This window comes from Xenopus laevis, chromosome 6L, assembly GCF_017654675.1.
Source record: "Xenopus laevis strain J_2021 chromosome 6L, Xenopus_laevis_v10.1, whole genome shotgun sequence".
NCBI lineage: Eukaryota > Metazoa > Chordata > Amphibia > Anura > Pipidae > Xenopus > Xenopus laevis.
The window spans coordinates 132,991,280-133,052,227 of NC_054381.1; the positions used below are offsets into that span (position 1 = coordinate 132,991,280).

A 60,948-nucleotide genomic window follows, 5' to 3' on the forward strand; every position below is an offset into this window, starting at 1 on the left:
CCTCTAGAGTGGGCCACATTCAAATGGAGTTGGAGAGCAACATTAGCATGCTAAAAGTTCTAAGGGATGCCAAATATAAGATGTGATAGGCTATTTGGTAGCCCCTATGCGGATTGGCAGAAGGCTCTGTTTGGCAACTGGTTTTTATGCAACCAAAACTTGCCTGAAATTCAAATAAAATGACCTGCTTCAAGGCCACTGGGAGCAACATCCAATGGGTCGGACAGCAACATGTTGCTCACGAGCCACTAGTTGGGGATCACTTCTCTAGAGATTCATTTACATAAAAAGTGATCAAATTCTAAGGTCCATACACTGGGTAATCTGTAATCCAGACTAACTATATTAAATCACTTGTTTAACTGAACAGGAAGATGAAGTGCAAATAAATATATTTTATAAAATGTCCCCATTAGCAGAGAATTTTATTTTGACATCTGGTATGCAGTGCACCCGCTGCTGCTCTCTAGGGATATCCTTGATTATGTGCACTTCCTGATAGACTTAATCAGGCAGAAAAGGAGCAGACGCACCCTCTTGAACTTGCAAAGGTACATGGATGGCTCTTCTGTGTACACGTGGCAATGGTGGAGGGTCAGCAGTAAACAGCTTGGCTGCAGCGTCGGCAAAGGAAATCTTGAACACTAAAGTCAGGCCCAGATTTGTGGAAGGGCCACCAAGGCCCGGGCCTAGGGCGGCAGGATTTTAGGGGGCGGCATGGTGCCCAGCCCCACCCACATTGGTTCAAAAACACTGGGGATGTGAAGGAGATACAATAATTTTTTTACATTTCCCGTACTCCAATCCCCAATGTCCAGTCCTGAAATTTGCACAAATATAGGGGAGGGGAAAGGGGTGATGAATGCCAGTAGGCCTAGGGGTGCATGGTATGTAAATACTGGCCTTGACTACAGTACTTTAATAATTGGTGAACTGCATTCAGGTACTATGGTACAGTAGTGATATCACACAGGTTTTTTCTTCTTTTAAAAGGTAAATGTGGCGATGACTGCAACCTTTGTATCAATCACATGCCTTTTAAACAGAATACTCCTATCTAAAGCATTTTTCCCCTTCAACTTCTTCAACTGGATGATAATTGATGGTTATAACTAGTGTTGCTTTATAAGTGTGTAGGGGTCTGGTAAATTTGCCACCCTTAATGAATATTGGCAGACAAATCCCCAGTGTTAATGGTTACTAATGGGGGACCTATTTCATTATTCTGCCTTAAGCAATGCCCCTGGAGTTCTTAAGTGACCAGTAGACGGCCCTATGCTATAGTATAAAGGTCTGGGTAACCATGTGCTCGAGGTCCATTGCTTTAGCCCTTACCAAGCAGGCAGGAAGGGAATGGGTAGTAGAACCTAAGTACATTAGGCCTAGTAAAGGATAAGCTATACTCTGTAATAGGTCACTCTAGAGTTACAGACAGGTTATTTAGTTGAGCAGCCTATTAAGATCCCGGGTACGAATTGCCCAGAAGTAGGTACATAGGGGCCGATTCACTAAGCTCGAGTGAAGGATTCGAATGAAAAATACTTCGAATTTCGAAGTATTTTTTGGGTACTTCGACCATCGAATGGGCTACTTCGACCTTCGACTACGACCTTCGACTTCGATTCGAACGTTTCGAAAGAAAAATCGTTCGACTATTCGACCATTCGATAGTCGAAGTACTTTCCCTTTAAAAAAAACTTCGACCCCCTACTTCGGCAGATAAAACCTACCGAAGTCAATGTTAGCCTATGGGGAAGGTCCCCATAGGCTTGCTAAACTTTTTTTGATCGAAGGATTTTCCTTCGATCGTTGGATTAAAATCCTTCGAATCGTTCAATCGAACGAAAAATCCTTCGATCGATCGAACGAACGTTTAGCGCTAAATCCTTCAACTTCGATATTCGAAGTCGAAGGATTTCAATTCGAGGGTCGAATTTCGAAGTATGTTTTACTTCAAAATTCGACCCTTAGTAAATCTGCCCCTAAGTGTACAGACTTCGGGATGTAGAGATTCCCCTGGGTTCCACTTAGGGAAAAGGCTGAAAGCTGGATGTACCTTCAATTGCTGCTGTACATGTTCCCTTGCCTGCAGGGATTTAGCTGAGCATTATGCGTATAGTATATGCTATCCTCTGTTACTCTATGATCTGTTAAGTTCTTTGAACTCATATGTGGATCGATCTGTTGAATAAACTATGTTTTCTGGTTAAGCATAAAGAACCACTGGCGCCCAATTATTGTGCATAGCACTTTGTTACAGTTCTACTACACCCTGCCTCCACACCATTGCGAGGGCTTCACCCCTGAGAGAAAGTTCTCATCCAGAGCACAAATATATGTTAGGTTAAGCTTTTAGTAGAGACCACTCAATTTACTATAGCGCTACAAGTTATGGAACTGGGAACAATAAACACTTCAAATGGTCTGTATTGCAACATTGCATGGACAAAAAAAGTATGTTTGCTATTTAAGTAGATTTAATATGTTCCCTTCAACCATGTCTTCTTTCTGTATTTACTTTATGGAGACTTAGGGGCCCATTTATTAATCCTCAACATTTTCTGGTTGAGTTTTTCAATGGAAATTACACCCCAAAGCTGCTAAAAATCCGAATCAAATAAATACTCCATCTCAAACCTTTCGAGGTTGTGGAGACGTCAACGGCAAATGTCCCTGAAGTTCTTGACATTGGGATCTGGGCTGGATAATCCAATAAAGTCTGGGTTTTCGTCTGATAATCCGATAAAGTTTCGTTTTTGCAGCAACAATTCTATAAAGTCGAGTTTTCAAAGCATCAATCTCATGATTCAAGCTGACCCTCAATTTTGTTTCAACTTTTTTTCGCTCCGACTTTTACGAGATGAATTATTGATAAATGATTTCAATTCGTGGATGTGAGTTAGGTTGACTTTGTTTTAATAAAAAACAGAGATAAACTTGAGTTTTTGAAAATAGAACCAGTTTCCTGTCATCTGCTTGTTGCCAACACATCCCTCAGATGTTTTCTTGTTACTGTTTGTCTGATAAATGTAAGTGGCTTCTTCTGATTGTGACTGGGAGAATTGGATGCTGATTGGTTTCACAATATTTCCGGAGGTTCAGCTGTTAAGTGAGTTAAATGATAGCATTTCTTGTTAATGATTAAGCCTTCACTAATCTGCCCACCACATTTTTGGATTATCCTTCATATGTGTGTGGGAGAAAACTGTGGTAACACCTATAAATATATGGCAATGATGATAATTGGAACCAGTTCAGAAAATGATTCAGACCATGGATCCTTTGATTTGAATAGTCTGAACGCTGGGTTTACGAGTGCAGTAACTTCCATTAAAGATTACAATAATTTTTTTTTCTCATCTAAAACTGATTTTTTTTTATTTCTAAAAAGATTGCCAGGGATGTGTTCATACTGACCTGTATCCACATGATGCCCTTCTTGCCTGCTAGAACCATGGACGTGTTGGCCATTGATCTTACACTAAAATCATTGATTTTGTCCCTGTATTAAACCACGGGTGTAAACCTAAAATCTTGTTCAACATGACTTCAATACAGCTTGTGTTGAACATACTTTTTGCCTATTGTTTTAACTGTTTCTTGAGCTAAACAGGACAAACAGGGAAACTGAACCTACTCCATGGTCGGTCCTTGCAAGGTAGATTACGAGTTCACTGCGCAAATGACTCCTGCTAACAAAACAGTCAAAACAAAGGGTAACGGTAAAATTTTGTATACTGGTAAACAAATTATCTACTTTACAAGAACCAAATATGGAGTAGCTTTAATTTACCTTTGCTCTTTAGGTAAAAGCCTTCATTGCAGAACTAATGAGTATACTTAGACTGCAAAGGAATACTTAGCACCTTTATTATGATGCCACAGACATTAAGGGGCCGATTCACTAACTTCAAGTGAAGGATTCGAAGGTAAAAAACTTCGAATTTCAAAGTTTTTTTTGGGCTACTTCGACCATCGAATGGGCTACTTCGACCTTCGACTACGACTACGACTATGACTTCAAATCGAAGGATTCGAACTAAAAATCGTTCGACTATTCGACCATTCGATAGTTGAAGTACTGTCTCTTTAAAAAAAACTTCGACCCCCTAGTTCGCCATCTAAAAGCTACCGAACTCAATGTTAGCCTATGGGGAAGGTCCCCATAGGCTTGGCTAACTTTTTTTGATCGAAGGATTTTATCGTTCGATCGAAGGAATTATAATTCGATCATTCGATCGTACTATCTGCGCTAAATCCTGCGACTTCGATATTCAAAGTCGAAGGATTTTAATTCCTAGTCGAATATCGAGGGTTAATTAACCCTCGATATTCGACCCTCAGTGAATCGGCACCTAAAAGTTTTGTGCTATCTAACTTCTAACATTAGAGGGGTTATTTATCAACTTCAAAATTTATCTCTTTGACCTTTTAAAGGGGTAAAGAACTCTATATTTATTAAACCCCAAGGGTGTAAAAACTTTGAATAAAAAAGTACTCCAACTCAGACCTTCATGTAGAAGTCATTGGGAGAAGTCCCGAAGATATCCTGATCTGCATTGGGTTTCGTGCAATAATCTGGCTTTTTTTTTTTTTGGCTTCAAAAACAAAAAAGTTGCAGTTTTCGGCAACAAATCTGGAAAAGTCGTAGTACTCTGATTTTTTTCCCATACAAGAAATTTTAGGGAAAATGTATTGATAAATAAGGGGAAAAAAATCTGTGTGGATTTAGTCGGAGTAGCTTTCAGAAAATGATGAGTTATTTTCGAATTTTCATAAATAACCCCCTAGAGTTGTATATACTTTACAATACTTCTATTTACACTTCCTCGTCTTTTACTCTCTCATTGGGGTAAATTTATCAAAGAGTGAAGTTCCGCCACTAGAGTGAAATTCCGCAGCTCTCAATTCATTTCTATGGGATTTTGAAAGGCGTATTTATCAATTGGTGAAAGTGAAAGTTCACCCTTTGATAAATATGCCTATAAAAATCCCATAGAAATGAATGGAGAGTGGCGGAATTTCACTCTAGTGGCGGAACTTCACTATTAACTTCGCTCTTTGATAAATATACCCCATTGTTACTTCAGCCATTGTTCTTTCAAAGCAACAGTAAAGTTTTTAAATATAGTACACAAAAGACGGAAATGTCAAGCATGTACTATGAGATGGATAATGGAGACAAAAAATATAATGTTGGACTTTTCAAACCCACATTTCTCCAATTACATATGAATAAAGTTGATGAGTATGTAACCTGGAAAAGACGTTCATCATATGATAACAATGTTCCTCTCAATTCAGGATGAAAATATCAAATTAGTATGTTCAGCACAAGCCTTATTTATCAAAATCATTCTGAACAAGGGTGTGTATGATCCCTTTAACCAGGTTAAAAGTGAATGAGCATTTTGAAATATTGAATAATTCAGTAAATAGATGCAGTTCCACAGCAGTTATAAATTAAATATACTACTGATATTTATCTAGTGCAGTACTACACATTAAAAACAACTTTAAAGCCATTGGAAATTTTGTGATGAAAACCATGTTCTGACTATATTATGGATCGTTATTGCATCTAAAAGGAAAACACCAACCCTTCCCCTGTGGAAATGACTCAAAGAATAGATAGAAATAGGAACTTTGAATACAGAATTGCCCTTCTTCACAACATGGTCTTCAGTACCTTAAGGTCTAGATCCATGGGAACATCTTCCACTCCCACAAGGACAGCTTGCTCCTGCTTCAAAGTTTTTCTATTTTAAGTTAGTGACTCCAATTTCCAGCATATCCCACAGTTAGGGTGGTGGCAGATGGTTGCAGATGGTGGCAGATGGGGAGATTAGTCGCCCAGATAAAATCTCCCTTACTTCGGGTGACTAATCTCCATAAATACCTTCCCTCATGCAAAAATATGAATTGCCGGCGGGATGGCATACATTTTCCAAAGTCGCCCGAAGTTGCCTCACAAGGAAACTTCAGGTGACTTTGGAAATCCGAAGTGATTCATATGGCATCCCGCCTGCGATTCGTATTCTTTCCGGCAGAAAGGCATTTCGGGAGATTAGTCATCTGAAGTAGAGAAGATTTGACGCTGGGCCCCTGTCTGCCACAACCCTTAAGCTGGCCATACACTGGCCAATAGTGTAGGATGTGTAGGCTCCATTCGACGTGCTTTCCTGATCGATATCTGGCTGAAAGATGTTGATCAGGCAGGATTAAAAATCCCGTCGGATCGCGGCCACATCTATTTGTTGATGAGGTCCCGCGATCTGACAGCCTGTGTTGGCTACATTCGCATCCAACAATTGGATAAGCCCAATATCACCCACCTCAATGTGGGCATATTGGGGAGATATGTGTTTGTTTGGCGAAGTCGCCAAACAAGTGGGTCTTTACGTGTATGGCCACCTTTACTGTGTATAAGTTAATTGGTTGTTATTTATTTATTCCTTCAGTTTATCTTTCTTGCTCTCTTACCTTCACTTTGAACTTATCTGCATTATATTGTGATTATCTTCCCATATGCTTAGACAATGTTTTTACTACGCAACGGACCTGATACTGTCTAAATGATCAAAGGACCACATTTCCGAAAGGTATTCCTAGATTACATTGAACTTTGCACTGTTCTTTTCATTAGGTGCCATTAGTGGATAGTTCATTAGTATATTGTATGGCTGTGAAAGATATGTATTCTTTTGTCTGTTTATTTTAAAATATAAAAAATATAAGTTACCAAAAAACATTTTTTGTAATGAATGTATATTGGAAAGTTGCTAAGATTTCGATTTCCTTTTATTGGGCAAATGTTCGTTTTTGGTTTGAAACTCCATTTAAATGATCACCTTTCTATAAATTGTCTTTAGGAAATAGGTTTGTTATATTATAAAATGGCATCTCTCCTTGGCTGAAAAGGTGGTTCAGAATGAACTGGACTTGCATTCTGGCAATATCTGGGGAACCGGGACATACACACACAGAAAAGCTCATTTACAAAATTGGGGCAAGGAGCATTGGGTAAAAAACACATACAAAGGCACAAAGCACAATTTTTTTGCACAATTTACCATGCACTATTGCACCCCTTGGCGCTCCAGCACTTGTACTACATAGACAGTGGTAAATCAGTCCTATAAACGTCAGCACACCATCCGGACATAGATGATGCAGCTCCACTCTCTCTTGCTCTGCTGATCCTGCTGATGTCCATTTATTGCAAGCTGGATTTGAGTGCAGAAAATTGAGAAAATTTCCAATTAATGGCTAATCTGTAGTTTTCCACAGTCAATGGAGAGGAAATGATTCTGCAGGACTGCTACAGCATCACCTTTTTATTGATTTAGTATCCTGCAGGTGTCATGCCAATGATGCATGAAGTACCTTGCTGGAAAGTTGCATTGCAAAATTGCCAACAGCTTTGCAATAGAGTTTGCCATCATGGGCTCCGGGCTCTGTTCAACCAACATCCTGGATGGCAGCATGGCTCAGCTACATATAGGGTTGCCACCCGGCCAGTATTTTACCACCTTAGTCAGTGAAACACCTGCCAAGGCTGGGGCTGGTATAACAAATTTACCGGCAATGTTGTTGTCAGTAAATTTGTAATACCCTTAGCAAAAGCCCTTGACCGCCCCCAATCTGCTCAAAACTTAACTTTTCTCTGCCAGGATGGCTCCTTTCTGGCAATCACGTGATGTGGCTCCACCCCCTTGCACGGCACAACCCGCCCCTTTTACATCACCACTGTCCCCTTTTGTTCCTGCCCTACCAGCCGGTATGAATTTTATCAAAAGGTGGCAACCCTAGCTACAGGAGGGTGCCTGTGTCTCGTCCATTCTCTATTGCCCTCCTATCCTGCACATTGAGTAGATAATACCAACAGCAGTTGCCTGGTGCCAACTGAAGAGTAAAAAATGCATTGTACTAGTTATTATTTCTATTGACTTCAGTGGCGTATTGCCAGGTAAGATCAGGCAATTTTAAGATTTTTAGACATTTTTAACATTTTAAGATAGAGGAAAATGTACCAAATGTTCACTTTGTGTAATAATAAATTGGAAAAAATGTTTAAACAAAAAATATATAAACAAAATGGAAAATGAAGCCAAATGTAACTCAACAAAACAGTTTTGATTTTTTGTAAATGTAAAAAAAAATGTCAAAATACAAATTTGATCTATTTGCCCCTAATATTCATTTACGGTCTAATGAATGTTTGTATTCTTGATAATCAGTTAATAAAAAATAGCTGAAAAATGAAGGTGCATCAAGTATCACTACCATAAGGCATACACTTTAAGGAACAGTTCAGTGTAAAAATAAAAACTGGGTAAATAGATAAGGTAAAGAGGCTGTGCAAAATATAAAATGTTTCTTATATATTTAGTTAGCCAAAAATGTAATGTATAAAGGCTGGAGTGACTGGATGTCTAACATAATAGCCTGAACACTACTTTCTGCTTTGCTGCTATCAGGGTTTCCACTGATTGGTTACCAGACAGTAACCAATCAGTGACTTGAGGGGGGCACATGGGTAATAACTGTTGCTTTTGAATCTGAGCTGAATGCTGAGGATCAATTGCAAACTCACTGAACAGTTATGTCCCATGTGGCCCCCCTTAAAGTCAATGACTAATTTAGAGTTAGAGCGCTGACAATGTTATTAGACATCCAGTCACTCCAGCCTTTATACATTACATTTTTGGCTAACTAACTATATTAGAAACATCTTTTATTTTTGCACAGCCTATCTATTTACCCAGTTTTTATTTTACACTGAACTGTTCCTCTAAGAAATTGCAAATTTGCATTTCTTCTGTTGGGCCGTATGAGACTTTAAGGCAATCACTTGGTCAGCTAAATTTCCAGATTTTATGTTTTCTATGTTCCATTATATATACATTTAATCAGTTAAAGGAAACTAAAGAGTGACCATTCATTCTTAGCTATTATGCCATCCATTGTCTTCATAGTTACTCATTTTTATATGTGAATGGCGGAAATCCTTGGTAGTCTACATAAAACTTAAATTTTGATGTTTGCATTATTTGGTTGTCAGTAAAGAAAGTGCCTCACACGCAGACCAGGATTTCTCAAGAGAAACTGTAGGGAAATGCCAAGTAACGTTACGGATACTAAAGGCATCAGTCATCTAAATTAGGTGATGGCAATTCAGTCTCATGGTTTACAGAAGACTGAAGTTTGTTTACAATTACATTGTCTTTATAAAAAGGGCACAACCCAGAAGCCAGTTCTCTGGCATCTCTCCTTGGCTTAATGTGGTGGTTGAGTACTGACTGGAACAAGATAAAGACATTGCAGCATCTGCAGAAACCCAAACAAACACACACAAGGGTTTATTAGTACATTTACATGCCGAACCTTTTTGAATGAGGCCCATAGACTTGATCGGTCTGTATTTATTTCACCAGGATCTGTAGAGGTTTAGAAAAGAAATCTGGCTGCACCTCTTACCCATATCCAGCTGATGTGAAGGAATTATTTCCTTCTTGGGGGCTGATAGGGATGTCGCGGACTGTTCGCCCGCGAACTAATTCGCGCGAACATCGACCGTTCGCGTCCGCTGAATGTTCGCGAACGTCGCGCGACGTTCGCCAATTTGGGTTCGCCTTAGCTGGCGCTTATTTTTGCCCTCTCACCCCAGAGCAGCAGATACATGGCAGCCAATCAGGAAGCTCTCCCTCCTGGACCACCCCCACACCCCCTGGACCACTCCCCTTCCATATATAAACTGAAGCCCTGCAGCGTTTTTTCATTCTGCCTGTGTGTGCTTGGAAGAGCTAGTGTAGGGAGAGAGCTGTTTAGTGATTTGAGGGACAGTTGATAGTAACTTTGCTGGCTAGTAATCTACTTGATACTGCTCTGTATTGTAGGGACAGAACTCTGCAGGGATTTGAGGGACATTTTAGGTTAGGTAGCTTTGCTGGCTAGTAATCTACCTTCTACTGCAGTGCTCTGTATGTAGCTGCTGTGGGCAGCTGTCCTGCTGCTGATCTCTCATCTGCTGACTGCTGCCTGTAACCCAATAGTCCTTGTAAGGACTGCTTTTATTTTCTTTTTTGTTTTTTTTACTTTGCTACTGTAAGAGCCCAGTGCTATTAGTCTAGCTGTGTTGGGGAGTGGGACTGGTGTGCTGCTCCTCCTAGTAGTTCACCACTACCAGCACCAACCAGAGTCAAAATTGTTACAAAGTATCTTATTTGCACCTGTTAGCTGTTCTGAGCTCTCTGCCAAAAGCTAATTAAGTTAGAAACTGTTTTTTTTCTGGCTGTTCAGTTCAGAGAAAAGAGGGACTTTCCAGTACAAAAGAGGGACAGGGGGTTGAGTGGTCAAAAGAGGGACAGTTGGGAGGTATGCAAGTGCCACCTAGCTGTGTGAGCTTTTTCACATTCTGTCTAAATAACAATAATAATTCCGTGTCCGTAAACATCACCTGAGTGATGTTTTTACAGCAGCAATAATATATTCCGTACCCACTACTGTATACGTTGCCCTTGCAGGCATTGTTTGCCCAGTCTTTAACCAAGTGCCACCTAGCTGTGTTAGCTTTTTGACATTCCGTGTCCAGAAACATCACCTGAGTGACGTAGTGTGATTTCTGCCCTTTACAGCACAAAACGCAGCGCTGTGTCAACAATGTATTTTTCAGATACATTTTTGCCCTTGATCCCCCTCTGGCATGCCACTGTCCAGGTCGTTGCACCCTTTAAACAACTTTAAAATCATTTTTCTGGCCAGAAATGTCTTTTCTAGCTTTTAAAATTCGCCTTCCCATTGAAGTCTATGGGGTTCGCGACGTTCGCGAACCGTTCGCAATTTTGACGCAAGTTCGCGAATATGTTAGCGAACATTTTTTCCGCCGTTCGCTACATCCCTAGGGGCTGAATACAGGCACCAGTTCACTCATAGAACCAGAGTTTTTTGGGACACAATGAAATTATTAGTTCATTATTGTTATCCACGTGAAAGAAAGGGAGATGAGGTGGAGCAGGAGCTCCCTCTGTAGCTACAAACCAAGAGAACAAAAATGTTCCTGCATACCCATTTTACCCAAGAAACAGTTTTAGAGTATTTAAGCCTATCATTATTATAACATTATGGTTATCTGTTATCCAAGTGAAATTTTCATTTTTAGAAATAAGGCTATGAAAAAGGTAAATGTTTTAAATGTAATGAGGTATTTTACAGGAATTCTTAATAGAATGTGAAATGGAATACCGTGTACCATCTTTATGGTAATTATGGTAAGCAGGAGCTATGAAAAAACAAGGAGGCAATTGCATTGAAACTTTTGGCCATGACAACACAATAGATACCGTTATGTTTCTATATTTATACACTTTCCTAAGTAAAAAATCTTTATACTGGGTTGTGTAATTATGATTATATAATATACAAGTACAATGACCAACTAATCTCCTGCCCTTATAAAATATAAGAAATCATCATAGAAATCATCTTGGAATTCCTTGACCTGTAAAAAAGCAGTTTGCCTTTGGCCTTCTACTTTTATATGGTCATAGCACTTCTCAGATAACATAAACAGAGTAGGGGGTAAATGATCCCCTATATAATGCAATGATAAAAATATTTATATATTAGTTAAATAATACTACTGAAAAGATGATGCAGTGGGGGAAGATGATTATCATTGACATGACTAGAGAGCTCTGGCCCCGCAGCATCAGCTGAAGATTCTGTCCCTTGAAAAAGATGATCTGTTTGGACATGTATATAGAAATTATACAACAATCGGAAACCCCAACAGGCTCTCTATATTTCTGCCTGTAGCTCACCCCTGTTCAACACCTCCCCCCACCAAAGAAATAATTCATTGTGACACAAAGCTGCTCAAGTAACTGCTATCCTGCAAGATTGAATATATGTAAAAAATATAATACAGGTATGGGACCTGTTATCCAGAATGCTTGGGACCTGGGGTTTTCCGGATAAGGAGATCTTTCCACAATTTGGATCTTCATACTATGGGGTATATTTATCAAAAAGTAAAGTTAGCGATCACCACAATCCTCTAGAGTGAAATACCGCCTCTCTCCATTAATTTCTATGGGATTTTTAAAGGCGTATTTATCAAAGCTTGAAAGTCAAAGTTCATCCTTTCAAATACGCCTTTAAAAATCACATAGAAATGAATGGAGAGAGAGGCAGTATTTCACTCTAGAGGATTGTGGTGATCTCTAACTTTACTTTTTGATACATATACCCCCTTGCCTACTAGAAAATCTGATAAACATTAAATAAACCCAATGGGCTGGTTTTCCAATAAGGATTAATTATAACTTCGTTTGGATCACGTACAAAGTATTGTTTTATTATTACAGAGAAAAAGGAAATCATTTTTAAAAATGTGGATTATTTCGATAAAATGGAGTCGATGGGAGACGGCTTTCCTGTAATTCAGTAAATTAGCAAGGAGATACCCTGAGCAATATAATCCCCAAAATGTATTATTGTTTCCTACCCATATTGGCAGCTCCCTGTTATTTAACTTGCTTTTCATACTTTAGAGAATGAGGTAAAGTGAAACAGAATTAATTATGGCAACTACAAAATTCTGACAAAACATATGGAAGAATAAAAACATGAAAACCTAATGAACATATTACCTGTACAATTTAAAGGGATACTGTCATCATCACAATCCAATGCCTTTGTTTATACAAAATATAAGAGTGCTGTGTTATACTGTGCCACAGTACAGTTTCTCATTTAATATATTTATGTATTTTAAACATTCAGTAGTTTTTTTTTCTTCTCCAGCCAGAGCTCTGTCTTTTTCACTTCCAAAGATAAATCAAATGAAGATCTCTCACGACAGCAGTGCAGTAAATGTAAATATGTCTTTCAGATAAAGGGCAAGCAAGCAGCAGCCTCTTGCATACTAATTAGTATTTCAATACCTCCTGACACCGGGATGACAATGGGACAGCTCACTGGTCAGAATGATAAGAATGATGCTCTGACTGCTCATGTTGCTGCATTGTGGTTATAACTAAATTGCAGGTTAACAAATATAACAGCCATTCTCTCCCAGGAACTTAGATGAACAGCAGTTTTCAGTTAGTATAGACATCAGCTGAAATGTGAAAGACTCATCTCCTCTCAAGTATGTCAGCAGATATTGGAATTGATGTTTACTGTCCATATTTTATGCAGCATGTAATGTGTAAATGTACAATGATTCTTGGAAAGATTCCTTTTAACTGGAAAAACCCCAGTTAAAAGCAGATTCTCTGCATTTTGTAGCCTGTCCAACCCAGGACCCTTTGTGTGTTGTTGAGACTTCAGCTTTTGGTAGGTGCTTGCAGTTCTACTTATCGTCAATATAAAAATGATGCCTCCATCTTGCCCTACAGTTGTCATCTGTTACTTTGTAGGGACTCACTACAAGCAGGTCACAGGTCAGTGGGATTTATTTGCACCTCCCCAAAGGTCAGGTTCTCCTCAATTCCCAGATTACTCAATGGAAGCTCATGTTAAAAAACATTTCCATTCATAACCTTAATAATCCCCATAGAGTAATGCAGGACCTACAGGCAATTCTTCATTTACTATTCATCATATAAACCACATATAGCATGACCCCTAAACATGCACCCCTAAAGATGACTATTGTGTTCTAGATAGTATAGGCAAGCAGCCACTGATCCAGAAAAATACCCACAGCCAGAAAGCAACGCAACTAAAAGCAGGATGTATTTAATGGCCACAGTAAAACTACTCAAACAGCAAGATGAAAAGGCCTATTAGGGAGAAATTCTTTTGAAGCAGGATAAATTATGCATTTCCACTGCTAAGCAATTAAGTAATAAAAATAGCCATGCTTTTAAAATATATCATCTACTACTATATTGTCATTTTTTTAAACTTAAAACCTTAATATTATACCCAATGTAGTCTTCACATATTAAACAAGTCTGTTGGGTGTAAACTCCAGATTTACGTATTATTCCCACAATGAACCTGCATTTCTAGTTGATGATGAGCACAAGGATGAATGAAGACATTAACAAGGGCATTATTTTATTGCAAAGAAAGGAAACGTACAAGCACCTGGAGACAGGTGAAAAACTAAAATGGGAAAAGGAGACACAATGTCACTACAACTCTAGGAGGCCTCGCAGATACCAAATAATGGGTCTAAATTGCCAATGGACAGGCAGAGCCATTATGAGGTTAATCATTACAGAACAGACTCGTAATCAGATCACAGCTGTGGTCAGGAAACACAATGATCATATATGTTTCGTGAAACAGGCACAGGCCAAAACAATAAAATATTTAAACCGCAATATAGGAACAAGCAAGCTAGGGCTCAATATATCTGGTCATGATCACAGTATCAAGAATACCTAGAAATTCATTGATTGATAAAAACCTATATTAAAGAGTATGCTCATCTAGGGCTTTTACTGAGATAGATCTGACATTGGGAAAAAAAAGCAATCGTGTAACCTGCATTGTGCAGCACTATTCCCACACTGCAACCCATTGAGAAAAATGTTTCAGTCTGTAGTAAAATGCATAGAAATAGTGTGACCATGTATTTAAAGGAAAATGTAGATCTCTCTAAAAATGCATTGCATAAAATAGCTCATCTGAACACTGCTACATCTAAATAAACAGTTTTCATAAAAAATATGCTTTTTTTAGTAGTATGTGCCATTGGGTAATCCTAAATAAAAAATTGCCTTTTTAAGAACTAACAGCCTCCCCCTGGGATTACCATTCACAGTGCACAAGTTGCTTAAAGGTATACTGTCATGGAAAAAAAAATGTTTTTATAATGAATCAGTTAATAGTGCCGCTCCAGCAGAATTCTGCACTGAAATCCATTTCTCAAAAGAGCAAACAGATTTTTTAATATTCAATTTTGAAATCTGACATGGGGCTAGACATATTGTCAATTTCCCAGCTGCCAAAGTCATGTGACTTGTGCTCTGCTAAACTTCAATCACTCTTTACTGCTGTACTGCAAGTTGGAGTGATATCACCCCCTCCTTTTTCCCCCCCAGCAGCCAAACAAAAGAACAATGGGAAGGTAACCAGATCGCAGCTCCCTAACACAAGATAACAGCTGCCTGGTAGATCTAAGAACAACACTCAATAGTAAAAACCCATGTCCCACTGAGACACATTCAGTTACATTGAGAAGGAAAAACAGCAGCCTGCCAGAAAGCATTTCTCTCCTAAAGTGCAGGCACAAGTTACATGACCAGGGGCAGCTGGGAAATTGACAAAATGTCTAGCCCCATGTCAGATTTCAAAATTGAATATAAAAAAATCGGCTCTTTTGAGAAATGGATTTCAGTGCAGATGTCTGCTGGAGTAACACTATTAACTGATGCGTTTTGAAAAAAACATGTTTTCTGATGACAGGATCCCTTTAAGTATTTATTCTGGGGGTGTAGTTTTCCTTTAAATATGCATGCATTTTAATTCCCATACCCCTTCTCCATTTGACCACATAATTCCCAGAGCATCCTCAAGGGTCCTTCTACAAGGTAAGCATCCTCTGTGTATATTATAAAGGAAAAGTTGTTACAGGTATGGGTTCCGTTGTCCAGAAACCCATTATCCAGAAAGCTCTGAACTACAGAAAGGCCATCTCCCATAGACTCAATTTTATCAAAATAATCCAAATTTTTAAAAATGATTTCCTTTTTCTCTATTATAATAAAAAATAAGATAAGATTTAATTAGCCCTTATTGGAAGCAAAACCTAGTCTATTGGGTTTATTGAATATTTACATGATTTTCTAGGAGACTTAAGTTATAAAGATCCATATTACGGAAAGATCTGTTAAAAATCCAGGTCCCAAGCATGCTGGATAACAGGTTCCATACCTGTATAATGGGCAGATCCAGTGGAGTGTCCATGGTAAACATAATGGATGGACTCACTCACATGACTAAACCAGTTTAGACACAGTTCTTGTCCTTCGGGGGATAAATGGCACAGAATATAAGTGATGAAATATATTCACTGATTCTGGAAATGTTAAATGAGGTTTTTATGTTTCATTCAATTTTACATTTTCTGGAGTTTGCTGGTACAAGTATATAATCTATTATCTAGAATGATTGGGACATTTTCATACCCTGAGTCTGCTAAAAACCCAGTCGTTTTGCCGCCATTACGTATGCATGCATCTTAGTTAGGATCCAGGTACTGCATCATAATGACACAGAAAAAGGAAATCATTTTTAAATATTAGAATTATTTGCTTATGGTGGACTGTATGGGAGATGGCCTTCTCATGATTCGGAGCTATAAAATGTTTTTTTTTGGATAAGGAATCCCATAACAATACTGAAATCCTTCTGAACTATGGAGTCCACTAGGACTTCCCAAATAAGTGGGCAGTAACAGGAACAGTGGTCTTACTGTGAACAATCCTGCATTAGACCAATGGCAGACATAGTACACATACTGTCCTAAACTCGTGCCTCATGCCATGGACTTTAGTGGCATCTACGGTGGGCTTCAGACCAAAAACACGGGTGCATTTTCTTGCTAAAATCTGTCCCTTGTGTGCAGTGACAGAAGTATGGCATTAAAATCAATGGAATGAGGCCAAGGTTGTCTTGGGCATTTTCCAGGCCACAGACCTCCTTTTTGACAGTGTTTAAAGCTCTGAAATTGTTATTTCCTTGATGATTAGGAAGCAACCAAAAAAGAACAAATTGGTAATTCTGTCCATACAGACAAATCCCAAATCAGATTATCATATAAACCACTCAAACATTAATCCATTCTTGCTAATAGGAATTTGTGTAATCCCTGTTTAATACAAGTGCACACTTCTTCATTTGAATAGTCTGTCCCTGGAACCTTTGGCACTTTTCATCAGACAGTCATTTGTCATGACATAATATATGCAGCCGGAGGCAGAGCAGACATCAATATGCCATTGTGGAAGACAAGCCTGAAATCAGAAAACAGCTCTCACTGTAAACGAGCATTAAGCTTTGTTCAAGATCAAGTCAAATGAAGCTCATCAGCAGGAAGATTATTCCTCTTTACAGAAATAACTAGTGCTATATATATATTTATATAGTAACAGTATTCTGTTCGTTTTTATTTAAAAAAGATGGATTTTCCTTTGTATTGCGTGTGCATTAGGTGTTTGTAGTCAATTGTTAAGCGTCTCAGAGTGCAGCCATTATTAGTTTGTAGGAGGCTTTTTATCAAGGTCCTTAATCAAAGTCTGGCCTGTACATGAGTCACCAAGCAGAGCTTTTACTATTTGGCGCTATTTTATAATAGCTTCTCGCAATTAGCCAGTCTAGCAAAACGACATCACTGTACAGAGACTGCCTTTCAGTTTTCTAGGTGATTTCATTGAAAAACACTTAAATTAACACTCCAGTTAATTGGATTTAGAACCAATGAAAAGACAATGAATTCCATTTCAGTTGCTTTTTTAAACATCAATTTATAACTGACCAAGAAAGCATAAAGTCCACTTCTTAATGAAAGGCTAAAGGCAGTCATTCGTCATAGCATTCGTCATAGCAGAGCGGATACCTGTATGATCATGTGTGAAGTGTCATGAGCACCGCGTAATAAAGTTGGGATCACCCCAGGATGCGGCATCATACAGCTCTGCTATTTTCTGATGTTTACTGGCGCGTATCTAGGCCAGAACCAATACCTTCGCCAATCTCATATGGTATCTTTCCAATCAGTATGGAGAAATACATGGTGTGGCCATATTTTTTTCTGTTGGTTTTTTTTGTTTTTTTAGGTCAACAGCCAGAATAATCAGAACAACCTCTTCAGCTGCAGATCCTCTTTACTACCTGACCTGCTGATCAACCAAATGACTGGTTTCCATATTAGATAGATATCGGTCAGGAGTCTCCTGCCAGCAGTGCAATATTAACAGTAGATTTATGACCTACTTTACAGAGTCTAATCCATTATCATTGCATTTAATTTTACAATCTAAAAAACTATAATTACATACGTTTCCATATAAAGAATTAATTTGTTTTTCATTTGTGAGTTCAGTATGTGTTTGGTTTCTTCTTCTGTATTTTATTGACCTTTTAAGCTGCCAACTTTTAAATGATTCTCTCTAAAACACGATGTTCAGTTTATTAAAATGTATTCCATTACTGGTTCTCTAAATACCTATCCTCAGTATTCTTGTTCTCCTGGATTCTAAATTGCAGCTCTGGTTAGGTGTTTGGGAAATTTATGGTTTGTGGCTTCATTTCTCAACTGGCTCAGCAAGTTGCACCTGACCATAAAACAGCACGAAGAGTTCAAGATCATAGGCTTTAAGGGATACTGTCATGGGAAAAAAAAAAAATTCAAAATGCATCAGTTAAAAGTGCTACTCCAGCAGAATTCTGCACTGAAATCCATTTCTCAAAAGAGCAAACGGATTTTTTATATTCAATTTTAAAATCTGACATGGGGCTAGACATTTTGTCAATTTCCCAGCTGCCCCCAGTCATGTGACTTGTGCCTGCACTTTAGGAGAGAAATGCTTTCTGGCAGGCTGCTGTTTTTCCTTCTCAATGTAACTGAATGTGTCTCAGTGGGACATGGGTTTTTACTATTGAGTGCTGTTCTTAGATCTACCAGGCAGCTGTTATCTTGTGTTAGGGAGCGGCTATCTGGTTACCTTCCCATTGTTCTGTTGTTTGGCTGCTGGGGGGAAAAAGTACTGCAGTACAGCAGTAAAGAGTGACTGAAGTTTATCAGAGCACAAGTCACATGACTCGGGGGAGCTGGGAAATTGACAATATGTCTAGCCCCATATCAGAATTTCAAAATTGAATATAAAATAAAAATATTAAAAAAAAATTCCCATGACAGTATCCCTTTAGATTCCTACAGCTGGAAAATGAGGCCTATTATAGTAGTTTGAATCTTAACCCATTCTTAATTACACACCTTTTGGTTTATGGCCGGAACATTTTTTTTTCCTTCTCCTTCTTAATTCAGAACACCCATGTGATTGACCATTGACATACATACATATTAGCTGTGCGATACATTGCTGGGAGGACAACATTGCTAAATATAAGTGCATCAAGTACCACAAATATGTATTGGTTGGTGTATACGTGCAAATATCCCTGCACAATTTTCTAGCTATTTGAATGTTGATTGAATATTGATAGATTCATCCCCAAAAGACTAATAGGCAGGAGAAATACAGGCAATGCCAAATGATTCTCTTCATTTTTTTCCAGTTAATACAATATGAACATTGATCAGATCTACCTTCTTGAAAGTGCTGTCCATGAAGATGAACAGTATCTACAACTGATCGGTATTGATCTATAGGAATGATCAATAGTAAATCCGGCCCAATGATTTTTAAATGATGTTGTGCTTTTGAATCTTTTGAGGGAACTGATTTATCTCTATACATGAATCGGAAAGAACCTCACTCTTTATATTTGCACCCACTCTCGTTTAATAACGGCAACAAATTTGAATTGAATGAAGCATTAATTTAACCTTTTGAAATGTTTGTTGATGATTTAATTGATCAGTTTGCTGACATTCTTGATTGTGCATAATTTATGGAAAAAGCTATTTTACTGTGCCACTGTATTTAGAAAACATGAGTTTACAAATTCAAGCTTTTGCAGCAGTCTCAGCAATGCCAGTAGACCTGGGCAACTTTATTCAATACTAAATATATTAAACCCATTATTAAAGGTAATTAAAAATTACCTTTTTCTCTGTAATAATAAAACAGTACCTTGTATTTGATCATAACTAAGATATAATTAATCCTCATTGGAAGCAAAACCAGCCTATTGGGTTTTTTAGTAGATGGAGATCCAAATTAAGGAAAGATCCCTTATCTGGAAAACCCGAGGTCCCAAGCATTCTGGGATAATAGATCCCATACCTGTTTTTGTTCCTTGTTGTTTGAGGCTTGGATCCTCTCCATTAATTCCCAGATTACATACTGGAGACATAAGCATGGAAAACTTTAGAGAGATTTTTTTTTTTAAACTCCCAGTTAAACCCTCTATAATAAGCCCCTCCTTATGTCATCTGACTTGGGTTTATCATCTGCATGACCTATATTTAATTTATGGGGCTCAGGTGCAACACAGAGATGTATTATTCCATCACCTTTTAACAAAAAGGGTTCACTAAGAGATATTAGATATCTATTCATGTGAGTGTGTCTGAGTGTCAGTATACACATATTGATTCACAGAGGTACTATGAAGATCTAATCTATGCACACATGGGGGCATGACACAAACCCCCCAGATAATCTATAGTTACATACCAGCGCTGGATGGCTACATTAGCATATTGACAGTGTTGGTGACAGGAGACGTTATTGGATTTAAACCAATAACAAGACACCTTGTGATTATTACAGAGTCTGCTCTGTTTCTTCTCTACAATTCCTAAATCATTTTGTTGAGTCAACCAATAAGAAATGTCTGTTATTTGTCAAAAAAATGAAAAGTTAAAAATTTGTCATCTTCCCCATTTGTTTGGCTGATTTTCCTTTTTTTTTTTTTTTTTTTCGTCCTGCCCATTTAAAAATGCAAAGGTGCCTAAAAGCTTCTATGTAGAAGTGATATCTTGGGTGGAATTTGGGTGACTAGTTCTTATATCCAAGAGCCACTTGCCATTGCATAACACTGTTACTCAAGTCCGGTCGACAGGGCACCTTTATTTGTCCTGGGATATGATCATGGTGCTTTTTTTTGTTGTTGTTCCTGAAGGAAAGGGGTGATTCACCTTTAAATGAAATTTTATATTATATAGAAAGGTTAATTCTAAGCAACTTCTTCTGACTCTTTGCAGTTTTCAACTAGGGGGTCACTGACCCCATTCTAATTCCCGGGGCCCACCATGGCTCTGCCTGCGGCCCCCGCACTGCTCGTGTGTGTGTGCGCATGTACAAAATCATGCTTACATGCACTGTTTTTTCCGAAAAGCGAAAAGTGGGGGAAGACGTGTGGAAGAGATGAAGAGGTGCACTGTGTGGATCTGGGCCGGCGGGGCCCACAAGACCCGCTGGCCCACCGCCGGGTTTTTTCCCGGTGTCCCGCAGATCCTGTCCGACCCTGGCCTCTCCTATTAATATTCCAGTCTCTTATTGAAATTAATGCATGGTTTCTGGGGTAATTCGGGCCCTAGCAACCATTGCTGAAATTGCAAACTGGAGAGCTGCTGAAAAAGAGCTAAATAACACAAATAATAAAAACCTGAAAACCAGTTGCAAATTGTCTCACTATATCACTCTCTACATCATACTAAAAGTAAATTTAAAGGGGAACAGCCCATTTAACGTGACAGAGATATATACAGTATATATATTTAAAACTTAGAAATGACCAGTTATACATTAATATAACGCCAATGACATATATTGGTGGTGCTTTGAAACCTCATACTACAAACAGCTATTTAAGGCCAATATATATTCTGAAAACTGCTCTCCGGGGTATTGCAGTACGACATGCTGTTTTAAGGACGCTTAGCGTACGTGATACATCATATTCCCTTGCTGAAAATGGTGCACGTGTCTAATGAATAATCACTGACTCATCCATAGGCAGAGGATAAGGGTAAAGGAATGACTGCCAGCTGTATATTGCAGTAACTGAGGCAATGACAAGAGCAAGCGAAACTGATTTACCGGCAAGGTCATTCCTAAGAACCTTACTGAGAATTCCCTGAGAAATCATTACATTATCTATATACTAGAACATTTGAGTAAAGATGGGTGATATACTGTACTAATATGAAATTCAATATATAAAATGTATTTGATGCTCTGCCTTGTCTTCCCTGTATTTTATTTATTTATTTTTATGTTTTTTTGGCAGCACTCTTCTTTAGAACTGAACCAGATTTATAGAATAGAATAGCAGTCTGGGCCAAATGTTTATATAAGCACCATAGAGGGCCCATGCCTTGGGCAGCAGCTTTGGGGGAGGGGCCTCGGTTTCCTATATATAAAAAATTAAGCACAAAAATTCCCTGCTTGCTGCTTGATACCTGGCTATGTCTGGCACAGAGCTGAGGAGGGAGGACCATTATCATTGCAGATCTTGGGTGACAGTTGTTAGAGGACCAGTGCCTTGTGCAGCCCTGGCCTTCAATACAGGAGGGAGGGTATATCAATTGAAAAATGCTCTACAAGGCTGAGAAAGTAGAGGAGAAAGTCCAAAGTACAGCACTAAGTAGGTCAAAGTCAAGAAGTTTTATTTACCTAGTACCCCATTATTATGGCCACCATAGGAAAGAAAACAAACCAAGAGTTCTCATGTGAACTGACTTTTTTTTGGAAATATCAGTTTATCAGTGAAAATGTATTGGAGATACATTTATTTTTAAAAATAGGTTTAATCACCTGTACCATATTTTTACCAGTTTGGGCTGCTGCTATTTTCTTGCAAAACGTTATATACAGAGAAACACTACTGGTATCTGATTATTTGCAGCAGGTAACAAATTATGGAAATGGAACGATTGTTGAGCAAAGCCAATAATAACAGAAACTCATAACAGGAAGATAAAAAAAAGTTGATACACTTTATGGATATGTTTCTATTGGCAGGATTCCCAAGATTATATTGTCAGCCTTAACAATAGAACACTTTTTAGCTAATTCTAGGTATGGGAACTGGCCTCTATAGATGTTTAAAGGGATACTGTATTTTTTTTCAAAACGCATCCTTTAATAGTGCTGCTCCAGCAGATTTGTGCACTGAAATCCATTTTAAAAAAGAGCAAACAGATTTTTTTATATTTTATTTTTAAATCTGACATGGGGCTAGACATATTGTCAGTTTCCAAGATGCCCCAGTCATGTGACTTGTACTCTAATAAACGTCAGTCACTCTTTACTGCTGCACTGCAAGTTGGAGTGATATCACTCCACCCTTCCCCCCCGCAGCCTAACAACAGAACAATGGAAAGGTAACCAGATAGTAGCTCCCTAGCACCTGCATTGGTGAGCGCTCCAGGCTGTGAGTTTTTTGGGTCTGGGGGGAGTAAACTGCTTTTCCCCCACAAATGCCTCCAAAAAAAATGAGGAAGAAGACAGCGGCCATTGCTGGCCAAGGAGTGAGGACCCGCTTGGGGTCTAACAGGAGGACTGCTGCTCAGGTGCGCAAGGAGGTGGTGTGGTGGCCATGGCTACAAGTGACAGCAAGGACGAGAAAGTACCTCTACATGCAATGTTCAATATGTTATGGAGTTTTCCAAGCAAGTTAATACCCTGGATCAGGCCTGGACTGAGATTCAAAATAGGCCCTGGCATTTCAGGTACATAGATATCCAAATAGGCCATACAGCAGCCCAAACAGCCTCCCATCAGCCCAATATATAGTGATTGTCTATGGCAACTTACAGCAGCCCCTCTGGCATTTGCCAGAACCCACAGATTGCCAGTCCGGGCCTGCCCTGGATGTACAAGCCCAAGTTGCTGCAGAGAGTTGCAGTTCTTCTGTGGGAAGTGGCAGTTCGGCTGCTGAGAGTTGCAGTTCAGAGGCAAGCCAGGAAGCTACTGTAAGGCATGCCGGGAGCAAGGAATGAAGTTCTGCAGGCTGGGAGGAAGCCATGGAGAGTGCTGAGACCACATGCCTTGTGGCTATGGAGGTGGCTGATGAGGTGCTGAGAGGGAAGCCCAATCCTGCTGCTGCAATGGCCCAGGTGATCATGGGGGAGAGGAGACTGCGGGAAATGGGAAGAAAGAGACTGTGAGCTCAGCTGGGCCCAATCACAGCCAAATAATCAGGGCCCTGAGAAACATTAAAGTCTTGGAAGAGAAAAGGAACATTTTGGAGGGGAGCATTAGTAACATGGTGGCTGGACTCAGTGCTCTTAAAGGGACTGAGAGAACTAAATCCGTTAGGAAAATTGTTTTCATGTCTAATGACTTGGAGGATATTGAGAATAACATTACCAGGGTTCTGGCAGTTTTACAGCCCTGGAAAGAGGTTTGTGATAATCAAAAGTAATTCCAGGAAATGGAGGAAAATAAACTGAAAAGGTTGCTTAAAGACTTAAGACTTTTCTAAAGAGACTGTGATTCCTAGGAGTGGCAATGTGGGGCTTTTGTGTGCAGATTCCCAGGTCCCAGAGAGTTTCAGTGCCCATACTAATGGCAATATAACTGCTGTGAGTGTGGCTGGTGTGAGCATGCCCAGTGCAATGAGTGTGCCTGGTGCCAGTGTGTCAGGTGCGAGTGTGCAGTGTGACAAGGCTGCAGGGAGTATTAACATGGCTACAGGGAGCACTAACATGGCTGCACCCCTGACTAATAAAACTGTATGTGATGCTGCAGTAAGAGAGAATGTAGCTGGTAAAAGCAATGTCACAGAGGGTGCAGGGAATCCTCCTGTAAATAGTAAGAGTGAAGGGGCACAAGGGAGGAGAGGTGTTTGGGATGGTAAGAGACTGTTTAGGCAGAATGTCTCTGAGGTGGGTGAGAGTCAGACCAGTAGGAGGAAGAATGAGGTGAAAATTAAGTGGGTGAAGCAGGGGGTGAGTTCCCGGGGCGCAGGTTTGTAGCCAGAAATCTCGTCAAAGAATCATTGGGCTTTACCCCTGCAGATGTGTTTGGGCTGGTGTCACAGACACTGAGTTTGATCTAAGCTTCAAACTGTCTCAGGGGCTGGATGAGTTCTGGCACAAATATGAGGGTAAGAGAGAAGCCCCAGAGTGGGAGGGGTTTAACGTGATTCCAGTCTCCCAGCCTGAGACCAAAACTGTGACCATTATGTTTAAGACAGTGTGTGTCCCCCTGGAAGATGAGATGGTCTGGCTAAAGAGGCAATGCACTATCCTGTCCCCCCTTACCCCACTGTATGATGGGGAGGGTTTCTGGATAGGAAGGTGGAAAGTACAAGTCAAACTGCACATGAATTTCCATGTTTCCAAACACCTTCCCAATTCCTTCTTTATTGGTAAGGACAGGGAGGTTTGTTTCTATTCCGGTCAACCCAGGGTGTTTTTCAGGTGTGGCTCAAACAGGCACTTTGCAGCTAAATGCCCAGTGGTGAAGTGCGCCCTCTGTGGTGAAACTGGGCACCTCAGTGAAGAATACCAGGAAATCCACTGAAATTTGTGCCTGAAGTTAGGACATGCCCACCGTTCTTGCCCTGATGCCTGGCATAACATTGTTAGAGATTGTCCTAATTTACAGGAGGAAATTGGCCAGGGAATGGAGATTCTGGAGGAGGGTGCCACAAAATCTGAATTGGTGGGATCAGAGAGGGAGGTTGTACAGCCGGAATCCAGTGCCCCATGTAGTAAGGTGGTGGGTAGGGCAGCAGAGAAGTTACCCAAAGAGAAGGGTGAGCAGAGGGCCAGTCAGCCAAGAAGAGAGGAGAAGTGGAGAGTGGTTGGAAAGAAAGCCTCCATTAAAAAGAAAGACACCTCCCCAAAAATAATGGTAGCAACCAGGCCTGGACTGAGAATGAAAATAGGCCCTGGCATTTCAGGTACACAGAGGCCCACTCAGCCCACACAGAAGCCCAAACAGCCCCCACCAGCCCACTAAATACTGACTTTCTATGGCACCTTATAGCAGCCGCTCTGGCATTTGCCAGAACCCACAGATTGCCAGTCCGGGCCTGGTAGCAACAGGCAGTAGGTTTGTTCTGCCAGAAGGTAAGAGCTGGGGAGATCTGGCTGAGGAAGAGAGGCTGGGGGAGAGAGAGAGAGGAAGGCTAGGGCCTTGGGAAAAAGGAATAGAAAGAGGAAAGAGGGAAAAGAGAGTGGGGAGGAGGTTTTGAGTCAAGAGGGGGAATGGAAATCCCTACGAGGAGGATATTGAGATTGACCTGGAGGGTAAGGAGAGTACCCCAAAATTCCAAGTGAAAAGAAGGGGAGAGGAAAGTGGCAGTGCCAGGCAGAAACAAAACAGGATTTAATGATAACTTACTTTCATTAAATGAATGTTGGTTTAATAATGTGATGTTTTCTGTTTCTGAAATGTTTATATAATTTTCTGTAATGTTTTTACTTTCAATAAAATTCCCTTACACAAGATAATAGCTGCCTGGTAGATCTAAGAAAAGCACTCAATAGTAAAATCCAGGTCCCACTGTAACACATTCAGTTACATTGAGTAGGAGAAACAACAGCCTGCCAGAAAGCAGTTCTATCCTTAAGTGCTGGCTCTTTCTGAAAGCACATGATCAGGCAAAATGACCTGAGATGGAGCCTACATGCCAATATTACAACTAAAAAAATACACTTGGGTAAGGAATGAAATTTTATATGGTAGAGTGAATTTTTTGCAGTGTTAGAGTAATTTAGAAATAAAAACTATTCCATAAAAATCATTACAGAATACCTTTAACGCTTAAATATCTTTTAGCTTAATTTTGCATTCTATATGTGGAACAACTCCTTCCTTCTAGCAATCAATATTTTATTGATCAGACTTACAAGAGCTGTGCAGATCTTTGCAACATGTAGGATTAAATGGGAGTATGCAGGAGGCAAGATATTTACTTTCAGCCAATGTGTGAAGCTGAAGAAGTGGTGATCCTATGTACAGCAGAATATATATTCTGAGCATGATCATCACAGTCGTTGTTTCCACGCAGTGTTGGCAGTTTGGGGCTGACTTGGAAGTTGCAAGTAACAAGGTCAAAAATCAGTGTCTGCAATAGGAAATGAAGAGCTTGCCAGGGGCTAAATTCTAAACTCTTTTTTAATCAACATAGACAGTTCATTTATCAGATGGGAGCAAAGTACTATACAGAGATCAGGTTGAGAATTTCCATCACGAGTACCTTCAGCCTGCAGCTCATAGAATTCTCTCACAAACAACTGTTCTCAGGGGATGCTGGGATCTGTAGTCCAGCCAGACCTTGAGAGCAATAAGTGAATAGTCCAAATGCAAAGGACGCTCTGGAAGGGTTCATTTGTATAAAAATGCAGTTTTTGTATGATTTAAATAAAAACTGTGAGGCTGGTGATGCTAAAAATATTTAGAATACAAGCATTTAGGCATTTTCATGAGGAAATTAGTAGCTAGCGATGCAACACTGAGAAAGTGAGATTGCTAAATAGAAGATCATCTGGGAGCTTATTGTTTTCCCAGAGAGATTGTCAGTTAGAATGCCTTGCTGTCACGTTACCCCTACATGTGGTGACACAGCCATGCCGTCTGTATAAATGCCTCTGGGCCAGCGCAGGGTTCTGTTACTGCTTCTGTGGGACCAACTCTGCCAGTGTGATAATAAACCTTGTACAGCAGTCTCTGGGTTTGTATAACCATTCATACCAATCCCCCCCAAAAAAATCAGTTACCCAGATGTTCACTGGATCTAAGTGAAATACGTAAATTAGAAAAAAATAATCATGCTTTTCTTATAAATACTTCCATTTTCCAGCTAAGTAAAACATTATACTGTATACCCTGTCCAAGATTTGTCACTGGGGCACTTTTTTACTGTAGTATTTGGATTTAATGTTATTTTACTTTATAACCAGTGTGGTAGCTCCCATATATTGTTTGTTCTTTATTATGTAGTGTGTGTGTGTAATGCAAAACCCCTTTCAGCAGTTATTAGGATGTGTTAGCCTCCTTGGTTCTAGAGTCACCAAGAGCAGGGATCCCCAACCAGTAGCTTGTGAGCAACATGTTGCTCTCCAACCCCTTGGATGTTGCTCCCAGGTGCTTATTTTTGAATTCCAGGCTTATAGGCAAGTTTTAGCTGCATAATAAACAGGTGCACTGCCAAACGGAGCCTCAATGTAGGTTGATAATCCACATAGGGGCTACTAAATGGCCAATCACAGCACTTATTTTGCACCCCAAGAACATTTTTCATGCAAGTGTTGCTCCCAAACTCCTTTTACTTCTGAATGTTGCTCACGGGTTTTAAAGGTTGTGGGTCCCTGACCTAGAGAATAAGCAACTAGCAACACACGATAGTTTAACTGTAACAATCCCACTTGAAGAATCTGAGAAGAAGAGAGAGAATTTAAAACCACTGAACATGTTTAATTAGATACTTTACTTTCTCTTAGCAGGCCCGGATTTGTGGAAAGGCCACCTAGGCCCGGGCCTAGGGTGGCAGGATTTTAGGGGGGCGGCATGCTGTCCAACCACACCCACATTGGTTCAAAAACATTGGAGATGTGCTGGAGATACAATAATTTCCCATGCACCAATCCCCATTGCTCCGGTCCAGATGATATAAAGTTGCACTAATAAAGGGGAGGGGACAGGGGCGACGTAAGGCAGTGGGCCTAGGGGCACCCACTATGTAAATCCAGCCCTGTCTCTTAGTGGAGATAGGTGGGGGGGTTACAGACTGGTGATTTTTATGTTGAAATTTTATGTTACCCTTGTTGTCCAATGTATATATCCAGTTGCGTAACTAGATATTATTGGGCCCCACAGCTGATTATTTTTTGGGCACCCAAAATAGCTAGAGGTTGAGCAGTTTTAGTAATATTTATTAATATTTATTAAATATCCATGTCCCATGCTCTTCTCCTCTAGTCACGGAAAAACAAAATGCATACTCTGAAACTGATATACCCACCCAGCCACAATGCAAAATGTAACTGCAGCTTCACTTTACATTTCCCACATTGCTAAGAAACCTCCACTTGTTCAAAAATGGCAGAGATTTCACTGCAGATCCCATAGTCTTAAATCCAAGAGCAGACAAGTGCACTGGTACCATCTGGAGAGGAGCTCAGGCTACAGTACTCTGCAATGCTTCACAATTCACCATAAGGTTCAGCTTTCCATGGATCCCTTATTTTAATACATCACCCCCACGAGAACTAACACTAATCCCTACCTGCACCTAGGTATGTCAGTTGAAATTATTGAGCTGCTGATTAGTTCATCAGCACTGAAAATGGGATACCCAACTGAGTCTTTGATCAACCTGCCTGTGCTCAAGCAGAGCTCAGCGCTGAATCATAATCACAAGCCTATTATTGTACTGTGTACTGGAGGCTGCAGCTGAGAAATGCTTCTGTAGCAGTTACTGCAGCAATTACCGGTATAACTATCCCTTTAGGACTGACATAACACACATATTATGCTTTGCAGTATTACTCTTCTTGGAACACTTAACTCTATTTTTATTAAAGGAACAGTAACACCAAAAAATGAAAGTGTTTAAAGTAAATAAAATATCATGTACTGTTGTCCTGCACTGGTAAAACTGGCGTGTTTGCTTCAGAAACACTACTATAGTTCATGTAAACAAGCTGCTGTGTAGAAATGGTGGAAATTGAAAAAAGGCTTAAGCTGCGAACGTACGAATTGACCATCAACTAAAAAGAAGATAAGGAAGCAGAGTTGACCGGCACTCTAACGGATCCTCAAGACCAGAGATTTTCAGTTAAAAAAATATATTTTTATTAAATTTTATTAAAATTAAAAATATAGCTGCATCTCCATCCACCCTATGCGTTTTGCACCTTTCAGGGTGCTTAGTCATGGGCTCATCAACTAAAAAAACCAATTTGCCACCAATTGCACTGGGACCGACAAAGATTTTTTAACCTGGCCGATCAATTTCCTGACAGATGGCCAAAAAATTGTAAAATGTACGATCGTTCGAATCACACTAACTGCACGATAATTTCAAAGGATTGGTCGGACTTCGCTAAAATCAGTCATTCGGTGAGAAGAATTGTCTATGGGGAGCTTAAATGGCACAGGTTAAATAGTGGATAACAGATAACACCATTATGTTCTACAGAGCTTATCTGCTGTGTAACCTGAGCCTTTTCTCCTTTGAATGGCTGCCCCCATTGCTACACAGCAGCTTATTTATATAAACAATAGTAGTGTTTCTAAAGCAAACACAGCAGTTTTACTAGTGCAGGGCAACACTGCATTATATTTTTATTACTTTAAAATACTTTCATTTTGTGATGTTACTTTAAGGAGTTCCCATACAACTATCACATGAAAGGTTATCCACATTTATTTGGTCTCTGTGGGGCTAACCCTTGTTAAATATATCTAGCCTTTTATTATTAAAAAGTGAAAACAACTCATTCCTGTTATCCTGGATGGAATTTCATTAAGGTCGGAGCTATTGTTTTTTTCCCCATTTAGTAGAGATATACCTCCTAATGCTCCTATAGTACTAATAACTGAAAAGCCCAGCCCTGGAGAAATTGCGGATCCACAACTATGCATCTTATTGTAAGACCCCCCCCATCTAGATTGTCCCGGCACAAATATTTATTTACCTGCCACTAATAGAAAATATGTGATTGCAACTCTGTCACTACAAAATCTCCAGCAAAGGGGAGTGTGGATTGATTCATTAGATGCTTAAAAAAACATGATTTTTATGTGGTTTGCATTCATGTATCATACACACTGAGCTGCACCTCTATTTTCCTTTCATGTGAATGATGTGCCTTTAGGCACGGTCTGCTCCAGAGACATCAGTAAAGTCTACGCTATCTTTTTATTTTCTAAACTACACAGGTATATGATTCCTGGGTATTTTGCAGAACTATCTCTTCTGCTCAGTGGTCAGTCGTGTCCAGCTCTGCTTGTAATTTAAGAGAGGTTATGTGACCCTTCTCATACCTCTTATCTCCCTTGTAGCGGATCTGCTTGTCTGTGCCCCCTTGAGGTACAGGGAATGGAATGGATAATTACATTTGTATAGAGCCATCAATGTATGTCTGTTTACTGTAACTGCTTCTAAAATTTACAACAGCAACAAAAATAAAAGAACTGTCAAGAATGCTTACAAAATCAAGAATTAGGCCACACCAGTCCCCCAGTACCAAAAACATAATTATTCCAAATAAAGAAGCAGAGGTAGATTTCTCCTCTGAACCTTTAAAAGGAGATAAAAAGGTTATTTTTTAATGGTCTGCCTGTATTGGGCTAAAGAAAGGGCTGGATGATCATTTTAGCAAGCGAGAAATTCAAGGTTACTATTACAGTATATAAGTGGCTATGATGCTATGATGCTATGATGCGAAGGGCTGGAGCAGAGTCCTGCAGGGAATTGGGTACCCGCTGGTTATTTATTAAAAAGCGGTTTACATGTGGGTTGCGGGTAGGACTTTTGGATGTGGAAATAGATTCAGCGTAGGACTTAGGATTCAAGTAGTCTGCAGATATGTGGGTCACGGGTCTTATCTATAGAAAGTTTTACTCCTTTGCACATATTTTAAAAAATCTTTTTTTCTGTCCTATCCCTCTTATGATTATGTCACTTCCAGTTAACAGCAACATCACTTCCTGTTTCATGGTGCTCAAGCGGTTTGCAGATGGGGTTGTACATAAGGCAGTTGCAGTTCGGGTAGTGGGTCCAAATGGGTAAAAATGCAGGTTGTGGGTCACGGTTCAGATCCGAACTTCAAAATTGGTTCCATGCAGCACTGGAGCACTAGAATTATGTGGATACTGGGGGATGATCAGGACAGCCTATTGTAACGACCTGAGCTTAATAGGCCAATCTTATAGGTGAAATGAGTAGGGAAGCATCATAATGAAGCAACTTCAGACCATACAGACTTTTGTTCTCAGTAATTCAAGCATGTCGACTGAAACGCAAGAGCAAAGTATTGCTCTTGCCATAATTTAACATCATTTATGTGACTCCAAGGCAATGGATTCAAATGTGTTCCATAATTTAGTGGAGAATTTCCATGGAGAGCTACGGTGACATAAAGTTGGTAGTTGGTGTATCTTTATCATTGTTTCATATAAAAGTAGATGATTTAGGTCACTATACAAGAAGGTCCATTGTGGTAGGACCATGTGTAATGATGAGTGAAATCAGCACACACCTTTGAGGTATTCCTGGATTCCCAATTAGAAAGGATTTTAAACCCTCCCAAATTCTGTGCCATCCAGACTACAAAGGCTTTTCAGTTGCCTAGTTACTATTTCATGGATGACTGTACCAAGTGCTGCTGACAGGTCATGCAATGTTAATAATGTGTAGTCTTATCTGTCTCGCACCATAAGTAGGTCATTCGCCACCAGTCAAGGCTTTCTCTGTGATGTGATGTTTTCTGACACAAAAGATAGGTTATATATGCCACTGTATAAGAAGCTGCTTTACATTTGGATTGCTACTGATTCCTAAGTAACCCTTTCTCTGAAACTGAGCAGTGGCCACAGTATTGATGCTTAGTGATGGCTTTTTGAGGTTGGGTGTGGCAAATGCTTTCTTTGCAGTCTAATGAAAACCATTGGCATTGATTGTTGTTAACTCATAATTCCCATATGGTGAGTCATTTTGTATCTTCCAGTAGTATAACATTCAATTAAGATGGTCATAAACATACAAAAGAGAGTGGTTTGATCACTGCACATTCGCTGGTCCCCTGTTTCACTAGTCATTTAGCGTGTATGCATTCAAAAACAGGGTTACGTTATGATCAAGCCTCCATACCATGTCAAGGTAAACCCCACGTGATGGTCGTAATTATTTACCTCTGGTCATTTTTTGTAGGCTGGCATCTCCCTGCATAATAGCATTTCTTAAAACTGCATGTAGGGGAGGACTTAGCCTATAGAACCAGTGTTTTGGTTTTAGCAACCTGTCTCCTTTAAAAACTAATGGGGGTGGGGGAGTATTAAGACCTGTGAAACCAGTCCTTTGGTCAGGAGACACTTATCCCAAAAATGAAACTATGCAGAGAGTTTGACCAGAGTTAGTTCGGACCACCATATGGGGTTTACCTTGACGTGAAGTGGTGGTTTGTCAATTTTATGAACATAACTTTATAACTAAAACCCCATTTTTTGAAAGTATACATACTTGCATAGATACTAAATTACTAGTGACCAGCTATGTTCATCAATCAAACCACACCCTTTTCGTATGTTTGTTGCTAACTGGACCAGATCAAAATTCCATTGTACTTAAGGGGATACTAACATGGGAAAACATGTTTTTTTCAAAATGCATCAGATAATAGTGCTGCTCCAGCAGACTTCTGCGCTGAAATCCTTTTTTAAAAGAGCATACTGATTTTTATTTAATTTTTGAAAAATGGCATGGGGCTAGACATATTGTCAGTTTTCCAGGTGCTCCCAGTTATGTGACTTGTGCTCTGATAAACTTCAGTCACTCTTTACTGCTCTACTGCAAATAGGAGTGATATCACCCTCCTATCCACCCACCCCCAGCAGCCTATTAGCAGAACAAGGGGAAGGTAACCAGATAACAGCTCCTTGGTATATATAAAAATAACACTCAATCGTAAAAATCCATGTCCCACTACGACTCCTTCAGTTACATTGAGTAGAATAAACAATAGCCTGCCAGAAAGCAGTTCCATAGTGCAGCACTGATTTTTTTTGAAAGCACATGACGAGGCAAAACGACCTGAGATGGCTGCCTACACACCAATATTACAACTGAAAAAATATATACTTGGGATAGGAATGAAATTTTACATGGTAGAGTGAATTATTTGGAGCGTCAACAGTGTAATTTAGCACTCCCTCCCACAACCCCCTTTATGTGTATTTTGCCCCTATAGTTACCTAAACACATTATATAAAAGAGGGGTGGCATGTACAAAATGAAAGCCTGTCTCCACTTTAAGTCCACAGCCACGTATACAGCATTATTGTCTTTGAACAGCCATACTGCTGCTCAGCTCTGTAAATCTAGACATGTGACAGGGGAACAGCTAAGTCAGGGGATCTCTCTGTATTGCAGCTGTGGAGGGGCTTGGGGCCTACTCACTAGGGCTAAAGTGAAAAAATTAGCTAAAGAGGCTTTACTTCCCCTTTAATCACTGAGCCAAAGTCTCTCAGTTCCATGTGCGTTAATCAAGGTTTGTCTTCATCAGGCGTAATTAGTACCAGCTGTAGTGCCAGTCAGACTGTAAGCATTATGGACAGAAAATCAATATTCTGTTTTCAAGCAATTTTTTATTCTTTGGGACTAAGCACTGTTTGTGCACCACCACTGCAGATAATAAATGGAACAACCGATATTAATCAACTGACGCAAAGTGCACTTATTTCTATGCTGCAATGTGATGTAAATCTGAATTACTCATCAGCTTGATATCATGAGTTTTATATTGTATTGCTATAAATTGTGAGTCAGTTCCTAAGTACAGTTTGTATATTGTAAAAATCAGTAAAAAGGAGAATTGGCTGATATTATAGGCATCTTTAGTTTTCCTGGAGTGGAAGTGTTTTGTTGTACTATATAGCGGAATTTAGCAAGCAGCAGCTTCTAAATCAGCACAATTGCATACATCTATCCCATGCTCTCCCCTGATTTTTCAACTACATCTCCCATCAACTCTCCCAGTGCAGTCAGGAAAAATGTTGGGGTTCTAGTACAGTAGGACCTAGGGACACAGAAAGCCCAATAAATAACACATTGTATGCAGCTCAAATGTGCCCAAAAATTCTGCCTAAGTACACATTACAGACACATGGCCACCAGCATACCTACTCTGCATTAAAAATAGAGACTTCGGAGATGCACCCCTCAGGCTTCTGTTGAACACCTCTAATTTCATAATTCACGTGTTGATATTTTGACCTTGATGTGTTTCATGTTATTTAGAGTTCCCTGTGAGTTAAGGGATCACAGTTTTTCATCATTTTTATTTCCTTTGCAGCTGTCATACTGACAACATCTGCCTCAGTCTCAACTACTTGCTGCTCCCATTAAACAATCCACTAACAACATAAAGGAAATCCTTATATTCTCAAAGGAATGAAGCACAGGCTTTATCTGCCCCCTCTTCCCCTGTTTCCTAGATAGATACAGGCAAATGTAATGTGAAGCTGCTGCGACCTCTGTCATTTACATAAATCAATATATAATGGTAAATGCACCAGTGGCCCGGGGAGGAAGACGTTGCAATGAGCAGTATGGGCCTAGTGACAGATTACTTCCCACTCATATAATCCTCTAGGAGCAGGAGGATGGGAAAGACATAAAGCAATTAGCAACACAGACTTGTTATACCATGCATGCATTTAATGGCAAACAAATGAAGCAGCTAAAATGTAGAATGTCCTGCTGGCATCAAATCTCATGTTGTGCAATATAATCTGGATATGAGCACACATGACATGACACTATACAGTGACAGGCCCCCCACGGAACCCCCCTCCCCCACAGCAAACTCAGCACACACAGCAAACCCTCCATTGCTGAGCATCACCCCTAGTGTCCCAACGCCTCACCCGCTTGCACCCAGGTAAGAGACTGGCTGGGGAGATTTTAATACAACTATAGATGAAGTCCCCTCTTTTTCTATAGTACACTAGTGCTGCTACCACATCAAAATCACCTAACAACTGGCTTTGTAAAAGGAGATAATCAGGCAGACAGATGAAAAAAAGAGATTGACGATAGATAGATAGATAGATAGATAGATAGATAGATAGATAGATAGATAGATAGATAGATATAGCGAGAGAGAGATCGATAGACAGATAGATAGATAGATAGATAGATAGATAGATAGATAGATGATAGATAGATAGATAGATAGATAGATAGATAGATAGATAGATAGATAGATATAGCGAGAGAGAGATCGATAGACAGATAGATAGATAGATAGATAGATAGATAGATAGATGATAGATAGATAGATAGATAGATAGATAGATGATAGATAGATAGATAGATAGATAGATAGATAGATAGATAGATAGATATAGCGAGAGAGAGATCGATAGACAGATAGATAGATAGATAGATAGATAGATAGATAGATAGATAGATAGATAGATAGACATATAGATATAGCGAGAGAGAGAGAGATCGATAGACAGACTGATAGATAGATAGATAGATAGATAGATAGATAGATGATAGATTGATAGATTGATAGATTGATAGATTGATTGATTGATAGATAGAGTGAGAGAGAGAGAGATCGATAGACAGACAGATGATAGATAGATAGATAGATAGATAGATATAGCGAGAGAGAGATCAATAGACAGACTGATAGATGATAGATAGATAGATAGATAGATAGATAGATATAGCGAGAGAGAGATCAATAGACAGACTGATAGATAGATAGATAGATAGATAGATAGATAGATAGATAGATAGATGATAGATAGATAGATAGATAGATAGATAGATAGATAGATATAGCGAGAGAGAGATCAATAGACAGACTGATAGATTATAGATAGATAGATAGATAGATAGATAGATAGATAGATGATAGATATAGCGAGAGAGAGATCAATAGACAGACTGATAGATAGATAGATAGATAGATAGATAGATAGATAGATAGATAGATACCCATAAACAAAAACACACAGTACCAAATGTTTTGGGCAGGTGGGTGGTCAAAAGGTTTGAACTTGTTGGATGTATTTTTTTCCACCACTGCTACTATGATACAAACCAATCATTTTACTAAGATGCGGGGGTGTAACTATAAAGGAAACACGCCCTGCAAATGTTGGGGGCCCAAGAATTATAAGGTGCCCCGTGGAACTGATAATCAGCTGCAATATGTTCATGGAAAATGTCGTATTGTCAAGGTTTAGGAGCAAACAGCCTAAACAGCCTAATAAATAGTGACTGTCTATGGCAACTTACAGCAGCCTCTCTGGCATTTGCCATAACCCACAGATTGCCAGTCAGGGCCTTCCCCCAATCATATAGTGTAAGCCTCTCATACATCCATAATGAGCATTTATCATATAGAGCTGTGAATATCTCAGTGCCAGGGAAGTGCACATTGGAATGTGGGTACATTTGCTTTACAGGGTGTTTGTTACCCACACATAGAATGCCTAAGAGCTGCTTTCCTCCCATTTTATTTCTAAAGAGAACGTCCATTGACTCCTGGAGCTGCTGGCAATGAATGTAGCAGTGGCCTATACAGGGATTGCCACATTCTTTCAGTACCAAGGACAGCTCCCCTATACTGCTCATTAACTGCTCTTATCCCTGCTGTCATCTCTCACCCATGTCCAGCACCCAGCAAACCTCTATTTAGGAATAGATATAAAAGAGATTGACGATAGATAGATAATAGATTGATAGATAATGGATAGATGATAGATAGATAGATTGATAGATAGATAATGGATAGATAGATAGATAATGGATAGATAGATCGATAGATAGATAATGGATAGATAGATAGATAGATAGATAGATAGATAGATAGATAGATAGATAGATGATAGATAGATAGATAGATAGATAGATAGATAGATAGATAGATAGATAGATAGATAGATAGATACTGTAGATAGATAGATAGATAGATAGATAGATAGATAGATAGATAGATAGATAGATAGATAGATAGATAGATAATGGATAGATGACATAGATAGATAGATATATAGATAGATGATAGATAGATAGATAGATAGATAGATAGATAGATAGATAGATAGATGATAGATAGATAGATGATAGATAGATAGATAAATAGATTAATAGATAGATAGATAGATAGATAGATGATAGATAGATAGATAGATAGATAGATAGATAGATAGATAGATAGATAGATAGATAGATAGATAATGGATAGATGACATAGATAGATATATAGATAGATGATAGATAGATAGATAGATAGATGATAGATAGATAGATAGATAGATAGATAGATAGATAGATAGATAGATAGATAGATAGATAGATAATGGATAGATGATTGATAGATGATAGACAGATAGATAATTTATAGATGATTGATAGATAGATAAATGATAGATAGATAGATAGATAGATAGATAGATAATAGATTAATAGATATAGATAATGGATAGATAGATGACAATTAAATAAATCAAGTATAGCATGCTGTAAGAATATAAATAGCACAGTGAAAGAACATAATGGTGGCCTATGATGCACATAGCTGCTTCTGAACTGCAACTTCCAGCATCCCCTGAAATGCACTGAACATTTCTCCACATTGTAGCCTTGCCCATAGCCCCCTTCTCCTATTGCCCAAATCATTTTGATGTGTTTCATCTCATATGGACTGTACTATTGTGAGAAAAGGGGGAGGGTTTTTGCTTATAGAATCTTTCCAATTAAACTGCATGGCTGAGTAGTATCTCAAAATCCTATTGGTAGATCAATATTTAATGCTTAGAGATTGAAGCTTCAAATGAGTCATATCAGGGGACCGCCAGAGCCAATCTGCTTGAGCAAAGGTCTGCTAATTATTCATGGGCTCCTGCCTCTTGCTCTTTCTTTTGCTCAGCCCCACTCTGCTGACTCAGTGCCTTATTCAGTCTTTTCTCCCTCTCCACTGCTGTAGCTGGTTTCTTCGCATTCACAGCTCCTGAGCATCTCTTCCCCGGGAACCATGGCTAAAACAGCAATAGGTAAGAGCCACAAACTCATCTCCTTCTGCAGATACGGCTTCCTTTGTCTTATGCCTGGCAGGAATTTATTCTATTACATTGGTGTGGAGAAATCAGACATGCAGCCTTGCAAATCAGAAATCAGTGCTGGTATTTCTTCAGATTATACCATATGTCTGTAAACCAGTTCATCATCTCCAATTCTCTTATATTTAATTATAATGTTTCTCCTTTTTTACTGATGATACATAATATCCTAATGTATGTGAATGTATAAAACTGCGTCTAATTATTTGCATCTTTATCATGTTATTATACCTTTCCCTAAAATCCTTGTATGGATGAGCAGGGCACGCCCAGTGCATTGATTTTCCATCCTAAATTGCAATCAAATTAATATTTAAAAAAAAAACTTTTATATGCTGTCTTATGCTGTTGGGCATACATGTTTCTGATGTGAGGAGCCAGATCTATGTTATATTGTGTTAATTTTTTGTAATACCTGCACTGCTATCTGGAGCCCACTACAGCACAATGCAGACAGACCCCACCCTGTTTCCTTCTATTTTTTGTTCACAGTCATCTCAGAATCTCTTATGCACAGTGGCTGTATATGTCAGCACTAGACGCATCCCAGAGGGTATTCATGCACATATTACATCTTGTTTTATTCCCTATTTATTTCTCCTGCTGATAAATCAGTTCACTTCTTCCTCTTTAACTCATCCTTTGTTATCACATTTATAGTAATGAATAAGCTTATTCAAACTCGTTTTTTTATTTAGAATATTCATTTTTAATTAAAAACAAGCAAACACATTTAGTTGTATGAAAGGACTTAAATAGCTATTGGGCTGTTCTATACAGTGCCTAAATCAAATACATGTATTTTTCTAAATATTTCTAGATTTTTTTTAGCTTGGATGCATAACACAGCAATTTAGATTTCTTTCTTAACTAGTACCCCTGGTGAGGTTTCAAATCAAGAGTTATTTGTATAGGTGAGTCTTTTTTCATTGCAGTAGAATGGGTAATTGTTTAAAACCCATGGCATCCTCCCATTTGCTTGGAACGGTTCATAGAACAGACTGCAATTTCAAGCTGATTGTAGTCTACAAGGAAAAGCAATACCTGTTTCATAAGAGAAATATATACCGTAATATTAACTGTATTTTAGGTTCATCTTGCAGGATCATATATCAATCGTGTCTTAACAGTCTCTTTGGTAACCTATAAAAGCATCAGTTTCCAACACTGGGCAATGCCTTTGTGACACACATATATTTGATATATATGTATATATTAAGGGAAACTGAATCTGTGGGAGTATGGCCAGCCCCGCAGAGCTGAATATAGCATCCCCACCCTATTGCAGCAATCTGATAATCAGTATTGATAATTCCTAGCCAAAGGTAGACTGATGGCTGCAGAAGGCCATTGCTTTGCATGGGAGCATGAGTGTCCCCCATTCTTTGACTGACAGCTCCACATTTGCTCAATCAAAAAAGGTGTCATGATGAACATTTCATCAAGTCGTTTCGTCACTTGGAGTTATTGAGCAGGTACTTTATTCCTGCTAATTCGATTTTATTCCTGACAACTTTCATTGAGACTCATTATTTCATTGAGACTCTCCATTTGCACCCGTGCGACGGGCGTATGTGCAAATGACCACTAGTTTGCATTATTAGCATATGGTTTTATATCCATGGACAAAAGTTGCATTTCCATTTTTTTTTTTGCTCTTATTGGATTAAAGGGATCCCCTCTGAGATGCTTTGTTTGCTGATGAACCCACCTATTCCTGCATATAAAAAATGCATGTTTATGATTTAGCATCATTTTCTTGGATAAGCACAGAGCATACTTGTATTAAAATGTTGGGTTTTTTTAACTACAGAAAAACCCTTTCCTTTCAAAGGCTGGTTCCTGGGCAGCACCCCCCCTCCCCCACAGTAGTCTTTTGCACCTTTGTGCTGTTATACAGCGTCTGTATACAGACAATTCCCCAGTTGCTGCTGACACACGTGATTTGATTAAAGCAAGCCATGATGTGCCACGCCTTGGCAGACAATGCCCAAACCGGAAAAGCTTTAGAGGACAGCAGGGTGCTGCCTTTTTCTGTACCATTATATAGCAGGAGATATAGCTGAATACATTAGCTTTTCCTTGATTAATACGCCTTGAATTCTAAAAAAAAAATGCATTTATGTAGCAGCTTATACTACTGCAGGGAATACCACTGTAATTAGAATATCTCATTTCTTTTTTCTGTTCTATAGAATTTAATGGTTTAGTGAAAAGACAATTCCTTTGCATTATTACCCTTACATGACAACCAAATGGCACAGGCATTCACCGTTACTAATTATAATATTAGCAGTGCTGTTCTGTACTAATATTTTGCCTTATTGGGTTAAAAAAATTATATGGTAGCTTCCTCTTCAGAATGACATTTCCTGAGCACACAAAAGGATCTGACAGCATATATTAAAATGATAGACATGTAATCCCACTTTATAAAGAGATCTGTGGCATCCAAACACTTAAATACATTTGCTACAATCATATTTTACTCATTTATATTACAATTATATACTTAAATAATAATAATATGTTTCGGTAACAATATGAGAGTTGCCCCTGCCCCATAATCCAATAGGATGTGGGCGTTTCCATGCCCTCGTGTATAGAAAAAAGAATTCTATTGTTCTATGTACACTGTGTGCTGTACCTAGTATCCTTCATATCCTTTGCTCTTTTTGGATCATTTTTTAGAAAAGATATATAAATATATATATATATATATATATATATATATATATATATATATATATATATCGGTAGATGGCCTACCAAAAATGTGATTCACTGCATGTCCTGGAACACGAAAAAAAAACTTTTCTACCTCTATTTGTTGTGAATTGTATTCCCAGTATTCACACATAAAATACTGTATCTTGTGTAGATTGGGTTTTAACAGAAAAATCGGTAATATATGCCTATAGGGGCAGCTGGAATAACAGATCGGGGCTGTTGGCTAGCAGGTACAATTGGTGTGTTGGAGAGCAAGTATAATAGGAACATATGGTGATGAAAAAGAAAAGATGGCCCTTTAGTAGATGAAGTACAACTCTTCCATCCCACGTCAGCTGTCAATTATTGAGTCATAGCTTGTATATGAAATCGCCACACTTAATATAAATTATGGGGAGCCCAAAGTTTGGCAGCCTATTGGCCCACATATAGGAAAAAAAACGGTGGTCTTCTATTTGATATCTGACTGAGACAAGTCAGGTATAGATAAGGACCATGTTGGGGCTTTGGCCCTATTTTAACAGGCCTACAGAAGCCTATTTGCTGAGCAATTAAACAAGCCCAATGTGGCCCCTCGAGTGGCCAAATTTGGAAAAGCACTTGGTGACTATGGTGCACTAGTGACACCAAAAACAGAAATGACTCATTTATTGTACATGATTTAGGTCTTAATGACTAGTTTGCACAGCAGTGTACTCAGCCATCTTTTATCCATCTCTAAACAAAGCCCCACCCACTCTATTGTTCGCAGGAGATTTATTCAAACATATTCATGTCACTACAGGAATTTCCAAATACATATACGCTATCTAGAAATGGTAACGTTTTTGCTATGATGGGCAAAGTGGAGAGTACAATAACCATGTTTTTCTGCACATAATATACTTTTTTTCCCCATCATGCAATTAAATTGCTTCCGCCAATAGCAAGCTGCTGGGGTCCACTTGAGGAACATTCATCAGGTGCAAGGCTCTACAGGCACAAGGAGGACCAGGAGCCCTGTAGTTGATAACCCAATTAAGTACAGATCACCCTTGCACGCTAGGATGCTGTGCACAGACCACATTTATGTAGAAAGCTGAGCAGGTGCAAGCATTGACTTATTAGTATTTATGGGTGTAGCTGTGACATTATATACAAACAAAAGTTAAACAATAGGTTGGTATTTGTGAAAAATGTTGTTATCACCGAAGATCTTAAAATCATGAACTGAAATATAAAACCATTCCGGCGAAACATACAAGATTTTACTTGAAATGTAATAATCCCATAAATAATGCTTATAAATAGCCGATTTCACCGTAGCCATTGAAGTAAATGTACAGACCGTAGGAGGTAGAAAGACTGTAAAATTGCCATGCTCTTCTATATATGCTTTACTGGAGTGTTTCATTTCTCTAACATGCCTGTCAGTCTGCTTCTAGCTTTAACAATTGTAATTTCCCTTCCAAAACCCTTGTGTATTTTTTATTCCTCCTTCTTACTTTCTTTTTATATATTTTTTTTACTCACTGGAAGCACATTATACCATTGTCTGTATCCAGTTGCCTATGCACCTCTCAACTCCACAAATAGCAATGGCCTTGATGGCAGAGCGATAGTACAGTTTAATAGATGGCCTTTATTTCACAAATATACAATAATAAGACTGACTTGTCAACCAGCAACTATCCAAGCATATTGCACCTAAGTAATCTTGTTTCAGCCTAAAATAAAAGTGATCTGGACTTTCACTGGTTGTTTTGGCCCACACATGAGCTGGTGCTTGATAAGTCTAAATAGCAAACTTGATTTGTAACTTCCCAAAGGCCATAATGATTTGGGGCCAGAGTATTCACAGGGAACAAACATAGCCACCGAGTCTCTGTTATATTTTAATACCATTTATCATTGTACAGGTATGGAATCCGTCATGTGGAAACCCATTATCCAGACAGCTTAGAATTATGGAAAGGCCTTCTCCCATATACTTTATCCAAATAATCAAAATTTAAAAAAAATTTCCTTTTTCTCGGTAATAAGAAAACAGTACCTTGTACTTGATCCAAACTAAGATATAATTCATCCTTGAAAGAAAACTAGCCTATTGGGTTTATTTAATGTTTACATGATTTTATAGTAGACTTAAAGGGGTTGTTCACCTTTGATTTAACTTTTAGCATGATGTTGACAGTGATATTCTGAGACAATTTGCTATTGGTTTTAATATTTTATTATATGGAATATGATTAGGAGAGGGCCTGAATATAAATATAAGCTATAAAATGTAGTAATTACAATACCAATGTGTAACCTTACAAACCATTTGTTTTTTTAGATGGGGTCAGTGACCCCCATTTGAAAGCTGGAAAGAGTCAGAAGAAAAAGGCAAATCATTAAAAAACTATATAAAAAAAATAATGAATTGCTTAGAATGAACATACTAAAAGGTAACTTAAATGAGAACCACCCCTTTGAGGTACGGAGATCCAAATTATGTAAAGATCCCTTATCTGGAAAACCCCAAGTTCTGAGCATTCTGGATTACAGGTCCCATACCTGTACTTCTTAGAGTAGCACAAGGGTATGTTTTGCTCAACCAGATATTCAACTAGTGATCAGTGGTTTGTACCTTGTGCCAGTGTAAGTAAGCAACATTCTCCATATTTAAACATCTGGTGATGCATTTTTAGAAGTAGTAGGGACTGCAGGGACTTCATGATTCAGGGTAATGTATCCCTCTAGAGGATAATGTGCAGTATACAGTATATAGCTGATGCAATAAGCAACATCAGGGGTAGCTGATAGAGAAAGCTGGTTAGAATAAAAACATGCTTTGTCAACTATGTGTTGGCTGTTTTTTTGTGTCTATTTTTTTTAAACAAAGTGGTGAATAAAGATTTGCAATGGTTTTCTCCATTTTTGTCCACATTCTCCATTTTTTATTACATTGTCCCAGTATTTTACACCATTCAGCTGTTCTTGTATTGCACAACAGCATTCCCCTCTGTGATGGTAACATTTAGTGGCAGATTTATCAAAGGTCGGGGTGAATTTTCGAATTCAAAAAATTTGAATTTTGAGATATTTTGTGTGTGCTTCAACTAGGGAATAGTCCAAATTCATGTTTTGTCTCTTTAAAAAAATCTACTTCGACCATTCGCCATCTAAAATCTGCCAAATTGCTGTTTTAGCCTATGGGGGACCTCCTAGAACCTATTTGGAGTCAATTGGTGGACTTTGAAAAATCAAAGGGTTTTTTTGGAAAAACTTCAATTCAATCGAATGCTCTATTACTTCGATTTGTAGGATTCAAATTCGGGCGAATGCGGACCTATTTGATTGAAAACGGACCTATTCAGCCAACTTCAACTTCATTTCGGTTGCTCTTTTTGAATTCGAATTTCGACGTTTTTCAAATTTGAAATTTGACCCATGATAAATATGAGCCTTAATACCAGTTCCTAGTTACTGGAACTTCAAACATCTATTGGCAACTTTTAATCTCAAGGCATGATGGGAGCATGGAATAACAGACGGTAGGCCAAAAACCAGAAATACCTCCTATAGATTCTGGTAATTTCTCCCCAATGGGACCATTGATTTGTGCCAGTTCCTTATCACATAATGCAGGAGAAGCTTATTGGTCATGATCAAGACAAGATTATACTTATATAATTATGCTCTATGGGCTCTGTGTCAGATAAAGATTTTTAAAGGGGAATCTCACGTAGTTTTTTTTAGCTTGCATAATGAAAAAAAAGCAATTTTGCAAAATACATGAATTATGTCCCTGTTTAATTACTCATGAATTAATTGCGTTTTAAATGCAATTGTGTTTGAAAGCAGTAATTCAATGGAAAATTGTTAAAGAACATTGACAATTGCTTAGAATTATATTTTCCTTCATTATGCAGTCTTGCATTTGATATTGCCTCATATAATTTCTAAGAATGGTATAAATGCCTAAATGTTTAAAAGGTACAATAAAATTATATATGTAATACCTCTCTTCAGTTAGTGCCACGGTATATGGACAGGATCCTTTCACTGGAATAGAGGCTACATGGTCACCCTAAATGGATTGTTTATTTGTCCTTATGGCTTTTTTTTGTAATGCTTTAATGCATGTACAGGTATGGGACCAGAATGCTCGGTACCTGGGGTTGTCCAGATTAGGGATCTTTCTGTAATTTGGATCTTTATACCTTAAATCTACTAGAAAATCATGTAAACATTAATTAAACGTAATAGGGTTGCTTTGTATCCAATAATGATTAATTATATCTTAGCTGGGAGACAAAGGGAAATCATTTTTAAAAATTCAAATTATTTGATTAAAATGGAGTCTGTGGGAGTCATCTTTCAGTAATTTGGATCTTCATGCCTTGTCTACTCGAAAACCATGAATACATTAAATAAACCCAATAATTAAGAAGAATTAATTATATCTTAGTTTGGATAAAGTACAAGTTACTGTTTCATTACATTCATTATAGAGAAAAAGGAAATAATTTTTTTAAATTCTGGATTATTTGATTATAATGAAGTCTATGGGAGCCAGCCTTTCTGTAATTCAGAGTATTCTGGATAATGGGTTTCCAGATAATGGATCCATACCTGTACTAGGTCTTGAGCTTCAGCTTTTTTCCTAGAACATGATAAACAGTTCTGATTGAGGGTATTGTGTAGGAGTAAGGCATTGGCAGGGAAAGGAGTGCTTCCATGATATTGCAAAAAGATTACAGTAGAGATAGGAATCTGGTTATGGATATAAATATGGCAGATATCTGTCAGGGGGCCTATCGGCTCCCAGTGGGGGAAGTCTGGACCAAGGAGGAAGCTTTAGGCCGAAGTCCAAGTTTACAGGAACAGACAAGGGTTCATCAACAAACGTTGTCAAATCCAGGCAGGAGTTCAGAAGGCAGGCAGACAATTAGCAAAGTCAAGATACAGGCAGGGTCAAAAGTCCAGAAATGCAATAAACACAAATTTAGGAACACCCAGGAATGCTTGAAACAAATCTTATAGTCGGGCATTGAACCGGCGTCCTGGGCCTCCTTTTATTTTGAATTTGGCACCAAAACGCAGCATCGTGAATCACGTGTTTGCGCACTGGCGTGAACGCTCCAGAGCCCGAAACCACGCGGCAACCATCTTGTATTCTCGGCGGACGGGAGCAGAAGTGCTCCACAGCGTTCCTGACAACATCTAACAACTATATACACATAACCTTCACCTATGCTAAATGGGTACTTTCTGAAATTAGATGGACGGCAGCATCTGTAGATAAAGTAGGTGATCCAATGTCTAAAGGTGGCCATAAGATCTGCAAGGTCGCCAAACGAGCGGATCTTAACATGATATGCCCACTAACGGCTGGGCGATATTGGATGAAGGCGGACGTTCGGATTACAATGCTGCGAATGGCCGATGCTGTCCTGGATCATAGAAAAAATCAAACTTGACCGATCAATATCTTACCGATTTTTGGCCTTATAACGATCGGGAGGACCTTTCGGGAGCCCCCACACATGGGCAGATTGCTGAATCAGTCTAAAGGACCAATATAGGCAGCTTTAATCTGCCCATGTATGGCCACCTTAAGACAATTCACAAATAAAACAACATCAACAGCAGAAGAATCTGGACTGGAAAGGGCTGCATATGCCCACTAGGAGGTACAATCTGAAGACCCACTGAAATACATGAATGGAAATATATAGTGGCAGGATGTCATTGGAGCAGACAATGAAAAACAGATTTGTAAACTAAATAAAACTGAGAAGCTAAAGCTTCCTAAATGGTAATGAGTTGCAGTCAGTTCTGTGCCTATTGCAGTGACTATTCCATACGTCATTCTGTTGGTTCCTCCCCACAGCCTTGTGTCACCTTAAATGCCGAATAATTCCATTTCAGGTTCCCTCTGATTTATTGATAGGCCGCGTTTAAAACTAAATGCATTTCTCCGGCTGCAAGGAGGAGCTCCCACTTGAATTCAGTCTGTTTCTCACCGGCTGATGAGGGCTGAATAATCAGATTCATGTTCTAGCACCGAGAGCACTTTGTGAAAATAATGAGACTCTGCAGTACAAGATGTTATAAAACATGAAGTTTTATAAGTGACAGATCTGGGTTAACCTGAGGGATTGCTTGCGCAGTTGTGCACAGTATGCCATACTGAAAATAGATTCTCTGAGCAATGTTCCCTCAAACTCTTTCTCGGCTATGAGTGCAAAAAAATTATTTTGTGTGCAGTTTTTAAAAAAACTGTGTGCTCAAGTCAGAATTAATATAAAATTTTGTGTTTTCACACAAAATTCTTTGTGCGCTCCACAATTTGTTGTGTGTGGGTCCGAGTGCACACCCTAGAGGGGACATTGTCTCTGAGTAATTATAAATTAGTAGAAGCGACGGGGGTTCGTGTACACAAACTGCCGAACTCAGAGAAATATTTCAGGCAAAAATTCCTAATAGGGAAGGACTTAAATGTTTTAGTGCTGATTTCCAATAATTACTTGCATGAACCTTATGCATGGCCACATAAACAAATGTGCCTTCAACAATGATGGCAATCTTGTGTCTTTTAGGGGTTATTTATTAAAATCCAATACCAAAAAAAAAAAAAATTAAGTATAAAACCAAAATTTTTAGTGGAATAAACTCCTTCAATTTTTCATGATTCATTATACCCCAAGCCTGCTAAAAGTCCCAATCCAAAAATATTCCATCTCCAAGCTGACGGGGTCCTGTAGAAGTCACCGGTAAACGTCCCTTTTCAAATTTGAAGATATCTTGGTCTGCAATGCATTTGGGACGAAATTTTTAAAACATTTTTTCATTAATAATTTGAACGTTTCAGGCATAAAACCCGAAAAATTCAGGGTTTTTTTCTGTGTGGCTCAACTCAGTTTGCAGATTAAAAAAATATGAATATGGTGATTAAAATCTTTCCAAATGATTCAATCACTTCAGGCATACCAGCCTTTGTTATACTTCGTTATTATGTCTGTATCTATGTTTTTCTGAACAATGAGGCGAAGGAAAACTAAAGCCTAAAATTTGCTAGTATTTGAAATGCTGTGAACATACAGTACATAGTCACAGCAGCCCTATAATAGTAATGATCCATGACTTCAACATTGTCTACAGGGACTCGCCATCTTGGATCTTGTTATGCCATCTTTTGAGTCTCAGGGACTCTGCACGTGCTCAGTAGCAGCTGTTGGTAAACTTAAAGGGATACTGTCATAGGAAAAAAATTTTTTCAAAATTAATCAGTTAATAATGCTGCTCCAGCAGAATTCTGCACTGAAATCCATTTCTCAAAAGAGCAAACAGATTTTTTTAAATTCAATTTTGAAATCTGACATGGGGCTAGACATATTGTCAATTTCCCAGCTGCCCCAGGTCATGTGACTTGTGCTCTGATAAACTTCAATCACTCTTTACTGCTGTACTGCAAGTTGGAGTGATATCACCCCCCTCCCTTTTTCCCCCCAGCAGCCAAACAAAAGAACAATGGGAAGGTAACCAGATAACAGCTCCCTAACACAAGATAACAGCTGCCTGGTAGATCTAAGAACAACACTCAATAGTAAAAACCCATGTCCCACTGAGACACATTCAGTTACATTGAGAAGGAAAAACAGCAGCCTGACAGAAAGCATTTCTCTCCTAAAGTGCAGGCACAAGTCACATGACTTGGGGCAGCTGGGAAATTGACAAAATGTCTAGCCCCATGTCAGATTTCAAAATTGAATATAAAAAAATCTGTTTGCTCTTTTAAGAAATGGATTTCAGTGCAGAATTCTGCTGGAGCAGCATTATTAACAAAACATAACACTTTAAGCCTAATTCTTCAATGAGCTTTAGTTCTCCTTTAAGATAGAATTACAGTCAGTAAATGTTAATTGCATTTTTTACCTTATATTCTCACGGGTCCCTTCAGAGCATATTTTTAGTATATTTTGCACGCAGTCAGTTGAATATAGTCAGCACAAATGAGTCCATCAGAATAACTCTTCCACTGCCTGGCCTGGTGCTCCTGCGGCATAGAAAGGAGATTCTCCAGCGACAAAGTTCTGCTGTTTAGACATGGAAATCCCCACAGGAAAGTCAGAATCACACTCTCTTATGTCGATTCTCAAGCTAGTGTTATTTTAGCATTTTCACATAGTGTTTTTAACACTTAGCTTAACAATTAATTTATGTGCATGGGGGCTGGGAACTTGTTGTACAGTTTGAAGGGAAACTGCGTTATGCCATGATAGAAAATTATCATTTTTGAAGGAGATTTAGCCTCCCCCAAATGAGGCCAACGTGTATATATTCATGTATAATCATAAGTTCTCTTATAGAAATCATTGTGTTGGTAGCCTCTTTAAACTCGAATGTTTTATAAGTAAACTGTATAGCTAGGGTTGTATTTATATTTGCATTGTTTTTTTTATCATCATAATTACTTTTCAAAGGACTGGAACTGTTCCCAGCAGTCTAAAATTGTGAAAGCACAGCAATTGCATTGTGCCAGCACACGCATATGGCATGCCAGTAGTGATATCTCTGTAGATTTGCAATTTATTTCTATTTGCAGCTCAGACTTTGGTAAAGTATTGAAAGGGCAACTGGAAGATAAAACACATCCATTGCATCAACATTTGTCAAGTGGTGCCCATGCCAGTAACAACTCTTTTTTGCCCCAGTTTTGTCGGCTCATTGCACATACACCCAGCTTATCACTAGTTACTACATACCACACATTGCATTCTATCTCAAGGCTCACTGAGCTCATGTCAGGAGGGACAAGTCTAAAGCTCCCCATAGACACAAAGATTTCTCTTGCCGAACGACCGGTTTTAGCGAAGTCCGACCAATCCTTAGAAATTATCATGAAGTTAGTGGGATTCAAACAAACGTACATCTTACGATTTTTCGTCCGACATCTGTCAGAAAATTGCCAGGTTAAAAAATCTTTATCGATCCCAGTGCAATCTATCTATGTTTGCAGAGCCAAGCAGGCAGCTACCCTTTGTTTTCCTAGCAAATGGTCTTTTTAGTTAAATGACAATTTGTATGATCGATGATGACGATCAGATCTTTTAAAAATCTTTACATCTATGGCCATCTTAATATACATATGCCCCGAAGTATGGGTCTTCGCATTTGAATTTATATTAGGATTAACCTGCTATGAGGTTTATACCATAAAAAAATACTGACCTGCACCAGACTGGGTTTTTTTGTTAGCACCTTCAAAGCATAAAATGTCCTCGACAGAAGCTAAAGGATGTTCCCATCATGACAATCATTTGACCCCTGTAAGATTAAATAACAGTATTGAAAGGGAAATCCAGGATAGAAAAATCCATCATCATAAATCAGCCATAAAACTGCCCCTTTGTTGCATCTTTAGAAGGTAAACCCCCAGTATGCAAAACAAATCCAGCCCTAGGGCAGGGCTACCCAATTTGAGGCCCACAGACCCAATGTGGCTTTCCAATGGATCTGTATGGCCCCCAGTACAAGATACTAGGAGATATGTAAGAATGGTGGCAAAAGTTGATCCTTGTCCAGTAACAAAAAACAGCCAGTCAGATATTTGCTTAGTCTAAAGGTGGCCATAGACGTAACAATTACGATCTTTCTTGGAAAAGATTTTTCCAAAAAAAGATTGTTTCAACACACACGTGTAGAGCTGAATCGTCATATACAGGTAAAAGAATCCTACCTGTACCTGATGATTCAGCACTAATGGTGGCCATACACAGGCAGATAAAGCTGCCGATATCGGTCCTTTAGACCAATTTGGCAGCTAATCTGCCCGTGTATCGGGAAGGTTGAATTATTCCCGCGACTGATCCGTCGGAGCCCATTGCTCCCATTGTAATCCGATCATTTGGCCCTAGGGCCGAATGTTTGGATTACCCCGATATAGCCCTGCTGTTAGTGGGCATATCGGGGAAAGATCCGCTCGTTTGGCGATGTCACCAGACGAGCGGATCTCTTTGTGTATGGCCAGCTTTACAATGGCCGATGTTTGGGTGCCTTCAAAGGCACCCGATTTATATTTTCCGTCCACCCCGATCGACGCGCCGACCGATATCTAAGTCTTCTGCCGATATCGGTCAGCTCTTTCCCCACCATACAATCACCGAATATCGTACGAAGATATTATCTGTGCCACATTAACCCCTTTACACCACTACAAGCTCTGTGATATTACGTAAACCACTGACGCAACCATTTGCCAAGTACTAGAAAACCACCCAAGACTCATGAAGAGGCCAAAGGTTTTTTAATTTTTTTCCCCTACCATATTAGGTAACAATATGCGTTTTGAAAACAATCCAAAATGAGGATGAATTCTGCCAACATTTCAACACCATAATTTTGCTATTTCTATATGCATTTTTGTTTATTTCTTGGATAATGCTATGGTATCAGTCTGTATGTAGATCCATCATATCAGTGTGATCACCGTCTAAACACCATCTGTCACCCCTCGTTGTATGACGACAAGCCTTGATTACTGTTCTCTGCTTGTGTTATTGTGAAATACTAGGACATGCTGCTATTTAAAATGACACACAAATAGCTGCTTGCTATCACTACTCTTATGAAAGTATAAAATACTTTTGTATATTATGTTCCAGAAAAGTCAATATATTACATTTAATGTTACATCAGTGATTGTGTACATATATTGGTCCTTAAACAAAGCATACATTATGAAGTCATAGTTTATAATCTTTGTCTATTTCAGCCTACAAGGAAAAGATGAAGGAGCTGTCCATGCTGTCTCTGATCTGTTCATGTTTTTACCCTGAGCCCCGTAATATCACCGCATATACGTATGATGGTAAGCGATTTCAATTCATTTGGACATTGTGCTTCTTTGTTGGTATAGTTGTGAGATACAATTTTACCCAAATCAATGTGACATCACAGAGACTACTTAAACAGCTTAAGAAAGGGAGCATCTCTTTGGCTACGGCTCAGACACCAAATCTGTGCATATAGAATGAAAACTAAGAGGGATGGGTCACACTGGGGGGCCCGGGGCCCACCGGGGCTGCTGCTTTGGGGCTCTCACCCCCCAGGCACCCCACCCCAGGGGACACGTTAGACACCTCAGGCCCTGCCCCAGCCGCAACCATCCTCCGCCCCCCAGCACCTACCCTTTTTCCTGCTTGTGGCCACTACTAGGGGCTTGGAGGGAGGTCGGGGGGCAGCATCAATAGCGGGTCTAGGCTGGTGGGGCCATAGGGTTGCCACTTGGCCCAGTCTGACCCTGGGTAGGGGGCAAAAATCATTAAATTACTGAGAAGATGGGTGATGAGTCCTTTCCCATCAAACTCTACATTTAGTTGTATAATGGCAATTGGATGGTGTGTGTAGACCCTTTCAACAGGCAGATACCATACTTAAATAAGGGTTTTAGATACCTGAAGCTGCTGTGAACTAGAGCTCCCATTGGTTTCAGCATATTTATTATTCCATTTGTACATTCACCGAAGCCCAAACTGCTGCATTTGAAGTCTTTTCCTATTACTTCGAGTTCTACTGGTCTAGGTTGGGATTAAATTATTAAAATTGGCTAATTTAAATTCCATCTTCTAATGAAAAGCCTGAAGCAAAAACCTCGCCTTCTCCAGAAAATAATCATGCAGTGATCTGATTCAAGGAGCAGAAGTTTAATAAGGAGACCAGACCTTCCATTTACTGCAGCTTCCTCAGGGAAAATGCTTGGCTACATTCACTCTGGATACAGTTCGGCCGCACGCTATTACTTGGATATAGCTGTATTGTGTAAAAGGGAAACATGGGTTTATTACCTTCTAATGTAAAATAATTTCTATTATATAAATATTTTCATATAGTTAATAAGACATCATAATAGTTTTTAGCCTACTTGTTTAAAATAAAATAGGAAATCCCAGACGATTAACAACTGAAAAAATAAAGTTCTAACTACAAAAAAGAATCGGTAAAGGGTCTATGATCTGGACTGTTCCAGGGGGTTATTTTTCAAAGGTCGAGTTTGTGAGATTTTTATACCTTGAATAACCTCACAACTTGAATGTTTTCTAATTCATGAAAAAACTTGAATGTAAAAAACTCAAATCAGTGAATTCGGGGTGAAAAACTCAGTTAATTGAGTTTTCTCCCTAAAGAAAAACTCAAAACGCTTAAATTACTTGAGTTTTTCGCCAAAAAAAACAAACATCCTCTAGTGGTTGAAGGGTCCTCTGCCGTTGACTTCTACATGACCTCAACAGGCTTTAGCTGGAGTATTTTTGATTCAAGATATTTCTAGCTTTGGGGTGTAATAAATCTCGAAAAATAAAGTTTTTTGTTTTTTAAACACAAATTTATTTTTTTTTAACCCAAAAATTTAAGTTTTGACTGAAAAATACCCTCAAAAACTAGAATTATTTTGGTTTTAATAAAACTGTAATATTATTAGAGAGAATTTATTTTATTAAATGGAGTTTTTATTCTGGAACTTTCTGGATACCGGGTTTCTGGATAATGGATTGCATACCTGTACCAATTACCTATTACTTAACTCAGGTATTGGCCAGCTTTCCTTTTTTGGCTTCTCTGAATAAGGTCTAATGTGTATGGCTCTGCTTAAAGGAGAAACAAACCCTTAATTTAAAAAAAAACCTACGCCCCTACCCTACATAGATCCCTCCCCCCAGCCTCGCAGATTCTGTCCAGTGGATTTCACGGACACCATCTTCTTCTCTTCGGTAATCTTTGGAATGAGACCAGCGAAGCGGTGCATTTGCAATTTTCTTTTGTCGCATGCACAACTGTGCATGCAACGAAACTTGTGAAAATTGATGTAGTGCCAGTCTCATTCCGAAGATTACCGAAGCGAAGAGAAACAAACCCTTAATTTTTAAAAAAAAAACCTACCCCCTACCCTACATAGATCCCTCCCCCCAGCCTCGCAGCCCCTGGGCAAATGCCCCTAACTCTTTACTTACCCCTCTGTGCAGGTTCTGTCCAGCAGAGTTCATGGGCGCCATCTTCTTCGGAATGAGACCGTTGAATCGGTGCGTGTGCAGTTGGAGCAATCTTCTGGTTTGCGACAACTGTGCATGCGCCGAAACTCATGAAAATTGCAGAAGCGCTGGTCTTATTCCGAAGTTTACGGAAGCGACAGAAGATGACACCTGTGAACTCCGCTGGACAGAATCTGCACGGAGGGGTATTTGCCCAGAGGGCAGCTAGGCTGGGGGGAGGGGGGTCTATGTAGGGTAGGGTTTTTTTTAGTAAGGGTTTTTGTTTTTCCTTTAAGCATGTTCCTTTATGATCAGGCATTCTGTTCCCTGCTCCAGGGCTTAAATAAATATAAATATCCCAATTCCATATCAGCTATGTGGTATTGAGAGCATTTCTGATTCAAGGGCTCTGATACTCCCATATCATTAAGATGGTATTTAGAAGGCTCCGATACTCCCATATCACCCAGAATGGGTTCAGAAGGAAGATAATAACTATATTTCAACATATTACAATATTGGTGACAGTGTTTGTTATAGACAATTACAAATCTGTGTCTGTTTGTTATTACTTTGTCCCATTGTAAGAGCTGAGTCTGCTCTGAGTATGATAACCTGATATCTGGCATTGCATATTATCAGACCTGTGGTGCCTACAGACATTCACAGTTACAGGAGACAGGCCGTGCACCTGCTGGGGTCATATTACAATAACATTTGTTCCTAGAGATATCAAAACTAGAGATATCTATCAGTCAGTAATGAGAATCCCATCAAACAGAACTGCATCAATACATTCATGTGGTCCTCTCCCGACAGGTCTCTGTAGGCCCCCATTATGATCAGATCCATGGCTGAACAGATTTTCCTGATTTGGCCCAGCATGTTGTAAAACTGTAAGCTGAGTCAATAACATCTCTAGCCTAGAGAAAACAAAGGAAATGTAAAATAAAAATACCTTGGCATTTCCATCAAATACAAATGGAAAATTAAGGTTGACAGGTTGTGTCGCTGTTTAATATGCAACTGGAGTTGTGAGCAATGATTACAGACATTCTGTTTGTTGAATAACCATTTAAAGGTGTAAAGTTGTTTCATTGTTTTGTACTAATGCTTTTATTCAATTTGCATTTTAATATAGCTGCATCGCTGCATAGATTTCATGATATTATGTGTCCTATTCGTTTATTTAAATACAAAAATCTCAGTACCAGTGATGTGCAATTGACATTGGCTCTTGTTGAGCAGGAGCTGCAAAATCAGAACTCTTGTTCCTCTCTTTTATTCAGCTTATGCTTCATGTGTATGTTTCAGACATGGAAATTAAACAGCTTAACAAGCGTGCGTCTGGCCAGGCTTTTGAACTGATTTTGAAGCCGCCATCCCCGGTCTCTGAAGCGCCCCGAACCCTTGCCTCCCCAAAGAAGAAGGACGTTTCTCTAGGAGAGATTCAGGCCAAGCTGGAGGCAGCAGAGGACAGACGAAAGGTATATTGATAATGTGTAGACCGCCATCAGTTTACTTGGCCCTGTGACCTAGGATTCATCATAGGAAAACTATTAGGTGTTTCTAGTGGATTCTGAGTATTATTGGCTCATCGGCAATGTGAAAATATTTTGCCTTTACTTAGCCCATCAAGCTACTTCTACTAAGGACAGATATGTGTTTATTTGTCCAAATGATTTTTATAGCCTACAATAATAATTGGATTTTTAACTTTCTACTTGAGGTGCAGATTGCTCTTCAGTTTATCATTAAGCTACTGCAGCACCCAAAGTGAACCTTTTGTAGAGGCTTCTGGGTATTGGTGACTTATGGGCAATTCTAACCAGAAACATATCTGCCCAATAATCATTCCTGCTAGGGTCACATTAGTAAAGTTTTTCAGTCACCCTTACATGAAGAATAAAGTCATTTAGTACTAAACATAAAAGACAGCTGTATTCTGCTAATACTCAGCGTTGGTGGTCTGGATTTCATATAGAGAAGCTTAGATACAATATTGTATATATATATATATTTATATATATATATATAAAATGTAGGATGTCAGATAATTAGCCTGGCATCTATACAACAAAGGAGGTAAAACTAAAGGGGTTCACCCTCGTTTCAGACTGTGCTATAAAACAAACAATAGGGGGGTTATTTACTAAACTCCAAATGCAAAAATCACAATAAAATCCTGATTTTTCTTTTTATAAAATCGAATTTTTAAAAAATCACACATTTTTCGGAATTTATTAAACCCAGATGATGGAAAAGTCAGAATCTGAAAATCCGGCATCTCAGACCTGTCGAGGTTGCATATAAGTCAATGGGAGAAGTCCCAATGATTTTTTTATGTGCGCTGGGTTTGGTGCAATAACCCAAAGTTTTGTTTTCTGAGTTTTTGGATGAAAAATTCAAAAAAAAACCATGAAAATCTGGGGGGGAGGGGTTCCCGCAATTTTCCGGGAAAATGTAAGAATGAATAAGCCCAATAAACCAGAGCGGATTTGATCAGAGTTTGTAACAGAAAATATTGAGATAAATAACCCCCTAGGAGTTTATTAATGGTTCTATATGTGACTGACAGTCCTAAGCTGTAGAACATTATAATTTCTGCCTATGCGCCTTCTTTATAACATCAGGAGAAAATGATATCTAATTAGTGGTAATTAAGGAGAAGAAGGAGCTTTACTGATTGTATAATTCTAATGCACAGTTGCGTTCACATATTTTATGTTGGCAAGTGATGGTTGTTTTATTACTGATACATAGAATGGTGAACCCCATAACCATTTCTAATAGTAGGGTTTGTGCCCAAAAGACAGGTTTGTGACAGGTTTTGTCTTTGTGCCCCCCACCTCCCTCAGTTTCCACTTTGCTGTAAAGTAGCAAACACTCATTGGCCAGATATAAGGGCAGAGAAACACGGTCAGGTTCGGAGAGATTAGTCGACAAATCTCACCGGATTGCCTTCCCCCTGCCTTCCCGCAGGCTAGAAAGAAAATACCCGGGGGGATGGCACTCAGAGGGCTTTGTTTTCCGAAGTCGCCAGAAGTTGCCTCACGAGGAAACTTCGGGTGACTTTGGAAAACGAAGCCCTCTGAAGCCATCCCACCGGCGATTTTCATTCTAGCCGGCGGGAAGGCAGTTCGAGGAGATTAGTCGCACGGAAGAAGAAGAGATTTGTCACCGGACGACTAATCTCCCCAAATCTGACCGTGTGTCTCCGTCCTAAAGCTACAATGGTCTGGAGTTGAATAAAAGGGTGTTTTGGAAGTTTGAAAGGGTGGGAGACCCATTGTGTTGAAATCCACCCCACTTTTCCTTATCTGCTGCATGTTTGATTGCTATTTACTAGTCTCAGGAAGCCCAAATCCTGAAGCAACTTGCAGAGAAGCGAGAGCATGAGAGAGAAGTGCTCCAAAAGGCCCTGGAAGAGAATAACAACTTTAGCAGGATGGCAGAGGAGAAACTCATACTCAAAATGGAACAGATCAAAGAAAACCGTGAATACTATTTAGCTTCCCTCATGGAACGCCTCAAGGAGAAGGTGAGTATTTTTAAATGAAGGATATCATTCATGTGGGGGACAGCTACCCCATCATATGATGACCTATACAGGTATGGGACCTGTTATCCAGAATGCTCGGGTCCTTGGCTTTCCCTGATCAGAGATTTTTCCATAATTTGGATCTCCATACCCAAAGTCTGCTAAAAAATCATTTAAGCATTAAACAAACCTAATTGAATTGTTTTTTCCAATAAGGAATAACTATATCTTAGTCGAAATCAAGTACAGAGAAAAAGGAAATATGTTTTAATATTTTGAATTATTTGATTAAAATGGAGTCTATGGGAGACAACCTTTCAGTATTTAAGAGCTTTCTGGAAAACAAGATTCCAGATAATGGATCCTATACTTGTACAATATTCTACCTTGGTTCTTAGCAACCAACCTGCAAATTTAGAAGTATATATAGTCAATAATAGTATCATAACCCTTTAAGGCTGAAAATTATGCTTTCATTATCCTATTTGTGTACACACAAAAAAAGAGTCCATTTACATAACACAAAAATATATGGCTTGGAGGCTTAAAACATTGTTGTTAACAGGAATAAATCCATAAATTCAAATGTCCAAGGTTTATGGGCTCAATCCCTATTTTTTTTTTCAAACCACATCGGTTAATAGTGCTGCTCCAGCATAATTCTGCACTGAAATCTGTTTTTTAAAAGAGCAAACAGATTTTTTTATATTTAATTTTGAAATTTAGCATGGGGCTAGACATAGTTCCATAGTTACATAGTTAAATTGGGTTGAAAAAAGACAAAGTCCATAAAGTTCAACCCCTCCAAATGAAAACCCAGCATCCATACATACACCCATCCCTACTTTTAATTAAATTCTAAATACCCATACCTATACTAACTATAGAGCTTAGTATCACAATAGCCTTTGATATTATGTCTGTCCAAAAAATCATCCAAGCCATTCTTAAAGGCATTAACTGAATCAGCCATCACAACATCACCCGGCAGTGCATTCCACAACCTCACTGTCCTGACATGATATCCATTTCCCAAGTGCCCCCAACCATGTGACTTCTGCTATTATTCCTACTACTCCTACTGCTCCTACTCTTTACTGCTACACTGCAGCTAGCTCTGCGAAAGGATTTGTTTGCATTGCGAAAAGTGCCTAGACATGAAACATGAGAAAAGCACCCAAGCAGGAAAACCCCTCGATCCTTCTTGGGTGCTATTCTCATGTCTACGACTAGGTTTAGCACAACTTGGATCGTATTGAAGTATTGGGGAGAAGCAATAGCTGTTTGAAAGCAGTTCCATCCTGAAATGCTGGTTCCTTTTTAAAGCTCAGAATCAGGCACAATGCACTGAGATGGCTGCCTCAACACCAATATTACAGCTAAAAATACACTTGTTGGTTTAAGAATAAAATTTGTGAGACTGGTAAAGATGTTATTGCTTGGGGACAACATAGTCCTCTGTACATGGTCGGTGGATGAACACTCTACATTCAGTAGGGCCCTTCCTTGTGTCATTTGATAAGGGAGCCATGGTCGAACATTCAGAACTTTCAAATTTGGCCCATCACCTGCAAGGAAAAATCCATCAAGATCTGTGTGTTTGGTTTTTTATGCAGCCAACTGAGAAAAATTATAGTTTGTGTGTATTTAAACCATAAAATGAGCTGGAAATGAATGTTGTTATTTAACCACATTAATAAATTCAGCCTAAAGCATTTAATTTTTATGAAAAACAAGCATCCAGTCTTTGGCATGAAGATATTTTTGACTATGTATGGTATAGAGTTTTTCTAACATTATTACTCTAACTTATTTCTCCCCCCAGGAGAGGCATGCCGCCGAAGTGCGCAGAAACAAGGAACAACTAGAACTTTCCGGCTGAAAACTATACCACCGTTAGTAACTTCCTTGCCTATATAATTACGGATCATGCGATATCAGTATGGAAAAATGTATGACATCAAAAAAAAAAAGAAACAAAAAAAAAATTACAAGAACTCATAAAATAAAAAAAAAAAAAAAAAAAAAAATTGCGGTCTCTTTGCAGAATGATTTGCTTGATGTTTAAAAAAAATAAATAAATTTGGGTCTTTTTTTGTAAATATTTACATTTTTGTTAAAAAATACAAGTATTGCATTATGCAAGTTATTTCATAATCTTACATGTCCTGTAACAGGCTTTTGGTGTTGTCTTTTAACTCTTCGATGAATTTGCCGAATCTTCCCAAAATGCCCATGTCTAATCTCATTCCCTGCCACCTTTTTTTGCATTCAGAACACAACGTAGCAGCCTGATGGAATTTAATAGGAGGGATGCCTGCCATTAACTCGCCATAATAACGATTTTTTGTAAGCTTCACACTTTGTTAAACACTTCTTTCTATCTGAATTACTGCAAATATTCGTTGGTGTCCGCAGAACAAAAATAATCTAGCGTCACGATAATGTATTTGCCCTAGTTTGTCAGGTCTCCGAAGCAGGTATAGCCAAACTGTGGAACTCTAGACAGTCTATCCCGGCTCTAGAGCTTTCTAAGTGTGGATTTATATGTTATTAAGATGGATGCTGAATGCAGAACACAAAACAGACAATTAGAATTTGTCTTAAAAATATAGTGGCTTTAGATTTGCATCAATAGCTACTATTTGTTACTCTGGAAACAACATTGTGTTTCCTGTTAATGTGCTCTAGGGATTATGTGTAGGCTTAATAATGGAGTCTGTAAGAGAACTCTTGAGTTGTTAAAAATGGACAACAGTTCTAAGCCTTCTTCAGCAAAAAAAAAAAACCTAAATCTAAATTAGTAAAAACTACAGGGATTATTAGACAGGGTGCACGTGCCAAGTACGGAATTCCTAATCAAGTCACCAAGACGTAAACCTAGTTCCAGTTTTGAAGTTGTTCCTAACCTATGGAAGTTTCTGCCTGCATATTCTACTCTTCATTAGTGCTATTTCCTGTATGTCATTGTGAGCAAGCTGTGATAAATAAAGAATCGGGGTTCTGTGAACTGATAAATGTTTCGTATTTTTATTGCCGCTTTGTTTTCATTCGTTTCTGGAAAACTCACACCTCACATCACATCATGGGTGCAAAACATGCAAAAACGCCCTCATAGGGGAGACAATTTAAAGGGGTTGCTCACCTTTAAATTTACTTTTAGTAATGGTGTAGAGAGTGATATTCTGAGACCATTTGCTATTGGTTTTAATTTTTTATTATACGTGGTTTTTGAGTTATTTAGTTTTTTATCCCGCAGCTCTCC

General features: G+C 38.9%; 1 protein-coding gene across 1 annotated transcript; it reads left to right on the top strand.

Moving 5' to 3' along the window:
- The first annotated feature begins 38,284 nt into the window (after nt 1-38,284).
- Nucleotides 38,285-60,697, top strand: stmn2.L (stathmin 2 L homeolog). The gene is given in 5 exon segments (NM_001094521.2): nt 38,285-38,351; nt 51,892-51,987; nt 55,457-55,629; nt 57,492-57,683; nt 59,509-60,697. Coding segments are annotated over 5 exon segments (537 nt in total). The 5' UTR covers nt 38,285-38,332; the 3' UTR covers nt 59,566-60,697.
- The last annotated feature ends 251 nt before the right edge of the window (nt 60,698-60,948 follow it).